Below are 72,089 nucleotides of genomic sequence, written 5' to 3'. Positions count from 1 at the left end.
GCGCATCAACCAATCTTGCCTGCACTCAGTAACTCTTTCGCAAATGCTTACCCATGTGCGCTCGTAATGAAGCGGATACGATGCCCGGCTTAGACCCCAACAGTTGCGGGTTTGAGGAACAGTGCCGGCGGCATGTTTTTCTTTTCTCAATTGTAATGTGACGGCGCATGCTCTTTTCAAAAGCTATTACAAATCCACAGACCGAAGGACGCCTAAAGTGCATAGGGTTGGCTTATAAATGCTATCATTTTTAAAAGTACTAGATTGCAAGTACAAAGGAACAGAGTTTATGTACCTCATAGAAAGTACACTGGGTGCCAAGTAGTATAATCATAATGTACTTTCTAACTAACTTAGAAGTACCTTTCAACACAATATTGTATCATATTATTTCGCTTACCTGTGATGATGTTGATTAGAAGTTTATTGGCGCAGCAGCAACGAGGGCTATAATGCGCCAAACTTAACATATTTAGAGCATATTATAACAAAACTTTACTTTGAGGCTACGTATTTACAAATGGTATAAATATCCAGTTTGTTTTAAAAAGTAAGAAACGGTTGAATGGAACTAAAGGTTTATCACCAAGCAAAAAAGAGGGATGAAATGGGAGATGATCCCCAAAAAGTTCGAGAAAACATGATTGACGGAGTGGTTGATGGGACGAACAATGCCACAAAATGTGCAACACGGTCAGAAGCTCGCCACTATGTTCACATAGTGAAACATCCTCACCACGAAGCAGATACGGATGTGTCACGCGGGAGTGACCTATTCTTAGACGGCACAGAAGAACCTCCACACGACGTTCCCTGTTGTAAGAGCTCTCCCAAACGCCCAGAACAGGCTTGATAATGTGAAGTTTTTTGTTGCTCTCTGTATCCCATTCCAGCTGCCATTTGAGAAAAATAGATTTCCTCAGAAGTGGTTTCAAATCTTGGTAAGGTAAGCAATTGAATGTTATAGACGAGCCTCGGGCAGACACGGCCAATTTATCCGCCTCTTCATTGCCCAAAATCCCAACGTGGCTTGGCACCCAGCAGAACTTAATGTCCCGACCGCGTCGTAGGGCGCTATTGATCTTACCACGTAGATGTTGTGCAAGGCAGTTCTTTGTGGGCATCAGGGAGGACACAGCCAATAAGGCACTTTGTGAGTCGACAAAAATTACAGCTTTCATTATACTATTGTCGAGTATATGTTCGACCGCTAGTAAAATAGCATAAAGCTCTGCGGTGAAAATGCTTGCCCTACAGTCAATTTGTGTGGCTTTGCAGTAGGAGGCGGAATAGAAAGCACACCCTACGAAAGACGACGATTTGGACCCATCTGTATAAAACTCCAGGTAGTCTGCATATTTTGTTGCAAGGAGAGGAACTCCTGCCGGAGGATTTGTGGTGAAATGACCCTCTTACTGTATTTTGCAAGTGAGCAGTCACAGAAAATTGGCAGAACATCCCATGGAGCAAACCTATGAGTGTTTTTAAGCAAGGGAATCTCATGGAGGGGGATATTAAGGGATTGACAAGTACTTTGCAAACGGAGGCTTAATGGTCTAACAATGCTCGGCTTGCTTTCGAAAAGCTGTGAACTTCTGCAGGTATGAAGGGCACTGTAGGAGGGATGTTTAGGATTTGAAAATACTTTGTAAGCATAAGAGACGCTGAGGAACTGCCTCCGTTTCTCAAGGGACATTTCATGCGTATCAGCATACAAACTCTTCACAGGAGATGTGGGAAATGCACCTGTAGAAAGTCGTAGTCCAAGGTGGTGTACTGGGTCAAGCATCTTAAGAGCGGTTGGCCGCGCTGACAAATATACTACTGCACCATAGTCGAAGCGGGATCGAACCAAGGAGTTATACAGTCGTAGGAGATACCGCCTATCAGCACCCCACGACGTATGCGATAGCACTTTTAGGATGCTTTATGAGATCAAGCATTTCCGTTTCAAATTCTTCAGATGGGGCACAAAGGTAAGTTTCTTGTAAAAAATAACACCCAAAAATGTGTGTCCTTGTTGGACTGATATCTCAATGCTATTAAGATGCAAGGAAGGATCAACAGACAATCCCCGGCGTAACAAAAAAGGAACGCTGACTGTTTTTTCAGGAGAAAATTTGAAGTCATTTTTGTCTGCCCACTTACACATTCTATTGATTGTAAGTTGCAACTGTCGTTCACAACTGGAGTGGTTACAGGAAGACACAGAGATTTGCACATCATCCACATATAGAGAGTAAGTTACTGATGATGGCATAACCTTAGCTAGACTGTTAATCTTTACAGCAAAGAGGGTAACGCTGAACACTCCTCCTTGAGGAACACCATTTTCTTGAGAGAAAACATCTGACAGTGTGGAGCCGAATCGGACTTGGAAGGTTCTTTCGCTGAGAAAGCTCTGTATGGCACTGAAGCACGCGGCCCCGTGCACCACAGTTGTACAAGTCACGAAGTATTCCATACCTCCATGTGCTATCATATGCTTTGTTTAAATTAAAAAACACCGAGACGCAATGCTGCCGGTGTACAAATGCCTCACGTATACCGGTCTCTAGGCGAACCAAATGATCGGTGGTCGCTCGTCCCTCCCGAAAGCGGCACTGGTTTAGATAAAAAAAAGTTCTCAGTCTCTAAGAAATGGACAAGACGACGATTCACAAGCCGCTCATAAGTCTTCCTTAAGCAACTTGTGAGTGCGATGGGACGATAGCTCGTAGGAATGGAAGGGTCTTTCCCAGGTTTCAAAAAAGGGATTATGAGGGCATGTTTCCAGCAACGAGGAAAGGCAGCAGCTTGCCATAGATGATTAAAGAAAGTTAACAGACCGTTCATAGATTCAGGGGACAGTTTCCTCAACATTTTATAGTGGAGTCTGGTTGGCCCTGGTGCAGACTGTTTCTTTGCACCAAGAGCGACTTTGAGTTTACACATTGTGAATGGTCTATTGTAAAAAAATGAACCACCCTCCGACATCGAGATGGGCTGCTCTTCAACAGTCCACTGGAACTTCTTGAATTTTTCGCTAATATTAGAGGAGCTACTAATAAGATGGAAATGCTCCCCAAGAACATTTGCTTGATCTTTCAGCGATATAGAGGAAGAAGAAAACAGAGGAGTTCGGAAGGATTGGTAATCTTTTCGAACTTTCGGCAGGCGATCCCAAACTTCTTTAGCTGGGATAAAGCTATTTAGAGAAGATATATATTTTTCCCATGATGTCCTCTTCGCCTGTTTCCGTGTCCAACGTGCCTTGGCCCTACATTTTTTTTTAAAATTCAATCAGGTTAAAAGCAGTGGGAAAACGGCGAAATATACCCCATGCCTGGTTCTGTTTCCTGCGAGTGACTGTGCAGTCCTCATTCCACCAGGGTTTGCATCTCCGGGGTAGGACGCCGGATGTTTGCGGAATAGAAGATGCAGCAGCATTAATTAGACATTCAGTGACAAACACCGTCGCCTCCTTGGGGGACATACTGCGAAAAAGCGATGGATCCAGTACGGCATTTGAACTAAAAAGAGCCCAGTCAGCCTTCTCTAATTTCCACTTTGGAAGACGGGTCGAAAGCGAAGGAAGGGGTATTGAACTTTCTAAAATTATGGGGAAATGATCGCTGCCAAATGGATTATCTAAAACCCTCCATGGAAAGCATGGAAGTAAAGCTGATGATGATATGGAAAGGTCGATTGATGTAATGGTGTTATGAGCAGCACTAAAAAACGTTGTATCCTTTTTATTCAGAAGACAGAGCCCGGAGGATAATAAAACTCGTTCTATAACTCCAATGGGAATCCTGACGAACACTACCCCACAAAGGGTGGTGGGCGTTAAAATCACCTAGAATTAAAAAAGGCTTAGGCAGCTGATCTACGAGTCCTTGTAGCTCGTGGAGCTGCAGTGAAACGTTGGGTGGTAGGTAGAGAGAGACGAGGGTGATGAGTCGGTCAAAGAGAACGCGAGCTGCAACTGCCTCGAGTGGTGTTTGTAGAGGAACCTGAGCACACACAACCCCGCTCTGTACTACAACTGCGACACCACCAAAAGGGTTAGGAGAAAGGCGGTCCTTCGTAAAACCTGGTGTCGGCGTAAGACCTGTGTGTGCTTGTCGTTCAGATGGGTTTCCTGAAAACAGAGTGCCACAGGACGAAGCTCATCGAGAAAAAAATTAACGTCATCAATATTACGAAGAAGGCCGCGACAGTTCCACTGCATGATACCTAATTGTTTAGTCATAGCAGTGCTAAAATTAAAATAAACTTTAACTTATAAACTGCAAAAATGGCTAAAAACAGGTTACTAAGATTTAAAATCAATTTTTATGCGCGGAGCGTTTTTCTCTTTCGCGCAGTCATTCGGCTTCCCACTAGAGGTAGTGGGAGCAGCGAGAGAGGACTCCGATACCGAGAGGATAGCCTCGTCGTCGGATCTGAGCCCACGCTCTTCCATGGGCTCTTCCGGTGGTGTCGTCGGTTGACCCTTAGTGGCCAACTGCTTCGACGTCAAAGCGGGCTTCCTCGGGGCAGTGGTTCGGGGTAGCTGGCCCCTGCCCCGGGGGAACACAGAGGCAGGGGGCCCATCCACCGCTCGGGGGTGGATGCTGGCGAGCCAGCACCTTCCTTGGGCTTGGGACATCGTGCCGCTGGCACCGTCCTTGCGGGTTACGGTGGGGACTCCGACGAGACCCGCAGATCGTCCGGAGACGTCTGCGTTCCCGCCGATGCCATTACTGGCCGTGCAGGTCCCCTACGCACGACCTCGGGATATCCGCCTTTTGCCAAGAAAGAAAAACGTTTTTTGGCCTCATGGTAGGGAATATTTTCCTTTGCCTTTAGAGTGACAACTTCTTTCTCTTGCTTCCACAATGGACAGGAGCGAGAGTATGCCGGGTGAGAACCGTCACAGTTGGCACATTTCGGATTGTTATCGCAGGTGTCAGCAGCATGCTCTCTGCTGGAGCACTTGGCGCAAGTGTCGGCTCCCCGACAGCTCCGCGACCCATGGTCAAACCGTTGGCACTTAGAGCACCTCTGAGGGTTCGGCACATAGGGCCGTACACGGCACCGAAGGAAGCCAGCCTTCAGAGTTTCTGGTAGTGTGGTCGAATCAAAGGTCAGAATGACGTGTTTGGTTTTCCTTTCAACACCATCTCGGCGGATGGTGATGCGGCGCGCAGCTACAACTCCTTGACCAGAAAGGCCCTCAACGATTTCTGCCTCAGATGTTTCAAGCAAGTCATCCTTAGAGATGACTCCCTGTATGGTATTTAGCTTGCGATGAGGTGTTACGCTAACGTTGTAGTCTGCGATGGCGTTCAAAGCTAGGAGAGCTTCACTTTGTTGTTTTGTATTAATTTCAACAAGAAGGTCACCCGATGCAATCTTTTTGGCATTAAAATTCATTCCAATAATACCTTCAAGAACTTTTGATACAAGAAAAGGGGATAACTTTGCAAGTGGCTTTTCGTCTTCTGAGTGTAGTACAAGAAACTTCGGGAATTTTAGAAATTCAACACGTTTTGCGGGAATGTCTTTTGCTTCGGTGCGGACCGTTTTCAGGGCCCGATCAGTAGGGTTTTGCCTGGAACCCATAAAGATCGGAGGAAAGTTCAGCGCCCGGTGCACCGCCCACCACGGAGCCCAACAAGGGGTAGGTAATGTGCCATAGCAAGAAGGGCTTGGCTGACACAATTACGCTACCAGTGCTGCCCGGGCACTATACCCTAGTTTGGTTGCAGGGACAGGACCTGTTTCCACTCAAGGTTGGCCTTTGCCGCCTAAGGAGATGAAAAAGGAAGGAAGAGAGTGGAGAAGAAAAGAGAAAGAGGTGGGAGAAAAAGTGAAAGAAGGAAGAAGCGGGTAGAAGAGGCGACTGACTGAATCATCCTGGTCGGGCCAAGACAGGACACCCATCTACAAGAAGCAGGGGTCGAAGCAATGTATTGCCTCGCCCGGGGGGCCCCGAAGGGTCCAAACATACCCCGGGCTCAGCTCAACCACCAGGCTCCCCTTTTCCCCAAACACGGGTATGCCACGCACAGCCAGACGTGGGTGGGCGAACCCACATGGCTCGGGGTTCGTAGTGAGGCCACTCACCAAGCACCTACTAAAGTAGGTGCCCCCTGCGTGTGGATATGGTGGCCCATGTGGCTGGGGTCCGTGGTGACGCTACTCACCAAGCACCTAGCACCTAAGGTGCAGGTGCCCCCTGCGGGGCTCGGGGTCCGTGGAGACGCCACTCTCCAAACACCTGCTTTCACAGGTGCCCCCTGCGGGGATCGCTTACCTATACAGTGTTTTCTACCAACAGGTACACGTAGCGCAAACAGATACACATATCGTCCTTTGCAAACTACAGTGTGTAAGAACGATACAGCAATTATTTTCTGAAATGACAATGAATACCGGATATATGGTCATGGGAATCTGGAAGCATTTCTTCATGGGAGGGGGCAATCACAGGTGTAGGGCTGAAGCCTACCCATAAAAATAAAGGCGGGGGGGGGCGATGTAATGGGAACTATGTCCCACTCCAGTGTTGAAAGTTCATATTAAATGAATATCGAGACACCTGGACCTTTTTCTTTTCCAGATTGTGATGTCGCCGTCCCCAGCAGAGGGTGGCGAGTACAAGAAAAAAAAAGACAGAGGACAGGACGTCCACTGTATCGCTTGTGGAGCATGCCCGACTGGTTGAAAAGCTGATGTCGGCAAAGCAAACCTGGAGCAGGAGCTCCAGATAAAGAGGACGCTATCAAGAAGACTGCAGTAGCAGCTGCTGGTGCTACTGGGTAAGCGTGTAAGCACTTTCAGTTGCCCACCTCACACACTACACATTATGGGCTCATATGTTATGCGAGGGATAAAAAGTAACTTAAATTTTTTGGGGGGTCGTAAACAAAAGTAAGCATATACTACAGGGTTGCCTCAATGTATCAATGTGTTCGAGAGGTGTCTATAATTCTCTTTTTTTTTTCTTAGGGTGCAAATGGATCTTTGAGAGTTTGTTTCTTGTTGCTGATGGCGATGACCCCGTTTGCTCAGCAGCACTATTGCTTTGACCGAAGAAATACTTTTCTGCAATTCGTCAAACAATCATGTTCATGACAAGACACCATGGTCCGCGCGCATATGAGGCTTGAAGTGAAAAAAGTTTGTGCAGTCGGGCACACCATTGCAACTATGCACCTTCTGATGAGCCCGGCCAGCGCACGTCCTTTCGTCATTGGAGAGAAAGGAGTTCTTTGTTGAGAAGGAGGGAGTGAGGAAGCTGATCGTAGGCATGACCACAGCACCAAAAAGGCTCAACTTTAATCGGGTGGCAGATTGTGCCTAGTGACGCAACTGTGCACCTGGTAAAAAGGTGACCAGACGATCTGCTACAGCGTTGAATTTCGTGATAAAGATTGAGCTTATAGCTCGCAAACCGTCGGAAATGCTAGTCATGAATATTCATTAGCTATTCACCGTTATTTGCCTGGAAGTCCGAAAATGTATCTCCAACCAAAATTTGAAAGGCAACCCAACGTTTCAAAACCAACGCGGTTTCTTCTTCAGGGGTGACTTCAGGGGTGAACGCGGACACAGCAGCAGCTCCTAACCTCTTCGTCTTCAAAAAAGAAAAGAAAGAAAGAGAAACGGAATAATTAAAAAGGGAGAAGTTAGGAAATTGAAAAATTGTAAAATAATTTTTTATTTGTGAAGATGGTCGTCTCATCAGCTTTTCCGTCAGGTCACGGAGGCCATGCGCGTACACAGAGGGCAGAGCACCCAGCGACCAGTTTAGGTTTCTTTGCGTGTGCTGGATTTGCCACAATTCCAAGAAAAGTCTTCGTCGAAAATTGGGCTCTGTGTTCACCACGTGCGCGTTCTCGAAATCAATGCGATGGTCGCATTGATATCGCAATGTTCGGCGATGGCGCTGCGCTCACTGTCTAACTTCCGCACGTCGTTCTTGTGTTGGAGGATACGCTCGGGAAAGTTCTTCGTCTCGCCGATGTAGGTTGCGGGGCACTCTGCGCAAGGAATAGTGTAAATCACGCCCTGTGCTTTTTCTTTTGGTAGACGGTCTTTTGGTCTTGGCATAAACCTTCCCAGTGTGGACGTGGGCTTGTGGGCCACCAGAATACCTTCCTTTCCCAGTACTCGTGCGAGCACTTCGCTGCTTCCCTTTACGTAGGGAACGCTAATGCGCGCGACTCGATGGGGTTTTCGTTCTTCTACTGTCATCTGGTTTTGTCTGGCGAGACCTTTGCGTCGAGCAATGCGCTCAATAAAGCTACTAGAGTAGCCATTTTTCTTTAGGTCTTCAATTATGGTCTTCTTCTTTCTATCGGTTTCCGACGAGCAGATAGTCGTTGCCCTACGCAGCAGGGTCGAAACCACTGAGGCCTTATGACTCGTTGGATGGTTGGAGTAAAAATCGAGGTAGCGTCCGGTGTGTGTTGGTTTTCGGTACACCGCAAACGTCAGATCTTGTCCTCGTCGGTTCACCGGCACATCAAGGAACGGCAAGGTGCCATCCGTCTCAAATTCCACGGTAAATTTAATGGCCGGCTCGATAGAGTTGAAGTGTGCCAAAAATTTAGTCACGCCCAGTTCCTTGAGAATGCAGAAGCAGTCATCCACATAGCGCATGAATACTTTGGGGCTGTTGGGGAAAGACCTCAGCGGTTTTTGCTCGCTTGTCTCCATCGTGAGGTGCGCCGTTGTGACCGAGATGGCCGCACCCATTGCAGTGCCACTGACCTGCTTGAAAAGCTCCCCATTGAAGGTGAATTATGTGCTGCCGAGACAAAACTCGAGCAGACGACACAGCTCCTCCACAGTGAGGTTGGTTCTTGTGGTCAAGGAGCTGTCTTTTTCTAGGGCTTCGCGGGCTGCAGCAACTGCAAGGGGAACTGGGACACTTGTGAAGAGGGACACCCCGTTGAAAGACACCATGGTGTCACCGTCGCAGAGATGTATTTGTGAGGCGCGTTCCACGAAGTGGCCAGCATTTTCTACATGGGTCGACGTGTCTCCGACGAAGGGAGCCAAAGTCCGGTGAAGGTAATTGGATAGCGCCCGAAGCGGTGAGGTTGTAAAGTCCACAATAGGTCGTTGAGGCGCGTTGGGCTTGTGGATCTTTGGAAGGCCATAAAAACCTGGAGCGGAGCCAATCCTGCAAATAAGTCGCAAATAAAGGCTCTTTGACTCAGGGTATTTCTTGAAAATCTAGGCCAGGATTCTGTTCAAGTTCCTCTGAACCTGTGGCGACGGATCTTTCTTGAGCTTTACATAAATATGGCTGCCAAGAAGATTCCGTACCTTTTCCTCGTATACCTCCCGGTCCAGGACGACGGTCGACTTCCCTTTGTCAGCCGGCAGAAGCACCATCTCCGTATCTTCGCGCAGTTTGCGAAGCGCTGGAACTTCTTCCGCCAACAAGTTGTGTCGTTGCCGTTGTGTGAGCTTCGAAAGGATGCCCACCGCTTTAAGCCGCACTCCATCCCGGATGCTAGGGTCTAAGCGCATAATTCCGTCCTCCACAGCCGCGACCATTTTTAAAAGAGGCGGCCGTTGCGTGGTCATATTGAATCCATGGCCTTTTGCCAAGACCGCAATCACGCATGTCGAGAGCTGCCGAGAGGAGAGGTTCTTGACAAAGTTTGTGTCATTGGTGCCTGGACTTGAACCGTCCGATCTTGTTATCCTTGAAATCTTCTCTTTCTGAGAAGTGCGTCGTTTATCCAAAGCAATAGATGCGAAACTTGTGGCAAAAGCCTGCAAAGCCGGGAACACGTCGGGGATGCGGTGCTCGAGTTGCTGGCGTGCGAAGAAGAGGTCTAGTTTTTTTTCTTAGCGTGGCCTGGTAATCGTGAATTCTGGCGTTTACCAATCGTTTCTCTGCCTGCGCCACGATTTTGTGCCCTTCCTCTGTGTGGACAAGGCGCCTGAGACGGAGGCTTCGTGGAACAACGTTCATATCCCGGCACGACCTCGTGAAGTCGAGGTGAGATTTGTACCAACGCCGGTTCAGCTCATTGGTTGGCAAGCCACCACGCGTTATACGTCACCCATCGCCGTTAAAAGCCGAAGTTCCTCAAGTTGCAAGCCACTTGCTCAGCGGCGGTGGCGGCGGCGAAGGCAGCCTAGCATAACAGCTATCTTCAAACTCGCAGGTTGGTGGAATTTACACTGTCTATCGTTATCTACAATTGCTGTGCTGTCGTCGCCACCGCTGTTACTGTTACTGCTGGGATCCAGGTGCTGTGCTTCTCCTATTCTAGTCTGAAATGAATGAATCTGATCTGTGTTTAGTCTGTAATAAGTCACTGCCTGATAACGGAGCGTATCTAACATGTTCTTTATGCGAATACGGTTATCACTTAGGCTCGTGTTCTGGTGTTACCAAGACAGCCTACAACAGGAAATGTCAAACATGCGAAATCTCGAATGCTCGTGGGGCCGAAGCGCCTAGCCTTATCGCAACCGTAAGGCAGAAACCCGAACAAGAAGCTGCATTTGAGAAGGTGCTGACAGAAATCAGCAAGAAACTAGCAGAACTTCCTGCAATCAGGTGCAAAGTAGACAAATTGATGCTGATGAAGCAGACTGTCATTAAGCTTGAACAATCGGTTCAGCATATGTCTGATCAGTACGATGAGGTACTAAAAGAGATGAAACGTCAATCTGCTGAAATTGCAACATTAAAGAAAAAAATGGAAAAAATCGAGGTTGACAATGCTAGCCACGAGGTTCAGACGCTAAGACAGCAAGTTAACAATCTCGAGCAATACAGCAGGCGACAAAACCTGGAAATTCACGGTCTGCCACAAAGTGACAATGAAAACCTTTTCCGTAAACTAAACGAACTAGCGGGCGAACTAGAACTGCCAAACCTATCCCAAAACGACGTGGAGGGGCTTCACAGATTGTTTCCAAAACCAGGCAAGGCACCCGCCGTGCTCGTTCGCTTCGTCTCACGCATTACACGTGACCAATGGATGGCAAAAAAGCAACATCTGAAGAACGTTAAATCCAGCGTGTACTTTCAGGACAATCTGACACCACACAACAAGAAGCTACTCTGGATGATGAGGGTGAAGGCTGAAGAAAAACAATACCAGTTTGCTTGGCAAAAGAACGGCCAGTTGTTCGTGTGAAAATCCCCGGGCGAGCGTGCAATTGCTATAGAATGTGAAGCTGACCTAGATAAAATATGTTGACTGTCAATATAAGTTAGACGCCGTGTCTGTTGCTCTGAATGGTTGACCTGGTGAATCACTGTCGCTATCATGATGCTGGTTCTTTTCGTAGCTTCAAATCCTTGAGGCATAAGCAGCTTGCTTCCTTTTCCTTTGATCACTTAAATACGTGTAGCATAAAAAACAAAGAAGATGGCGTCAGTATTTTCTTGTCCTCTTTAAACCACAAATTTGATGCAATGGCTTTTGGTGAGACGGTGGTTTACTAGTATCGATGATGTGGTACACTTCGAAGGTTACGGATGCGAAGCCGTATATAGAGCAAATAAAAAAGGCGGTGGTGTTGCCCTTTATATAAAAAAACAACTTTGTTTACGAGGTCATCCTTGAGTACACCATTATTAATCAAAACTTTGAATCGCTTTTTGTGAAATCAGACGCGTTTGTGTTTGGCGTTATTTACCGGCCTCCCTCTGGGTCATTAGATGAGTTCTTTCGTTTTGTTGAACCTATGCTAGAATTATTTTCGACGTTCAAAATGCCTGTCATAGTTATGGGCGACTTCAATATTAACATTTTGCAAAAATCTAACGTAGTTAATGAATTTGTTGATATTATATACTCAAACGGTTTCTCAAATGTAATTGATATACCCACTCGCATTACATATTCTAGTGAAACGCTAATCGACATATGTTTAACGAGCTGTTATAAAAACGATATTGAGGCAGGTGTACTCAGACGTGATATAAGTTATCATTTATCTCTGTTTTGTTTTATACCAAAACGTTTGTCACATACTGCCAGACATATAAATACAAACACTTCCGCGCGAATCATTACCGAGAAAAAAATTTAGCACTTTCGTGAACTTGTAGCTTCAGTGGACTGGAGTGAAATATTTCAGATGGTTAATCCCAATGATGCGTACGATTTGTTCCTAAACAAAATTATCAGTTTCTATGATTGTGCATTCCCTGTTGTAATAATAAATAAAGTAAAAAAGCAAGAAAGCCGTGGATAACGTCAGATCTATTTCAAAGAATTAAGGCACGAAACAAACTATATCGTGCATTTATATTAAGTAGAGACTTATCAATTTCGCAACAGTTTAAAAAAAGTTAGAAACAAATTAGGTGCTGATATTAAGAAGTGTCGCATTCGCTACTATACTGATAAGTTCGCAGACATTTGCATGATCCTCAGAAAACTTGGCGTACTATCAAAGGTTTATTGCAGACGACACGGAACAGTGTACCAACCAAAACAAAAATAGGCGATGAACCTTTAAGCGGAAAGGCTCTTGCTAACGAGTTTAATCGACATTTTTTAACCTTTGGAGCCTCCGATCAAACGACCACTGAAAAATTTAAAAAGTACGTAAAGCACCAATCTCACGCATACTATCTTTCTTCACCCCACTACACCCACAGAGATTGTCAGTCTAATAAGTGATCTTAAAAATAGTTGTTCCAGCGGTTGTGATGAAATAAAAGCGGTGCCAATTAAAGCTTTTTCAGATTTAATATCTGACGTAGTCTGCCGCATAACCAATTTGGTCTTATCTACTGGAATCTTTCCCGAAAAAATGAAAATTGCTAGAATTTCCGTTTTGCACAAAGGCGGTGCGGCTGATAGTATCAGCAATTACAGGCCAAGATCAATACTCCCACTTTTTCCAAAAAAGTAGAAAAAGTAATAAATTCTAGAATAATTAATCATCTTCATAAATACCAACTAATTTCTGCAAACCAATATGGATTTCAGAGAGGTAAATCGACTGAGTCAGCTTTACTTAACATTCAAGGAAAACTTATCGGCAATATAGAAAATCAATCCTACACTGTAGGCATCTTCGTAGATTTCAACAAAGCTTTTGACTCTATCAAGCATAATATTCTATTTGATAAACTGCCACACTACGGAATTAGAGGCATTTCGCTTAAACTGTTGCGCAGTTATCTTTCAAATCGTATTCAGTTTGTGGTAGCTAATAGTATAGCATCGGACACTGGATATATAAAATTATGTGTTTCGCAAGGATCAATAGTAGGACCTATACACCAACTCATGTTTACAAACAAACCGGAGCGTCCCTAGCGGACGCCACCGGCACCGCGCATGCGCGGTGGACGGTGGGCAAGAAGCCCGCCGCCGCCCATAAACACCCCCTTGAATTGTTGTTTTCGGCGTCGGTGGGAGTCCCCGTGCTCTTTTTTCGCGTTGGAATTGTTGATTCTACGTCTTCCTAACAATGTCTGACTACTTGAGCGGCTTCAGCAAAATTAACGGGGCAAAACTTTGCGTGAACAACGTGACTTGCGGCGATTCATTTCACGTGAACGTCGCAGAATGGGCGCTAAAGCCCGACTCGCACGATGAGATTCTGCTCGCTATTTTCAGTCGCGACGTCGCTCGGGCTGCAAAAGCGTGGACCGTAGCTGAGATGGGGGACGTCGATACTGAAAACCGCAAGTAGAATCGGTCATTACAAATCGGTGATGGCCACTGGTAACAATGATCAACATATTCTTGTATCTACTGTTTACATTTGGCCCTACTTACCCCAACCAACCTTCAAGAGTGTTTTGAGGCCTGCACTTAGTTCTTATCGCAATTACCGGGTCAACGTTTGGTTTACGGGCCGCTGTCATTTGAACGAGCTGACGACAAAAAGCAGACAAGTTTGAAAGAGCAGACGACAGTTCGAACGCTTGCGCAATTGAGTGCAAGCAAGAAGCACCGCGTCCCACGTCAACAAACCAATGGAATGTCACGTTGTCGGCGTCTGTGTGAGTCTGCATACTGTTTTTCGCGTTGGAATAGTCTATTCTACGTCCTCATAGCAATGTCTTACCACTTTAATCGCCTGAGCGAAATTATCAAGGCTCGTTACACCGCTAAACTTTGCGTAAATAATTTGACGTGCGGCGATTCATTCGCGTGAACGCCGCAGAATGGACGCCAAAATCATGATGAGATTCTTCTAGATATTTTCGGTCGCGACGTCGCTCGTGCTACAAAAGTGTAGAAGGTAGCGGCGATGATCGACGTCGATACTGAAATTCGGAAGCGGGAACAGACCAAACGTAAGAAGTCGGTGATGGCCACTGGTACCAATGATCAACATCATGTATCTACTCTTTACACCGAGCCTACATAAGTCTTTTGAGGCCTGCAATTACTTCTTATTGAAATCACCGGGTCAAAGTTTGGTCTACGGGCCGCTTTTGTTTGAACAAGCAGACGACAAAAAGCAGGCTCGAAAGAGCAGACGAAAATTCGAACGATCATGCGGCCGTGTGAATTTGAAGACGCACTGAACCCGCGGGTGGCCCGGACAACTTGGCGGTTTTCTCTCGTTCATGTTGGAACAAAACAAATACATCTGCCGACCACAATGTGTTGCCCGCACAAGCAATCGTAGCTCGACAGCGTCTGGTTTATCCTTTTCACGGCTACTATCCATGTACTCAGACGAACGGAGCGGGCAGAAACGCATGAAAACCAATCTTCAAACCTTTCGAGACTCTTTCGGTACAGCCCCCGTCGCAGCATTTTGACGAGAACGCGGGTTTTTCGTCTGGTTCATCCGAAAAGAACACAAGAATGCATGTCTCGCAGGGCGACTTCTGCCCACCGCCCCAGACCGGAAGTGCGACCGACGCGCCACCACCGCGGCGTGACGTAGGAGAGTTGAGTTCGTGTATACTATTCCTTCTTTATATCAATGACATTGTTGCTATCCCCCATACGCAAGACGTAGTACTTTACGCCGATTACACGAGTGTTTTTTTTTTTTTCATCCAGGGACCTATCATCTCTTATTCCTGTCACAAACGCGTGGCTCAAAAACTTATCGAAGTGGCCTGATGCAAATCAGCTGCTTCTAAATGTTAACAAAACAAAATATATTGTTTTTTATTCAATTAACAGACCAATAAACCTTACTACCGAAATAGTATTTCAGTCACGGTCACTAGAAAGGGTTAACGAATACAAATTCTTAGGCATACATTTTCATGAAAACCATCGCTGGACATGTCATGTAAATTTTGTGAAGCGTTACATTGCACAGTCTATTGGCATGCTGAATAGATTTTGTGCCTTATTACCAATGTGGCTAAAACGTCAGCTCTACTTCACTACTGTTCATTCTCGACTGCACTATTGTTTACTTGTTTGGGGGGTTACATCTAGATGTAATATGACTTGTGTGTACTTAATGCAGAAAAAACTTATACGGTTTATTGAAAAACTATCAAGCCACTATTATGCATCCCAATACTTTGAAAAACATCGTATCCTGAATATTGAGGCACTGTATAATCAACGATTGTCTGAGGTTATATTCTCCCAAGTTAAAACTGACCGTGAATTATTCCTTTCTACATATACGAATACTGATCCACACTACAATTTTAGAGATACAAACTTTATAAAAATCAGAACCAGAACAAATTATGGTACGCAATTACTATCTTGGCAGATTCCCAAACTTCTCAACCTCTATCCTGGCTTGATCGATAAAATCAATCATAATTCAAACCTCTTGACTTTCAGAAAACAATCAAAAACATATTTTTTACTTTCGGCATAATACTGTTGTCTTCTAAATTGTGTATACAGATATAATTGTAGTAATCTAGTTCATATATTTTTGTTGTATATTCCGACTTATTTATTTTTCATTGCAAGAGCATGTGTAGCGTAGTGATCTAGTTACTGTGTATTTTTTGTTCTTTTTGTTTATGGTTAACTGTAACACTCTACCACTACTCTGCCTGCTGCATCTGCTGCAAGTGCAGTCTGGTGCTAGGGGCCTGGTCAGGTGACTTACTGTCACCTTTGGCCTCAGCACCATGACAATCCTGTATTGTCAAAAGCAGTGTGTCGAACCGAAAAAAATACGGGTTCGGTTACGGTTCAGGTTCAGGTAAATTTATTTTGTTCCGGTTCAGTTCCGGTTCGATTAATTCGATCCGCGAACCGGTTCGCGAACCGGTTCGGGGCGCTGAACCGGTTCGCGAACCGGTTCGGAAATTATAAATGACAAATTGCAACATCAAAATAACAAAATCAAAATAACATCAAAATAACATCAAAATAAAAAAAATGCAACATCACGTTCTAGAAACGTGTTATGAAATGAGCACACAGCAGCATTTAGGATTTACGAGATTGTAGGAAAACGAAATCCCGTGACGCAATTTTTTTTTTTTTTTGCACAGCCTTCCAATTTTTTTTCTTCCGTGCAAGCCGCGACCAGCGCAATACTGGTTCCTATGTCAAGATTCATGGATGCAGCGTTTGTCAAGATTTATGGATGCAGCGTTTATATTCCTAAGACTGAGTGGAGAGGAAAAATATGTAAGCGAGGTGTGTGTCAGTTGACGGCACTTAAAAAAACAAATGGCATTGATAGCACATTCATTGTCAACAGCGCGTGGCCAAACCGTTTTGACATGAGCCGGTAACCGTTATTTTTTTTCCGGTTCAGTTCCGGTTCGGGTTCATCGTGATAACAATATAACGGTTCGGGTTGGGGTTCAGTTCCGAAAAAAATACCGGTTCGGTTCCGGTTTTCGGTTCGGTTCGGTTCCGGTTCGACACCCTGGTCAAAAGTTCCAATAAACAAACAAACAAATTCTGCGGGGAACGTTGACAAACCGCTTCGCTAGCTGTGCTGTCTCCGGTCCGAAGTCAAGGCGTAGAGACTTGAAAGTCTTTTTTCAAATTTTGGCTGGAGATACATTTTCGGACTTTAACTTTCACCCAAACAGGCAGATGTCTGTCGAATATGTTTACTTTCAAGTCTTGCGCTGTTATCACGCGACACAGCAGAATCTGGTTCCACTATCTCTCCACGGGGCGCGGTGCCGCCGGGGCCGAGATGCGCTCCGATAAGAAAACCGAAACTTAAAAACCGTCGAATTTGTGCGGCTTTTCAGAAACTCGTAAAATGCTTCGCGTTCCTTCTATCGTACTGCAATTTGTTGATTTTGCGTTTTTTGATGATGCTGAGCAATTTTCTAATTGAAACCATGCCCTTAAACACAATATTAACAAGTTCATTCCGCAAAAATAATTAACAACTTAATTATCCCGGACTTTAATAATTGTCCTAAACGGGCCCCTGGCCCAGGACTAAAATGCCACAAACCTTTTTTCGTTGCGATGAGTAGTTTTCGCAGGAGCGATTTGGCCTGCGTTCTCTGAAACACCCTGTGTATATATATATATATATATATATACATATATATAAGTCAAAGATGCGTACTCTCGGAGTTACTAATTCGAAGTTTATTACGACGTTTCGAGCGGGGACCGCTCTTCATATATATATATATATATATATATATATAGATAGATATATGAGGCAGAGTAGCTGGAGAACAATGGTCCGGGAAAATGTAAATAAGTCAAACATCCGTACTTGCGGAGTTGCTATTCTAGGAGTTTATTGCATGTATTACGACAGTTTCGCCGAGAGGCACAGCTTCGTCAGGAGATGGCATACATGTATGCCATCTCCTGACGAAGCCGATCTTCGATATTCTGATATATATATATATATATCAGAAATTAGAAGCGCCGTAGATTTGGCTGCTCGAAAAAAAAACATCAAACACCTGTTACTGTACTTTTTTTTCAAAGGTCGTCTACATGTGATCAAAATTTCAACATATTCAAAAATGACACAGAGATAACCAAAACAAAACAAAAAAATGAACGCGAATCTTGCAGTGTACCCATTATTCCAACTTTATTGTTCATTTTAAGTATTTATTTGTGAACATCGTGCCTCAAAAAGGTGTCAGAATTAGATCTGCAGTTCGATTTAGAATGTTGGTTATATCGCGTAAAACATAAGAGCTTCCTACTACAAACTCCCAAGACTAGCCTTCACGAAGCGGTACTGCCCGAATTGACAGCCGAATCAACGCTATGCGTCTTCTGCGCAGTGTTGTACAAAATACCCAACAAACGTATTTAAAATAAGATACTAAATACCCATTTGAAATTGTATTTAGAGTAGTATTTGAGCTACTTATACTACAAACTATCCTTTTAAAGATGAGATACTAAGCACTTATTTGAAAATGTATTTAGAGTAGTATTTAAGTTGATTTTACTACATAGTATATCGAGTAAAGTAGAAATATTTCGAAAAACGTAATCGAACGACATTCGAAGATACTCGCCAAGTAGGTTGCAAGCTGGTAATATAAGAATAAGAAAGTAAATAGAGGTGTTTTACTTCCGATCAATTCACTGAAAATCACATTCTGCTGTAATTTTTGTGACTTTCAAGAAGCAGCTTTAGCTGCCGCGCTCGAAGTTTACTTTAAAATAATTCCGGACGTGTAGCACAATGGGTACCGAAAGGTTTCAGGAACAAAAAAGACTCACGTACTGTAAACACGGCAACTGCAGTGCTTTACTTTGGCTGCAGGCTCGGCTTATGACTTCTTCCGCACTAAGTTCGTAATAGTATGGCTTGATGCGGTTCGGCGGACTAGGCGCACCGTTCGAATTTACATATTCATTACAGCGGAACTAGAAGTTGATCAGGCAGCCAGACTTGCTGATCAGTACGAGAGTGAACGACAAACGTGCAAGCTCAGGAAAAACATTGGCTAGAGGACAGTAGCCTTTGTCGCTGATCAACAACCAAGAGCGAGTATTTTGTCTCCCCAGCCAAGGGTAAGGAGGAGCGATTGTACCCAAAATCGGTAAACATATATTAGGAATGTCAAGAGCTAAACACAAGTAACTCAAGAGTGTGTTCACTAAACCGATTTCATTTCCTGCTTCTCCTTGGCGGAAACTGGGTTGGAAAATTCTGAGAATAAAACAATGTGCGCACTCGGATGAACAAAAAAAAAACTGCTTTTGAACGAGCTTGGCAGCGACAGTTAAGCCACAATAAGCACCAAGGGGCGTCGGGGAAGCCCAATCTCGGTCACTGCATCTCAATAAAACCAATAGGGCCTAGTTTCGTTGGCCGAGGAAGTGTTCGCGCTCGCTTAAAGGCGTGTTCGCGCATTTTCATACAAGGCCCCCCTGGAATGGCAATTTCCGGAAGTTGTCCAATTGTGACCGTACCGAACGTCGGCGTCACAATCTTCCACTCACGGAACCATTCTAACTTTTGACAAAAGGTGTAAATACGGATGACATCACCAGCACTTTGATATCTAAAAGTGTAACATGCCATTCGAAAACAGCATGAAATTGAATTTAAAAAAGCGGACAAAAATACATGTAAAGGCAGATGTAATTGGGGCTATTCATTTTTTTCTTTTGTTAGCATTCAGAGAATACGTTTGGTCGCAATTATTCTCTGTCTGGTGTTTGAGTGCTTGCCTCGAAGTCTGAAATCAGTTCAGATTTGACCCGGTGTTTGGCGATCCCTAGTTCCGTTAGTTGTTCGCGCGACAGTTATTTTGGAAGGTTAAAAAATGTGCTTGAGATACTGAGTGCAAGAAAGTCAGAAATGTTACTAAGATAGAGTAGCAAATACTCTAGAAAAAATGCATTTGCGAGAAACCGAAATACTACAAAATATGTTTCAAATACCATATCTTGAGTATAGTATTTAAGATAGGCACAAGTATGGTTCTATGCCAATCGTGCCTCCGGTTGTGGTCGCGTGACAAGACCCTACAAAACGTTGATAAGACGGAAAACGCGCATCTGTCTGAAGGTCTGGTTGGTTGTCCGATAGCCTTCTGACATGCACTGAGCAACCACTGCGTCCTCCATTTTGGGGTGAGCTTACAGGTGGTGTGAAAGGAGCTTACAGGTGTGAAAAATCTTCTCTTCGAGCTCATTTTTGAGGTAAGCCCCTCCAGACTAGACTTTTGCAGCGCATTCCCATTCTGAACTTGAAGGAGCTTTTGCCTTTCTAAGCTGAAAGGGCAGTGCACTCCGTTAAACCCTAAGCTAACAGTACAGTGAGAGGTAGGCACTGGCCGGACCAATCAAAGGCCTCCCTCTCATCATATGACCCTGCTCTTGTACGCCTGGGTATGGATCGGGAGAATGATAGCATGGCGAAAGGTGTAGGCATGATTGGTTCAGCGAGCACGTGTACCATCCACCGCATTGTCAGCTTATGGGTGAATTGAGCATAGAAGTAACACCCTCGCCGATCCAATCAACCGTCTGTTTTTTATCACAGACTAGGCTCTCTGCTCGCTGGTAAGGGCAGGAGCATGATCACGCGCTAAAGGTGAAAGATGACGCAATAGCAGCTCCCTGAATGTCCGCTTGCTGACCTAGTTTTGTATTCGTCGGAGCTGCCGTGGGTATCGGTGGTGAGTGGGGTGCTCCAGGCGGCAACGTGTTCGGAGTATACCGAAGCCATCAGTGTTCAAAATGTCCAACGCGTACTGGCGGCGCGCGCAAACTACAGGGGGTGCTTCTCTACTTATAATTATCGTCGTTTGTAACGTCACGGGTAGGACAGACTGGGACAGACCGCGCCGATATTGGATATCTCGGATCGTCAACTCGCTTATTGAGCTGTTTGAATAACGCACAGCAAAGCCAGTTTTACGCGCTGTCTTTGTTTGGTGAAGTAATATTTGTAGTAGGATATTTTGCGAAATCTTGAAACCCCGTTGCCGTGCTAACAAACCCATTTGGCGCTAAGGTTTCGAAGCGCTGGGATGGTGGTGTGCTGTTTTCTATCCCAGTTCAATAAACTGGAGAATGAAAATGAAATATCCAGCGCTTTACCCCACCGAAATATATACCACGACGGAAATGTCGCATTTTTTAAAATTATGATTCAGACAAAATAAAAATGACAAATTAATGCTGCATGAAATCGGAAATAGGAAAGCGAAATTTCAAAACATTTCGCGTCTGTAGTAAGAACTTCAGTGGAAGCGGCTCAGTGTATCCTGTTGGTTCAGATGTATTCTGTGAGTGCTGCTATCTTATTTGTTCCAAAAGAGTTCATCTTTTTAATTCTGTAAACCAGTAAAAATATTTTCTCAAAATAACCAGAAGGAAGAAGCGGTGGCCGGCTTCCGGAGCCGTTTAAGTTAAATCCCCAGCTTATTATCCCGGTCGACGCGAAACGTGCGAGAGTCCCTCGTGATCAAAGCCTGAAATCTCGTAAGTTGGGGACACATCAGAATCAGAAAAACGAATATACACCTGCAATGATTTACTGCCGTTTTTATGTTTACTTTTGTGGACCCAAATGAATTTAATGCTTGATGGGGTTGTCAGCGAGTGATTTCAATTTTGTAAACATTCCTATTAAATATTAGATAAAAGAAACTAATGAATCGCCTGAATTCGTGGGGCTGTTTCCTACAATTTAAGAATTTATGAAACTTCAACTTTTTTTTTCGCGCCATATTCGCGATGTGACAAACCTGTTTGCCACGCATTCGATGCAGGAGGAGCTACGCGTACGTTTCTGAAGAGCATTTGCTCGTATGCAACTGTCGAGTCACTTGGGTAGAAGTGTCGGTATCGACAATCTCAACGTAGCTAAAATAAGTGTACGACCCTTTGCAGCACAACTGTCCGGGCGTGCGCAGCTAAGAAGACAACACGTCATTTACTTTTATCAATGCAAAACCTTTTCCTACAGCAGCCACCAAAGATCCGGAAATTAAGTATCAAACGGCTGTGAATATCCCTGACGCAAGCTGCGGATTTTAAGGTATTTTTTTTTAAATATTAACAGCGACTTCGAGGGCTAGTTATTAATTTTCAGATCACTCACAAAAACGTCATGCTAGTTTTTTTATTTAAAAAAACAAAGTTTTAATCGGCATAGATGCGAGCTGACATAGCCACTCCGTGCTCTGACATCACGCGTCGTCTGCTCGCATCCTACCAGCTCCGCACAGGAGGGCGGCTGCGAGTTGGTGACACCTAAACATCTCGTCGCCAATATTGGCTAATGATCGTTTGGCAAAAGACAACTTGTGACAAAAGATTCTTAATATTCGTAGAGCCGTTCTTGGTTTTGTGTGGTTGTGGATTGCCCATGTCAGCGTATATCTTGGGTTCATCTTTGAAGTTCGCCATTTTCATCGTAATTACACTGTGATCTGCTTCCTGGTGGCGACTGACCGTACTTCTCAGGGTACTCTTCCGGAGTACCTCTAAAATGCCCCCGGTTGTCTGTTTTTTTACAATCTTTTCAGCTGTATAACATATCAGGAGTATATCTTGGCGTTTCGCATATCGTTTTCATCTTTGGGATTGTATGGATAATAAACTTCCAGCAGATTCGAAAACAATCCCTTCTGCCTGTTTTTCTGCCTATTTTCAATCCCCTGGACTAGCACATTTACGGAAGGATTTTATTTTAAATGAAATAGTTTTATCAAGAGTGAGACTTCTTATATAATTTTGAGATGCCCAACCTCAATTTTTTTGAAGATGAAAGAGAGTCGTATTTATTTATTAGGACGTACACAAACAACAAATATTCTAAATTAAAACGTAAGCAGCGTGTTGTTAGAGACTTATAAAAAACAAAGAAAGAATACATATTTCATACGACTGCGGTGAATAGAACGGCCGTAAGTGGGCCGTCCTACTTATTGGTAGTAAATCTAGTGAGTCCTATAGGAGAGTTGTCTCACTCCGTCAACTATGGAATCTGGTGGGTCTGGTGGGTCTAGTAAGACGGCAGTCACTTGATTCTACCGGAGAAAATCAAGTGACTCTCGTAGGGAGTTCACAAAATCCTTGCAGTGAGTCCTTTTGGGGAGTCCTCTGACTCCATCGAATATGGAATCTGGTAACTCCTGTTAGGGTCGCGTGAGTCTAGTAAAACGGGAGTCAACTGATTCTATTTGAGACAGTCCGCGGACCTCTGTGAAATGTGTGAAACGCCTGACTGCAGGATTGAAGGGAGTCACCTGACGCCACTCGATGATAGAATCACCAAATTTTATCGAGTTAAGAGTCCACTAATGTCATTGATAACCTACTACAGCAATTTGACTATTTTAGAGGTATCACCAGAGCGATACTGTGAACTCTGAAAAAAGGATTAAGCGTTGGATCCTTTTCTGAGAGTGTGGTCGAAGCCTCGTAGCCTGAGGCATTGAATGTCTGTTATGCCTTGTAGTATTTTACGACCATAAATCGGCACCGTTCTGATCCAGATACAAATCACTAAGGCAAGGCGAGCTTTCACAATTTGTTCTGTAAGCAGGGGTGCGGTAAAAGTCTGAGACAACATCAAACGATTGTGTATTTCCGTGTCTTTTTTAGAGCGCAGCTCTTAGGGGCCCGTTTCCGGCTTGAGCGGCGTCGCCGTCGGCGTCGGCGTCGCCGTCGGCGTCGGCGTCGCCGTCGGCGTCGGCGTCGCCGTCGCCGTCGGCGTCGGCGTAGGCGTCGGCGTAACCGCGCGGTGCATCATGGGAAATGTCCCATAATGCACCGCGCGAGCCCCCCACCAAGGTCACGTGACCTCGTGGGGGGTCACGTGACCCCCCGAAGTCACGTGACTCCCCTGAGGTCACGTGGCCCCCTCCTCGAGGTCACGTGACCCCCGCCGATGTCGCGTGACCCCCCGATGACGTCATCGTCACTGATGACGTCACCGGCATCCACATCGTCATCGTCATCATCACTGATGACGTCACCGGCATCCACATCGTCATCGTCATCATCACTGATGACGTCACCGGCATCCACATCGTCATCGTCATCACTGATGACGTCACCGGCATCCGCATCGTCATCGTCATCATCACTGATGACGTCACCAGCATCCACATCGTCATCGTCATCATCACTGATGACGTCACCGGCATCCACATCGTCATCGTGATCATCACTGATGACGTCACCGGCATCCGCATCGTCATCGTCATCATCACTGATGACGTCACCGGCATCCACATCGTCATCGTCATCATCACTGATGACGTCACCGGCATCCACATCGTCATCGTCATCATCACTGATGACGTCACCGGCATCCACATCGTCATCGTCATCATCACTGATGACGTCACCGACATCCGCATTGTCATCGTCATCATCACTGATGACGTCATCAGTGACGTCACTGATGTCGTCACCGGCATCCGCATCGTCATCGTCATCATCAATGATGACGTCATCAGCGACGTCACTGATGACGTCACCGACATTCGCATCGTCATCGTCATCATCACTGGTGAAGTCATCAGTGACGTCACTAATGACGTCATCGGTACCCGCATCGTCATCGTCACTGATGACGTCATCAGTGACGTCAGTGATGACATCATCGGCATTGGGGGTCACGTGACCCCCAAGGTAACGTGACCCCCCCCTGGTTAGTTTAACCCCCCCCCCCAGTGCCCTTCCCTCCTCCTCCTCAAGAGCTGCGCTCTAATTCGGCGTTACAGGGAGTTGTAAGCGGCTTTCATTTTTTTTTCTTTGTTTTTTTCTTGACAAATAAAGGGAAGAAGCCACGGGTATTTATAATCTTTATGTAATGTAGTTTTTTTTTAGGTCCAAAAAGGGTTTCGAAATACGCAAATTTATTTTAAATCATGTGTAATTGTTCTCGATTCAAGTTGTTTTCCTATACAAGGCACGTAACTTTATCTGTACGACGAGATGAGCATAATTGTAATATTTATCTTATTTTAATTGCATGTCGTAAAGAGAAAGTAAAATAATAATAGCCACAGCCGTAACCACTGTTACGATAAAGGCCGAAAACGGATTCAGCAAAACAGCAATAATTTCAAGTGAAGTTCGCTGCTTATTAATTCACGTATGTCTAATATTTTATGACATGTAAACAATGCTTATATGGCATGGTTGTAGTTGTTACATTGTCGCTCAACCGGTATTTTTTCCCCCACACCTTAGTCTTCATCAAACAGGCCTAAACGAGAGGGTAAACTATTATATACAAGAAGAAGGATGCGTGCTGTTCGTCTTTTAGCGCTATGACCTTCAATGCCAAGAATAGTGCAAATGCAGCGTTTGCTAAAATCGGCAAGTATTCTTGGAGGAAGCAACACAGCTCAAAGGGCGTACCGGTCGCTCTCGAGCAAACGTAAGAGAAGTACTATAACCCCATACCCAGTGGCGAACGATCACTTTCAACTGTAAATTGTTTCGTTAATGTTTCCTGGTCTAGAGGTGCACGCAATTCCTGCCAACATAGGTATTAGAAAAAAAATTAAGAGAAGATACAACTAAACACAACCGCACAACCAGCTAGCTGGTTTATTTAAAATCAAAAAGGGTGCATAGCGATCAACGGTTGCCACCAGAAATGATTTCCAGATGTAGGTACATTGCTCCCGGACACCCGAAACCCTCTTAGCCTTTCTACGACTTTGGTGAAAGTTAATCCTCAATACACCAGTATAGGCGGTAAGAGTTGTTTATTATAATTTATCTAAGCAAAGTGTACAAAGGCAGCAGAATTGTACAAGTTCACAGAATGAAAGGCACAACTAAATTTTATCATTTCTACCGCTGTCCTGACTGTACAAGTACTCATGATATTACCTGTAAAGTTAATGACATAGGCGATAATTTCAGATATGAAATAGCAATTTTCGTTCATAAAATTTGAAATCACTGGAAAATATACGAGGAAAAGTGCATATCAATGCACATAAGAATATTACGTACAGTTGAAACGGCTGATATTTGGTAATTGAATCATATTTTTGTCGTCGATATAAAGAACATCTGAAGTATTCGCCATTAACGAAAATCACTTGCAGTTCTGGTGAGCACGACATAAACACCGGTAAACCACTGCTGACATTCCTCTTATTCCCGTCCCCGTAAGCGATCCTTCAAATGGGCAGGTTTTTGTTTAGGTTGCCAAAACGTAAACTTCTGGCATGTGGCTTTATTGACGATATATCGAAAATGAATTTTGGACGTATAAACTCCATGCTTACTCTAATCTTACACTCACTCAGTCTACCCAGTACGTTCCTGCGACGCCAAGCCAGTTGGGCCGTTCACAAGCTGACTTCTTAAGTGTAGGCTGATCTTAAATGAAAGCTGAATAGGTGCTTGAAAAAAGCGAGTAAGGGGCAAAATGCATTGTATTCTTAACCAGTGAATATGAATATCACGTTTGTTTTCTCTAATGATGTAACTGAACGCGAAAAAAAAAAGAAACCTCCGACTAGTCGTTACTTCATTAAAGGATCATTCGGCCCCAACGCGCATGTCGATCGTGTGGGAGCGCGTGCAGTTGCAAGTTTGCCAAGTATATTCTTCCGCGCTGACACCGGTCCTGATATCGTAGCCTGATGTTTATGAAAATATCAAGATTGCACGCGCATAGCTTTGACAGACGCTCAATATGTGCGAGAGCGGAGATTCCGAAAACTCCTTCTATGACATCACGCGGCGGGAACGAGGGGCTTTAGCGGTATTTAAATTGGCATTCTGCAGTCTCCGTGCACCATTCTATAAAATCCCTTATTTTCGCGGCCCCTATTTTTCGCGAATAGGTCACAGAGGACATAAATTCGGCGACTAAATTTCGCGAATTCCAGACGCTTGCACTGAAACTCTTACAGAGCGAAATTTTCGCGTGCCCTTTAATTTTGCGAATTTTTCAATTCGCAAAAATTATGGGCTCGCGATCATGAAGCGTTTTACAGTATGCGTCATCCTAAGGCCAAATGAAGATGATTTATAAGTTTTTACTCAAATACAGAACCGCTTCAGTTTCCCTTTAACTCCGGGTCAACACCATTATATTACCACGAGCGTCGCCGAGCGGGAGCGTGCGTGGCCGAATGGTTACCGCGCTTGGCTGTCGCGTGGAAGATCCGGGTTCCTTCGGCGGTAGTGCCGGTTCTTGTAGCGTCAATTTGTTTCCTCCCAGGTCCGATGACAGTGGCGTATTCGCACCGTCATATGATAACTGTGGTGTCCAAATATGCAACGCGTGCGGTTACGCCGACGCCGAAGCCGCTCAATCCGGAGACGGGCGCACAAGAGCTGCGCTCAAAAATGAATTTCTGCCAAAACAATTGCGCTTTTGGAGAAAAATAACGAACTTCACGTAAATATATATATTTTTTTTTCAAAATTCGGTTCTGCCATTGGGAGCCCTCATGAAGTCTACTTAATTAATCAATTAGGGTCAGCCAAGATTGAGCCGCCCTATTCGTTTTCTCTAAAAAGTAACCTAGGGCTCCCACCCCTTCAAACACGGGTGAAGCCATCTCGCCTTTGCCTTTTTTTATAAAATTTACTACCACTGCCCACTGCTAAAACAGCGGCCTTCTCTGACCACCCCGATAGGATATCATCCCCCCTAAATAACACTTAACATCACTCCTAATGACACACTAGCCTCACTCATGCAGCAAAGTTTTATGATCTTCTACAATCCCATTTAAATTGAATACGAGTATTACTTGTGCCGTTTTTATGTTTTATATTTTGTTACTGTTCTGTTTCTATTGTACTGGCCGATATATTGGCCCCCTGATGCCATGCCCTAACCGGAGCTTCAAGGTTGAAATAAAGAAATAAATAGAAAAATAAATAAACGTGAAATATCTATATTTTAATAATTATTGTCTCATATCCTGGTAAAACCATATTTGAACCTATATTACTAATAAAAGTATTGTCTGCTACTCTCACGATTTCATAATTTGTTCTCACACTACAGGAAAGAAATTCACCTCAAAGCTTAATTACGCACTAATAACTAAAAAACAAACATATTAAGCCTTTTTATTTCTCTAATTTGCGCGCTTTTAAGCTCCAAATCATAAGCAACGCAGGCAACAATTTTTAATTCAGGAAAATATTTCATAATTACAATTTTGTTTAACTTTATATCGCGAGCTAACTATAACTGAGGGCCATTAGCGGCAGTCTTTGCAGTGTGTTTGTAGAACGAATAACCGTAATAGTAGCCGTTGCTTCAGCGCTATCGCCCAGATGGCATCCCTGAGAAACGCTTTAGTGGGCACAATCTTTGCAATCCTAGAGGCCTAAGTTGGGCCTGATACTGTTTTGGTCCAAGGCATTAATTAGTGGCTCTGTACTTTTTTTGGCGTTTGTATGACTTTGCTTTGAATTGGGACATAATGAAAAAAGTGCCAGACTTGAGCCAAAGATGCCATGCATGAACCGAAAAACAATAGTGAAACAAAACTCTGGTTCATGTTCGGAAGGATAGGCCCAACTTTGCCACCAACCCAACAATCAGAAGTAAAGACGAAGAATAAAACTTTATTGTCTTAGTACCGTCCGTGGGGTGACGGTCCAAGCCGCTTCATCCAGCGCCGTCCTAGAAGACGGCCAGGATCCCCTGGACCACCGCGGCTTCTTCAGCTTGCCGGGTGGTCCATACCTGGTCTTGTGGGTGAGCCGAGCACTAGAGACTCCCACTGCTCGCGGTCTAGGATTTTGCGGTCAAGGGTGGTAAGTGCCGCCCGAGAGTATGCTCATATGATATGTGGCAGATCCGCCCTATTTATACACATTTTACAAGTATATTAAAATTGACCCGGGTGTAACCTGCTAGAGGCCACCCGGTTCGGCTAGATGTTGGTTTGAAGGAGGCGCCAGACCACCGCCTGCATCTTAGTGATTCAGGATGAGCCGGTCGGTACCGGGCCCGTCCCAGCCGATAATGATTCGTAATTTCTAGGTAGGTGAAGATGCGGTCTCCTCACATTCCCGGTTGGGTGGGCTCACGGGCTCGGCGTGTAATACCTCGAGCTACTTTGTGAGCCACCTCGGTGCCAGGGAGCGAGAAGTGCTCGGGTGCCCAAATGCTTTGGATCGTCCCGTGTTGCCGCTATTGGTGGTGCTCACAGTACGCACCTCAAATTTTGACAGCCTCTGACAAGATGCACCCACTTGCGAAATTTGGATTCACGTTGTTTGAGTCGCTTGTATTTATTTTAGCTTTGCTGGAGGGCACCGCTAGTGCGATGGCCGCCTCCTCCGCTGTTTCGTAGTTGTCTGTCGCCGCGGTCCCGCATATGACGGGCTCTCCGTCCGCGCCTACCGCTACGAGGGATATGCCCGTGCAATTTCTATATTCTGCGGTATCTACGTAGACCACGTCCTCGACATCTTGGTATCTTCTCGTGAAGTGGCGAGCTCCTGCCTACCATCTCCTCATAGTATTCCGGGTGCCTGTTCTTGGGCAGTGGAAGGATTTTGAGGTTCTTCCTGATGCTCTATGGTATGTCTCTCTTAGTTACGTGTTGTGATTCGTTGTGAATGTTAAGTTTACTTAGAATGTGTCGCGCGGTGGGGCTCTTTAGTAGTCTGTTATATTGTGTAATCGTGTGCGGTTCTACGTGTGCATCTAAAATGTTATGTAAGAGCTTGTTGTTGGGTGTTGTGATGGGGACGCCGATTGCTTGCTTGCCCTGTCCTTCTATTCTGTGCTTTTTATCGATCCTCTATTTTAGATATGGTGCCACGTAGGCAACACGAATAATGGTGAGAATCTGAACTCAGCAAATTAGGACGGCCTCCCTCACGCAGTAACGTCTATCGGCAATCATTTTGATCACCCGAATTGTTTGTTGTGTGCCGTGTTTTAGCGCCTTTAGTGTTTCGTTGTTTCTACCCTCCGGATAAACCAGGGGTCCTAACACCTTGATTTGTTCCACGATGAGTATCGGGCCCCCGTTAGCACTTGTGGTAATACTTGGAGCCCCTCCGTACCGTTTTCTAGTCGCAGGATACAAAAACAGGACCTCTGATTTCTGCGGCGAGCAACTGAGTCCCCTCTCAATCGCGTAGCGCTCGGCTGCCTCCGCTGCTTGCTGTAGCGTTTCCTTTATTTGGGCCTCACTGCCGCCTGTCACCCATAGGGTAACATCGTCGGCGTAGAGACTGTATAATTGAGGCCCTCATCTTACCTAGGAATTTCGGCAAGCCAATTATCGCTACTTTTGACAGAAAGGGGACACTACCAAACCCTGTGGTGTAGCCCTTCTGCCTAGTTCTATCTCTTCGGATTTGATGTCCCCTATAGTGAGTTTCGAGAAAGTCTCGGACGTAGGTGAGAAAGTCACGGGCGTAGGCTTCGCGGTCTACCTCCAGGTCCCGGAGGTTCTCTAGAAACGTTTTGTGTGTTACGTTGTTGAAGGCATCGGTGAGATCCAAGCCCATAATGGCTTTCAGTCCCGTTCCACTGCCCGCGCGTCAAGAATTTGGTGTTTGATTTGGAGCATTACGTCCTGCGTCAAGAGGTGCGCTCTCAACCTGGTCATAGTGAGCGGGTAGAGGTCCCGGACCACCATGTGGTTGCTTAATCTCGTAAGAAAGACGTGCTCCATCAGTTTCCCCACGCACGAAGTCAGGAAAGTGGGCCCGAGATTCTCAATCTGTAGTTTCTTGCCAGATTTGGGGATCATTACCACTAGCGCACTTTTCCACTGCCGCCGTGTTTCGCCCTGAACCCAGCAATCATTCATGTATCTCCTAAGAGCTTCAATCAACTCGTCGTTCAGGTTTCTGAGTGTACTGTTGGTGATGCTATCCGGACTCGGCACTGACTTTGTGCGTAATCGGAATATCTCAGCTTGGCCTCCCTGATTTCTTTGTCTAACGTGGGGTTGTCCCTACCCAATTAGTCTTCTTGCGTTTCCCTCGTTGCAGTGCCAATGTACTTGTTCTGTATCTCGCGGAAGAGTTGATCGTCTGCACCGTTGTACATGTGTTATCTTGTGAAGAGTATACCCTTGTAACGTCTCGCTACTGTCGGGGTCTAAGAGACTGAGAAATAGGTTACACGTCTTGCGCAGCATGAGTTGGCCCTCCACACTGCTGCAGGTGGACTCCCATTTTTGCCGGGCTAGGCGGTTGGCGTGGTCGTCGATGTCTCTGTCGAGCCAATTGCTATACTTCTCCGCAAGTTTTGATTCAGCACCTGTCGTCTCCACGATTTTTGCAGGCTCCTATGAGGCACCCCCAGAAGGAGGAGTGTGCTGTCGGCTGTCTCTTGTGCCGCTTCCTCAGGGATCTCTTACGTGGCTGTTCAACTGCTCCGTATAACTATGCTGTTAATTGCTCTATGTCTATGATTGCAGTAGCGTCTGTGTTACTGTCACGTGCTTCTTTCTGTTTATTTTTGTGCTGCCTTTCGCGTTTGCCTCCTTGTAATCTCTCTGAAAGTGTTCCATTCTACCAATCCTGCCTCGCTCCTCGCCTTTGCCTTTTTCATAAAATTTACTACCCTTGCCCAAAGGTGAAAAAGAGCCCTCCCCCCGGTAGAATGTCATCCCTCCTAAATAACGATTGACCATTGAACGGAATCTCTCGTAGAACTAATGTGTTTAACAAAGCATTCCTTACTCATGCAATCGCTAAATGGAAGCAACTGCCGTCTTTCATCTATAGCCTCACTGATACAACAAAATTTGTATATTCTACTATGCCACTTAATTTGAATGCAAGTATTACTTGTGCCGTTTTTATGTTTGATATTCTATTACTGTAGTGCCTCTATTGTACTGGTCTAAACATTGCCCCCTTTTCCTTATGTAATGGCCTAACCGGAATTTCGAGGGTAAAGTATATAAATAAATAGGTAAATAAATAGACATGAAAGCTTTATATTACATATATTTATTTTCTCACATCTGGATAAAACCATATCTGAACGTGTATTGCTATTAAAAGTATTGTGCTCCACTCTCACGATTTCGTGATTTGTTTTCGCACAATAAAAAAACATTCCCCTCAGAGTTTAATTATTCACTATTAAAGAACTAAAAGACACGCATTACGTCTTTATTTCTCTTATTTGCGTGGTGTTAAGCTTCAAAGCATTCGCAACACTCGCAACAGCTTTTAATTCAGAAAACCTCTTAATAATTTTTTTTTCTTTACTCTTGCGAGCTAATTCTGAGTGAGGACAATTTGGGGCAGTGCTTGCGGTGTCTTTGTAAAAATAACTAACTTAATTATGTTTTTTTTTCTTCCTATCACCGCGATAGCAACCCAGAGAAATGCTTAAATGGGTACAATGTTGGCAATCCTAGGGGCCTAATTTGGGCCTAAAACAGTTTCGGCACAAGGGATTGGTTAGTGCCACAGTACTTTTTTCACGTTTTTATGCCTTTTCTTTGACTTGCCACATGATGGCTAAAGTGCCAGGCTTGAGCAAAAGATGCCACGCATGAACCGAAAAACGAGCAGTGCAGCATAAAAATGGTGTTGACTTGGCAATATAGGCACAAAGTTGACAAATGGCAACCGACCAATCAGTAGTGAAGTGAAGCATAATCCTGGCGCTTCTTTGGCAATTTAGGCCCAAATAAGAAAGATGACAGTCAAACTAAAAGCAGTGGTCTAACTTTGGCACTTGTATGGCAAATTAGGGCACAATAAGATACCCAGACTCTTGCTAAAGAAGGCCAAGCTGGGCTCTCCCTCAGCTTTCAGCTTTTCAAGGCCGTAAACTTTCAGACAAAATACATTTCGACCCAAATATGTGATACCGGGACAGTTACTCTAAATGTATAAATAAATAAGGATGGCTGATAATTTTCAAAGAAATGACTCATTCTTGCCATTCATATGTGGTTTGAGGTCAAGATGTTCTCAAATACTTATCGTATGCTCATAGTTGTATGTGCATTCCTTCCATAAGACATGTTTTCTTCGGTGCCTCATACTTCTAATAAAAGAACGGAAAGTCATAAGCAAAGCATAGACGTATAAAAAAGCGGAGTTCATAGACGAAGTATAGGGAAACATACATACTATTGGCGACCAAAAGTTCACGACATAATATTTTTGGTTTTTATAATCATTTAGGCTGTGAATTTATTTCTTGATTCAAAACGCTAGGTACACGTGTCCTTCAAAAAGATAAAACTCCTCGCTCCACTTTGCTTGTTGAACCAAAGCAGGGTCAGATAAAATAAGTGTGTTTTTTGTTTAATCATTTTGTCCTGCTCTTATAACTCAGTAAAAACTATACCCCTTTGATGAAGTAAAAATAGCGTGCAACCTAAGCTTGAAAAAGTGGAACGAATGAATATCTGCAATTGTTATAAATATCTACTTCGTAGAAAATATCATACTTAAAGATATTCAGGGAATTTGTTTTTTTTTAATACATATATACAGAAGATTGAGCCTCGGTTATGGACCCTGCTCCTGTATGCTGTTCTTCAGACACACGAGGTAAGTAAAACCAAATGCTTCTATTTTAAAAGTTTGACTCCTAGCACTGTGAGCCCCATTCCTACGCACAAGCAGAGAACATAATGTTTTGCAGGACCTCATTAGTTCGCTTTTTGCTTACAACACCATATTTCGGTAGCAATTTCTCGCTACCCATAATATAGGAAAATAATTCGCAAGGTGCACTTATTCTGGACACAAGTGGCTATTCAGGCGAGTTGGTTTAATATTATGAAATATAAACACTGGGCACAAAAGACGTAGAGTGACAGAGCTCTGAAATGGGACGAGCCTCACTGAACGCTAAGAAAAAGCTGACTGGCGCTTTGCGGTTTATACTCAATGAAACCTCAAGAAATGCGGGGCGTTCAAAATCATGTTCGGGATTCTTGCTTCGTAATTCGTTCTTTGGCTTTCTTATCGGCTAGCATGGCAATCTGATCGGCTGTGGAGCAATGTCAAGCTGATCGTTACTTTCCACGCCTTCCATATTTTAAGTTCTGAGTGACTATAGTAATCATTAATAAAACATTATGACTGACTTGTAAACACATTCTCGCGGACTTCTGACTTCCATACCCATAACAAACGCTACATGCTTTAACTTACGTTTAGATAACTGCTCAGCATCGTTTATATGGAAGGACATTAAAGTTAATGTGTTTTTGTGCTGACAGCGAACTAGTTATACCTCACCTTATCCATGAAACTTTTTTCAAGTAGGCAGGACTCAACCACGTCAGGCCAAAGCGTGGAGGTTATAACTATATTATACAGTACTTAAGTTTGTAGTGTTCATCATGTAACGTTTAAAGTTTACTCGGTGATAAAGATATCAACCCTTAAAACGCAACTGTCATTATTTTTTTTTATAAGACTGATATTTTTATTCATAAAAATGTAATGGGTAAGTAAGCAGTAATCAGTTCAACGAATACAATATCTCACAAAAGAATCATTTGTGTTAAGTGAAAATATTCGTGCCTGAAAAAACGTTAAAAAAACATTCACGTGATTTCTCTACTCATGTAATCAGCAAAATACATGGCGCTCTTTACTGCTGTGCCTCACTACTTTGATTTATTTATTCCTTTTGTTTGAAATTTTATATGTAAGTTATTACTTCTTATTCTTAATGCTTAACTTCATTTACGTTTAAGTTTTGGGTTTTTTTTACGAGAAAAAGGTGATAAAGTAGAGTGCTAAAAGACACCAATAGCGGCGTGCTTAAAGACAATTGAAAAATAAGATGTTCATAAAATATTATTCAGTTTTATTTTAGTCAATACAAATTCCGTAAAAGATTTTTTTTTTTGTGTATCCACAGTGTTAGCTGAACGCAGCGTTAAACTTAAAACGTATTTATATATATGAACTATCGGGTTCGTATAAAATGCGAACAGTGACGCAACATCCAGCGCACCGCCCGCACAGCGTCAAAGCTTTCGTTCTGCTGGGCGAGGTTCGAATACATCCGAGTAGGGCCCATATGCTCGCAGAGTCCTGCTCTCCATCACGCAGATTCATCAATTTTCAGAGGCCTCCAGGAGGCGCAGCATCTCTCGACATCCACGTGGTCCATTGTTCGGATTTTTTTAAAACACAATTACACACCAGTGGTGCCTAATTAACTATAAAAAACCTGCATTCTGAATCCAGAAAAACCGCTATAAACTGCAAAATTTTAGGGGCACAGAATTTGTCGATTTAGTTCGTCTCAAAAAAGTAAAATAATTAACAGAACCCTTAGGGAGAGCTACCTTGTGCGACGCACATCGCTTGAATGCATCCTCTTTCTGTCACCAGGTGTGTTTTCTTGCCATACCGGCCGAAGTACGTAGACCTCAATCGCTTGAATTTTTACTGCACTATGTGGTGGCAGTTGAGATCTTTATAGGTCGAATTCACGTGCTTTGGAGAAAGTTATATTTTCCAGTGTATTTGGGTTGTGTAACATCACTTGGAGCTTCCGGTAACCGATCTCGATGATTAGAGTACCATTTCCCTGATATTGATTTCAGAATTTTCGTACATATAATTCAATAGGCCCATTTAATATGGCAGACTTTGAAAACGAATTTATGCATTCACACGTGAATCAGTTGAAGTCATGTCGGAAGTTCTGTAACTATGATATATCAATGGCATTGCGAGCGTTACTCCCACTGAAAACCATTTTGCTGACAATAAACAAAATAGCAGTCCCATGACTATAACTTACCCCTAAATACGGTAATTTTTATTCATAATTGTAAATTTGAGAACATTTAGGTCCACCGAAAAATGATTACAAGGGTTGAAAACAGCTACAGTTATTGCCATCAGCAAAGCAACGTTCTATTCCGTATATGAGAAACAAAGTACTAAATTGGCAGCACTGTTACACACTTGAATAGTATTTGTGATGACTCAAAAATAGCTCGAAGGAAAGACGACGAGGAATTTTCTCTCGACAAAATAGAATGTGAGATTGATTGATTTCCCGTTTCTTGACGTATCTCTTGTGATGACTGTGAAATACACACCTTTATACTCGAACATACGTGTTCGTGATTTCGGATGCTCCGGTAACAACATCCATGCAAATATCGTGGGATACAATAAAGATGGGTGCCTACATCTTTTCCAGGGATACTCTAGGGGCCTGCCGTGTACCCGCAAGCAATGAGTATTGAATTTGACGGAGCTAAATTGATCGTGCAGGTGCGGCCGCGACAAAGGACAAGTCAAACAGTTCTGTATAATATTAGTATTCCCTATAGGAGCAAACGCCAGCACTCCACATTTGCGTTATCATTGCGTGCTCCACACTACTCATGCGCGTCGTCGCCATGCGTCAATAGAAGACTCAGTTTGTGCCACTGCGCACGCGCAGTATGGTACACGCAACGCTAAAGCAAGCGCACAGTGCTTTTGTTTTCTCGCATGCAGAATATTTGGACGCATTAATAAAGAGATCGTTGTTCAGCTTAGAAAAAACACTGAATGAGCTAAGGTATTTACCATGACGCCTGATCATGCCAAGTGCCACAGCGCAGATATTTTTGTTTTGCTTTACATTTTGACGTCCATCCACGGACATCGAACTAACGATACCAACTTTTACAAGCGGCTTGATAGCTGTGTGATATAACTTAATGAATATCTACTATATGTGTGAAATACTACAGAAAAAGAGACACTCAGGTGATTCCCAAGGTGTGAGATCTACATTACTGAAGGGTGTGTGGCCGAAGCAATTTGAAAGACTTAGAGGGTCCCATAACAGAACAGGACTGTTATGGGACGCTCGGTGCTCGGCCGCTCGGTGCTTGGCCGCTCGGTCCTCGGCCGCTCGGTGCTCGGCCGCTCGGTGCTCGGCCGCTCGGTGCTCGGCCGCTCGGTGCTCGGCCGCTCGGTGCTGGGCCGCTCGGTGCTCGGCCGCTTGGTGCTCGGCCGCTCGGTGCTCGGCCGCTCGGTGCTCCGCGGGACAACCCTTGCAAAGTTTCGGATTTTCTATGTACACGGGAAAACAGTTCAAGTCATCAATTGACTTTAACTCCACAGCAAAGTGCCTTACGTACACGCTTGACGGCACAACCCGACCCCTAGAACTGACAGGCAAACTAAGGCTGCTTTAGACTGTCACAGCCTTCTGGACTCGAAGAACAGAATTTCTCATATCGATTCTGTACAGTAGGATTGTGGCATCAATACTTCCGTATACAAACATTGTTTCTGCTGGTTCGCTTAAGCCACGAGAAAAGCTCACCGCATGGCGGTAGGGCACCGTCGGGTAACACGCTGCCGTCCGCGGAATAGCCTCTTTCGTCAAAATCGTCGAGGTAGGGGGTTGTGCCTGCTTGGTTACCTTTGCCTTGTCCCTTCCGGTGCTTTGCTTGCGTGTGCGGTCGCTCAGTAGGTGGTTTCCTTTCTCGTGTCGGTTTTGAGAAGTACTTTGGGCAGTTTGGAAACAAACGAGGCACGACGTCGTCTTCCGGGGCCCACTTGTCGCGTGGAATTACGACCACGTCACCACGAATGCAGTGCACGAAGTTCTTCGTGATGTCGTCCTCGTGGAAATGCAGATCACAAACCAAAGGAGAGCTTGAAAGCTTCTTGTCTTCTCTTGAAATAGCACGCTGTTACCTCCGAAGGCCTTCAGGGTCGTTCGGTGGTCTAAAGAAATGCCTCTTTTCGACCGCAGATGCAGATCCCGCGGAATCGTAACCGCTTTTGCACCCTGGCACAAAGTGAAACGGCATTTTTATAACACCACTTGCATGGCACATCAGCACATTCCAGAAGTTATCGATGAGAATGGGGACAAACTTGGTCATATCTGACCGAAACGTGCAAAGAGCGGGGGGCCAGTCGGGCTGCAGGATCGGGAAGCCAGGAGCAAACCGGACAAACCCCGTCGCGCGCGCTTCTCGCGGCGAGCCACGGAAAGGGTACACACGCCATGCCAGAGTTCAGCAAGTGAAAAAAGTGAAAGCCGTTTACAACTTCCTGTAACGCCGAATTGGAGCGCAGCTCTTGAGGAGGAGTGGAGGGTATATTCCTCCTCCTCCCTCGTGATCTTGCCTGCTAGTCCTCCTCCCCTCCTGCTCCCCCTCCCTCTCCTTTGCCACCTTTACCGGGCGGGGGAGGAGGGGGGAGGAGGAGGAGGGGGAGGGGCGACGCCGACGCCGACGCCAACGCCGACGCCGACGCCGCACAGGCTGGAAACGGGTCATGTGACCCCCTCCCCCCGAGGTCACGTGACCCGCCCGGACCATACTACACAAAGAGGGGAGGAGGAGGAGAAGGAGGGGGAGGAGGAGGGGGAGGAGGAGGAGGGGAGGAGGAGGAGAGGGAGGGGCGCGGTTACGCCGACGCCGACGCCGACGCCGACGCCGCTCAGGCTGGAAACGGGCCCCTAAGAGCTGCGCTCTAAAATGGTCTACTAACGTTGCTGCCACCCACGTGCCAAAGGATGTAGAAGTCCGGAACCTTTCTTATCCAGACTCTTCTAAGTGGGAGGCCTGGCAGCGCACTTAGCTTACGCGTTTTTGCCATGGAGAACGGAGTTGCTGGAGCGGAGATAAGCTCTGTTAAGAAGCCGAAACCTAAAAAACACGTCCAATTTAATTTTTAGAGCGCAGCTCTTAGGGGCCCGTTTCCGGCTTGAGCGGCGTCGGCGTCGCCGTCGGCGTCGCCGTCGCCGTTGGCGTCGCCGTCGACGTAACCGCGCGGTGCATCATGGGGAATGTCCCATAATGCACCGCGCGAGCCCCCCACCGGGGTCACGTGACCTCGTGGGGGGCACGTGACCCCCCGAGGTCACGTGACCCTGGTGCATCATGGGAAATGTCCCATAATGCACCGCGCGAGCCCCCCCACCGGGGTCACGTCACCTCGTGGGGGGCACGTGACCCCCCCCCCCAGGTCACGTGACCCCCCCGAAGTCACGTGACTCCCCTGAGGTCACGTGACCCCCGCCGATGTCGCGTGACCCCCAATGACGTCATCGTCACTGATGACGCCACCGGCATCCACATCGTCATCGTCATCATCACTGATGACGTCACCGGCATCCACATCGTCATCATCACTGATGACGTCACCGGCATCCACATCGTCATCGTCATCATCACTGATGACGTCACCGGCATCCGCATCGTCATCGTCATCATCACTGATGACGTTACCGACATCCGCATCGTAATCGTCATCATCACTCATCACGTCATCAGTGACGTCACTGATGACGTCACCGGCATCCGCATCGTCATCGTCATCGTCACTAATGACGTCACCGGCATCCGCATCGTCATCGTCATCATCACTGATGACGTTACCGACATCCGCATCGTCATCGTCATCATCACTGATGACGTCATCAGCGACGTCACTGATGACGTCACCGACATTCGCATCGTCATCATCACTGGTGAAGTCATCAGTGACGTCACTAATGACGTCATCGGAACCCGCATCGTGATCGTCACTGATGACGTCATCAGTGACCTCAGTGATGACATCATCGGCATTGGGGGTCACGTGACCCCCAAGGTCACGTGACCACCCCCTGGTTAGTTTAACCCCCCCCCCCCCAGTGCCCTTCCCTCCTCCTCCTCAAGAGCTCTAATTCGGCGTTACAGGGAGTTGTAAGCAGCTTTCACTTTTTTTTTACAGTGTAAAGTGCAGCGAATTTTTTATGTCATTGCAATATGGGCGGATTTAATAGTTTTGAAGAATTTGCATCGGGTTTTTATTTTAATCCTTACATTTAAAATTAAAATTGGACGCGACCTTAATGTTCAAAGCCCTATACTGCATGAAATGCAGTTATTTAGAAGCGATTACTCAATTGTTTTCTAGAAATATAGTGAGCACTCATTCCGGGAGCAAAGACCCTCTATTTTTATCAATTTTGGGGAAACTGAGTTCGTTTGTCACGTGAACAGGAAGGGGAGCGAGAAGGGAGGCAAGTGGAGAGGGAGGGGAAAGGGGGCACTTTAGGATGGGGAGGGAGGGGAAAGGGTGAGAGGTGCAGGGAGATTAGGAAAGAGGGCATGCGCCTTAAGAGAATGGGGGAGAGTTGGGCAAGAGAGAGAGACGAGCAAGGATAAAGAGAGAGAGGGAGAGAGAAAAATGAAAGCCGCTTACAACTCCCTGTAACGCCGAATTAGAGCGCAGCTCTTGAGGAGGAGGAGGGAAGGGCACGGGGGGGGGTAAACTAACCAGGGGGGGTCACGTGACCTTGGGGGTCACGTGACCCCCAATGCCGATGATGTCATCACTGACGTCACTGATGACGTCATCCGTGACGATGACGATGCGGGTACCGATGACGTCATTAGTGACGTCACTGATGGCTTCACCAGTGATGATGACGATGACAATGCGAATGTCGGTGACGTCATCAGTGACGTCGCTGATGACGTCATCAGTGATGATGACGATGACGATGCGGATGCCGGTGACGACATCAGTGACGTCACTGATGACGTCATCAGTGATGATGACGATGACGATGCGGATGCCGGTGACGTCGTCAGTGATGATGACGATGACGATGTGGATGCCGGTGACGTCATCAGTGATGATGACGATGACAATGTGGATGCCGGTGACGTCATCAGTGATGATGACGATGACGATGTGGATGCCGGTGACATCAGTGATGATGACGATGACGATGGGGATGCCGGTGACGTCATCAGTGATGATGACGATGACGATGCGGATGCCGGTGACGTCATCAGTGATGATGACGATGACGATGTGGATGCCGGTGACGTCATCAGTGATGATGACGATGACGATGTGGATGCCGGTGACGTCATCAGTGATGATGACGATGACGATGGGGATGCCGGTGACGTCATCAGTGATGATGACGATGACGATGTGGATGCCGGTGACGTCATCAGTAATGATGACGATGACGATGCGGATGCCGGTGACGTCATCAGTGATGATGACGATGACGATGTGGATGCCGGTGACGTCATCAGTGATGATGACGATGACGATGTGGATGCTGGTGACGTCATCAGTGATGATGACGATGACGATGTGGATGCCGGTGACGTCATCAGTGACGATGACGTCATCGGGGGGTCACGCGACATCGGCGGGGGTCACGTGACCTCGGGGGGTCACGTGACCTCGGGGGGTCACGTGACCTCGAGGAGGGGGTCATGTGACCTTGAGGAGGGGGTCACGTGACCTCAGGGGAGTCACGTGACCCCCCACGAGGTCACGTGACCCCGGTGGGGGTCTCGCGCGGTGCATTATGGGACATTTCCCATGATGCACCGCGCGGTTACGCCGACGGCGACGCCGACGGCGACGGCGACGGCGACGGCGACGGCGACGGCGACGCCGCTCAAGCCGGAAACGGGCCCCTAAGAGCTGCGCTCTAAAACAAAGGTAGGAAGAAAATGGGAGGGAGGGAGAGGGGTGAGAGAGGAATGGGAGATAGATGGAGATCGAGGGGAAAGCAGACATATTAGGAGGACACCCTAGGAAGGAGGGGCCGATGGGGAGAGAAAGCAGGGGAAGGGGGGGGGGGAAGAGGGCATAGAGCGAGGGAGTTAAATGTCACGCGACGTATATTTCTTCGTTGAATTTAGCGGGGAAACTGAATTTTTGCATAAGTTACATGATATCAGGTCACGGAACCTCGATTTCTACCGCCAAGTTTAGCAGTGAAACTGCATATGTGTATAGGTCATGTGATGTCAGTTTCCCGCTATATTTAGGGGCAAAACCGAAATGTATAGACCATATGACGTCGATTTCCCCGCTAAACTTAAAGGGAAAGCTCAATTAGAGATTAGGTCACAGGACGTGGATTTTCCGCTAAATTTAGCGAGCAAACTTGAATGACGTATAAGTCACGCGACGCCAATTTCCCCATTTGTTATAAAGGTCACGTGACATTAGGTCCCGTGAGCTCTATTTTTCCCATAATGAAACAGACAATGCGCGCACAGATTTACAGAGTGTTGAAATTGGGGTTAGCGTGTTAATATAAAAAAAGAATTATGAATGTATTACTGAATAGTGATAATGACCCAATTATAGTCATCTTGCATTCTTTTCCTTATTCGGCCCTTTGGTTCACACTACCACGGAATCTACCTGTTTTCTTTGCGGTGAGTAATGTTTGCAGAAGTGATTCGGCATCATTGAGCGCACGACGCTCAATGATCTTTTGACGAAGAAGTAGAACCTGTACATAAATTGCAACTAACGCGGTATCATCATCAGCGGGGAACATTTGTTATGGGGAATTAGAGACTGGAACTTAGAGAATACCAAGAAATGCCGCCAAGCCAGAAGCATTGGCTGACCAGCACATCGACTTTGTAACCCAACTCCGTGGGTTTGTCTCCAGGTAACTAAGATGGTCCTGGCAACGGTTTTTTTTTTTTTTCACTTACCAATTCATTTAAGAAAAAAGCTTGTCCATGAAATTTCAAGTCACTTGCTGACAAAGCCGGAGACAAACGTCAGAGTTGTAATCCTCGAGGTGCGCGAGCCCCAAGTTTATGGCTCCCGAGCGGGTCGTTCTACAGGCGACGTTTTTATTTTGTTTTTTGTTATTTTGTTTTGTTTATAGCCATATCGTTCATACAGACATAGGGGAACAGCTTTCAGAGTAATGTTATCAAAATTAATGATGTGCCTGTTTGCTGTCATTTTAATATATTGAGTTGTTTTCATTGCGACCGTGAAAGCACGACGAGAAACTCCAGGTGCGCATCAAACAAAATTAAATTGCAAGTTCCCTTTAGACATCAGCTATAAAAAGCGCACCATCGCTGCCCCTTAGCCTTATACAGTCCGTACTGCTTTAACGGGTTTTATGATGTTGCCTGTCCTTATGTTTGCCGCTTTCCAGATTCTTCTGAGATGTAGCGCAACGCCGCATTACCCGGAGCTTAATCCTAAGCTCCAAATTTACCAAGACGCATCTAAGGTATGTTCACATACATACAGTCTCGAGCGGTTTAATAGGAAACCAACTTAAGTGAATATTCATAAAAATAGTTGTAATGAGACTTACTTTGCCCATGAGCACATAGTAACTTAATTGTTGCACAAAGCGTACTGCTAAATTGACGTTTTAAATTGAATTGAAGTCATCTTTATTAAAACAAAAATATTTTAGCAGTTTCGGGTGCTGTGAGATGATTTAGAAGTCGACAACTCGAAGTATATCTTTGTAAGAAATATGGAGGGTGCTTGATTTGAATTCGATCTTATTATCGATATTTATTAAAACTTCGTTTCCTATTAAAATTCAATTCGATTTAAATTACAAAACATCTGTGACAGGTACACTAATGCTGTTTCTGTAGGTGAGTCATGTTGCCAGGGGGACATAATATAGAAGGCTCATTCTCAGTATAAATAGGGTTAATTAACTGAATTATCTCAATTAACCTCTAAATGAGCGAAAATAAACATATGGTTACAATTAGAAACTTGCGGAGCGTCTTCTAAAACCATCAAATAATTCAATTTTAGAACGATATGAGGCACGTAGAAATTGCGGGAGAACCAAACATGCGCAATGCTAGCCACGGGAAAACGAGGAGAATAATCTGATCATCCGCGTTTTCGCAGCGCCAGACTGGCGCCTGTTGCGCGAAAGGTAACTTTGGTGCACCCACGCGCTTCCCACGTACTTCATGTCGTTCTAAAGTTTGATTTAAGGATTTTAGAGGACGCTCAGCAGGTTTTTAATGAAAACCATATGTTTATTTCCCCCAATTTAGAATTTAATTAAGAAATTTTAGATAAGTATTCGATTTGTAGTAAGGATTGACCCTCTATATTATGTCCCCCTGGTGGTATAACTCACCTGCATAAACCGCATTAATGCACCTTTCAGAGATTGTTATTTTTTCTATACTAGTAGTAGTAGACACAAATATATATACTAGTACTAAATCTGCTCGAATTAAGAATAGAACAGCCTGTATGTTCACGTGTATTCGGCGTAAGCTTTTCCGATCTTGTCATGTACCGCTTCTTTTCTGAGTTTTAGCCAAGCAAAACAGTGTTCTATTGTGTCCTAACGAGTCTACACCAGGGAAGTTATTTCTTCCGACTAGTGAATCACAGGTTCGTTATTGAAACAGCCACCTACGCGTACAGGGGTTCCCGCTCGCCCAGACCTGGTACATGCTCTACAGAAACTATGAGAAGGACCCAGCATTTGGAACATCCAAGTGTTTAAGGCATAGTCACTTGAAGTCGGAGAAGGATGGACAATATCAAACCTTGGCTCAGTACGGAGAAAACCAGTCGGCGTAAGTCAAACCTGTGTTGCGCTGATCTCTCTACCTTTCCAATAAGTAGCAGACTGTGCATGACGCGCTCCCTGCAGGCAGTCAGTTTGTTGTGACACTAAGAAATAAACTTAGTTTGCTGCAGAGAAAAGTAAAAGGTAACGTGCTTTATTTACTTTCTGTCTGAGTTACGGTTCCTCGTTTTATATTTGGAGACACCTAAACCACGCCAACTTTGTCTTTGCTTCAACTCGCGCTGTGGCTTATAAGCCTCAAATGAGCAGTTCGTAGGGAGCGAACAATGAATTGCCAACATAATTGCTCAAGTCATCGGACCTCATTTTTATGTAAAAGGTGCCCCTTCGCCTGCGACCGGAAGAAGAAAAAAAAAGGGGGTGTCGTCGATGTTTTGTGCCTTTTTAAAAAGTGCGCCTATCTTTCTTTCTTATCAAGCTTCACTCCAGCATACTAAGGGCAGTCCGCACTTAAAAGTGAGGGTTGCTACCATCTTCTGAACAAAATCCATTCCAATTCCCACTATTCAGAGTGGGGATTGACGCACGCCAATGAAACCCTGTCTTTCCAAAATTTCCGTGCCTCGCGAGAGCAATGCAAGTTATTTTTGTGTGTTTAGCTATCACGGTATTTTTGAAAAATAGTATGCGCATCCAAAACCCAAAAGACGATTATTGAGCGTCTGCGTACAATATCTTTTTTTTTTTTTAATATTTCGTCTCTAAAAGAACAAATTCAGAAGCTTGTAACCGACTAAGGAATACCCGTTTCAACTAATATTTCAGTTGATATGTAGCAACTTACCGGTTAATCAAAGTTGTATTTTGTGATCATGAAGCAATTCTGAAAGTCAGCGGACGTCAGTATTGCTCTCGTTTTTACTTTCACGCTGACACAATTAACGCGACTACAAATTTTGTCAGGAATGTTAAATAAACAATTCCCACCAAAGCATTATTATGAATAAATATACAAATGTTTATTTTAGCCGCTGAATAAAGTAAAAATAATGAATGAAAAGTAAAAAGCATATAACTTTAATTACGCCGATGTAATGAATACGCCCCTTGACATACGCAAATTTTAAAAGCGAAAGGCGTTATTTTTGTTCGATAAACGCTGACGTTTGTAAAAACTACAACTTTCCTTTTTCACTCTACGGACGAATATCATCTCATTATTACATTCATACTTTATTATACCTGGCTTTTTTTTTTTTTGCAGTAAGGCGCGGACAACGCTAGAGTCCACTGAAGGATATACAGCCAAAAATCAGATAAACATTCATCCCGAAGGCCGTGAGTATATTTTTGCCGATTATGGAACCTCTAGGGTTGTTCTTGAATAAAACCAAGTAGATTAGAGTTATTCTAATGTGCCCGCGAGGTTCAGATAGCGCTAGTGTCTACGCGACTTAAAGTTGAAAACTTGAAGCACATAACAAATATTGTGTTCCTGTATTCCTATACTATAGACGATTGCAAGCAACGTCATTGGCCGCCTTCATGTGTCTCTGCGTGCGGACAAGCCGGCGGAATTTCAAGCTTGCCAAAGCTATGTTTAGGAGCAAGCTTCGCGTGCTTGCACTCATGGGGCACCAGGCGGTGCGCCGTGCTTGCAATTGTGTATACTCGATTAAAAGGTCCTTAAAAAAAAAAAAAGAGCTAGAGGTGAGTTCTAGAGTATTTTTATCCCGAGAATCCGGATATCACGTTCGTTTTCCGCGAAGATATAACTAAACGCGAGAAAACACGAAAAACCTCCGTCTCTACGTCATACCCAAATCTTTCGGCCGCCAAGCGCGTGTCGCTCGTGTGTGCGGCGCGTAAAATTGCAAGCTTGCCAGGCATATTCCCCGCACTCGCACCAGTCGTCGCATCTTCTTCGGACCTTTTAAGAATATAGCAAATGTGTTCGTGCGTACATTTTATAGGCGCTGAATATGCGCGAGAGCGGAGATTGCAAAAGCTCGGGATATGACGTCCCGCTCTCAAAAAGGAGCGTGACTTCAGCGCTTCTTTGAAAACGAATTCCTGCAACCTCCGTGCACAAAACTGGAAAAAAAAAATTCAATATTCGTGATCCTGGAGGCTACATGACGACGATTTAAGTGTTTCTACTCAAATTCATAAGCGCTTCGGCTTCCCTTTCATCTCCAACGACAGCCGACGCTTAGATCCGATGGAGCCAAGGTAGAAGCGCCAAAAGGACATCGTTGTGCTATTTGTGCCCCTGTGATTTGTTAATCTCATTATAGCAACCCCACAAAAACAGTAAAAGCCGTGATTATACACTTTTGGCACATCTTGATCAGCTCCCTTGAACCGTAAGGTCGGCTGTCTTCGGACTTTTAAAGTTAAACATTGGATTCGGTGTACACAGCGCCAAACTGCTACGTCCACTAAGCGATCGTCGTTTTTTTTTTCTGAAATTTTCTTCTTTCTGGAATGGGAACGTTGTCGTCGAGAGTTTTACAGGGCGGAGTATTTTCGTTGGGCGCACTCACCTAACCGGTAGAGTCTGGTCCCAACCAACGCATAAAATTTAAAAAAAGAGTCGTTTTTTTGCATTAAGAGTTTAGCGCAATGTACCCGTACGAAGAGCAGGTCAACCAAAAGGCGTCCGTTTGTACATGTTACTCAAGGCGCACACAAATGAAAAGTGTCTTGTGCACCAGGAAGTGGTCGGGAAAACATGAGAGGGATGGGTCACCTTTCAGTCGAAGTACGACACTTTTGGGTGACACTCTTTTGAATGGGGTCTCGGCCATGAGTCCTTCGTTGGTATTAGCGCGTCTGTTAGTATTTAATGTGCAGAAACTATGTAACTTTTTAAGTAAATGCGAGACATTCATTGCGGCTGCATGAGCACTGCATACTCTGCGCAAGGAGCACACGAAATTGCTTCCTCTGATAGGAGGATAGAAAGTTGTACAGTCAAAGACACAGTGCCTGCCAACTATTTAAACTACAATAGCATTACCGGAAATCGGTCTTAATCTGGTTCCTGTCTGCTTTTCATTTGCCACACCATACTAGAGTTAGCTGAACATCTAGCATACATTCAAATAAGTGATTTTTTTTCGCGCGTACCTGAATAATGCTTGTATTTACTAGAAAATCCACCATAGTTGGTGCATTTTGTTTCAGGGTGAGTGTGTTGCTTTCGGCCCGCCTAATATGCATGCTGCTTTTGTTTAATTTATACAGATAGTGTGTTTAGAAAAGAAGCCGTGAAAGCTACATTTATGCGGTTTGCGTATGTCAGCTATCCGGCCAAGGGGACATAGTATACGGGGCTAATCATAACGATCGGTCAGGTAATTAAGTATTTTAATTAACATTTTGATTAGTAATAATAGACATATGGTTTAGTTAGAAACTTGCTGAGCGTCAGCCAAAACCAAAATAAATCAATGCATTTTAGATCTAGTTTGAGCTCACGGGGAGCTCAGTAGTGGACTACGTCTACCGCTCGTGCAGCAACTACAAAGCTGGGGCTATGATAAGAGACGAATAAGCCTTGTACCTGCTCCAGGAGCGGTAACTTCAGTGCGCTACTGTGCTTCGCATGCGCTCACAGTTTTTTTCTGAAAACTGATTTTCGGTTTTTCGATGACGCTCAGCAAATTTCTAATTGAAACTTCATGTCCATTTTTACTCATCAAAAAGTTTATTCACAATTTTTTCTTAATTAGCCGACCGATCGTTACGATTAGCCCCTATACTATGTTCCTTTAGCAGTATAACTCATACTCACAAACCGCATAAGTGTAGCTTTCACGGCTTTCTTAAAAGAAATACGTTTAGCTAAAAACAAAATTGTATATGGTTAATATCAAATAAGCTCTTCTCAACCCGTATTTTTCAGAAAATATGACGCTTTCTTATTACATCTCTTTCGTGGATGTGAAAAAATGCGCTGTCAGCAGGAACATCTACGTCAATGGTACGAACTTTTTTGACGTATTGGTTTGCTTTCAGTATCTGCGCTGCATGGAATATTCGAAGCAATCTTTCTATACAGAAATATAGTTTTAATCCGACATATCACCTTAAATTATACCTTGAAAAGTACACTATTTTCGGTCTCTGCACGTGAGTTATACGGCCAGGGGCTCATTTAATTTATGGGGGAGGGGGGTGCTAAGTGTCACATTAACTGTGATAATTAATAATTTTCGTTAATTAACAATTTTAATTTGTGAGATTGACTTCATAGTTTTAATTAGAACCTTGGTGAGTGTCATCGCAAATCACTAAATCATCAAATTTAAGAAAAAAGCGCGGAGGTGCGTTAAGGTTACAACTCATGCAACCGGCGCAAGGCTGGCGGTGCAGAAACGCGAATGATAATATATCATCCGTGTAGTTTGCACCACCAGCCTTTTGCAGGTTGCACGACAGGTAATTACTTAGGCACACGTCCGCGTGTTTTCTCTGCACCGAGCCATTAGTGAATTTGGTTTACTGGTATTGGTGAGGCCCAGCAAGTTTCTGATTAGAACCATGGGTTCATTTTTAATGATTACACTATTTAACAAATGTTAGTTAATGAATCAATTTGTAATGATCAGCACTTATATTACGTACCATAGGCCTAAGATTCACCTAGACAAACCGATTTGTGTACCTTTCACTACTTCTCTTTTTATAAATCTGTTGCAAAAATGTTCCAAAAGCCGGGATTCATGATTAAAAACAAATACCTCCGACTTGCATAACAATATCAACATTTATCAGACGTTTCGTCTCCTATACGGGAGACATCATCAGTGCGGCCTGGGAACACCCGACTAGCTACCAGCGTTGGATTTCTGGTAGCTAGTCGGGTGTTCCCAGGCCGCACTGATGATGTCTCCCGTATAGGAGACGAAACGTCTGATAAATGTTGATATTGTTATGCAAGTCGGAGGTATTTGTTTTTAATTATAAATCTGTTCCAAGTAAAATTAATAAACACCCTGTATTTAAGCCCTCATGTGAGACGAGTTAGTGTGCAGGCCAGCTGAGTGAATTTGTCATGTTGAACTTCCCGGGCCACTCAGCGACAGAAAAAAACGTACACATTATCACATAAATGGGAGTTGCATTTTTGAATGAATATTTTAAATACATTCTAAAATCCGTGCGGAAAACAAGCGGCGCCGCAGCATTGTTCCCAAGGGACCACACCGCGGCGCCCCTTGAAAGAGGCGACGTTCGGCAAGAGTATTGCCTAGGCAGAGAGTGAAACTTTAAAATATTTATTACATGAACTACTGCGTTGGCAGGTGACCAACTCATTACAAAAATAGTCCTTCAGAAACTAGGTCTTCCTTGTTTTAGTCGCTGCAATGACTGTAATAAAAACAAGGGGCCAAACAAAATTATTTCGTTTTTGCAATCCCGGCCGTAGGCCGAACCGGGCTTAGTAATCTCTTTAAACAAATGTCAGCTAAGATGAGCACACCGCAACACACCACGCATGACGGTACAGTTCGCGCGTACCATTCTACACTATAGACGGCCATGGAAAGCACACAATCACTTCATGCACTTTTGAAAGCCAGGAAAAAGCACCGACCATCTTTTTGCAGTTATGCCCACTCACTCCACTATGGAGCGAAACGTTATTTAACCAAAAGGGGGCGAGAACTACTCCTCATGTCAATCTCATTCGCGACTGTGACTAGTGAGTGTTGTCCATTAGTAATTCACAAATTTCTGCAGAAATTAAATTACTGCAATTGAATGACTAAGTTTTGCTATTTTTGAACAATTTCAAATTCTAATATACCAATTCTACTCAAACGAATATTTTTTTATAACTTTGTAACACTGCGATCTAGTTATATAAAATCATGTAGATACAAAAATACACTAAGAACCTAACTCCCTGTCCATCTGCGGACTCGTGGGTCATAGGAAGCCCCAACCACAACCGTTTGCGCACAATTGGCAAACAGTCGGAGCAACAAGACGCAATTGGGAATATAGAAAGTGTTACATAAAAGTACAATGTCCTCCATTTTTAGGATTGAGAGAAATGACAAATATTATAATTTCGATGTGCACATTGAATATTTTACAGTGACGCATGACTGAAACCCGGTGGAACTTCTATTTCACTCTTACAGTGATGACAAACACTGTTTTTGCATCTATCTTACGTTTCATTCACACTGTCAATGGAACCATATTTGAGAGGTTGTTGCGAACGTAATTGGATTAAAATTCGCTTTAGTTTCACGCACATTTGAAAACGGAACTGTGCGGCTCCGGTTCGGTTTTGGGATTGAAACGGAACCGTGAAAGCAGCATAGCTTCTACCCAACTGCAAGGAAAAGAATTCAAATAAGTTTATTATTTTTGAACTAATTATAAAATAACTGTCATGTGTCATACTGAGAGCTCGTCTTCTTATTACACCAGATTAAAATAGGTGAATCAAAATCCCATTATGTGGCGAAAGTAAGGTCCCGTATATCGAACAATACACGGTTTACACACAAGCTAGCGTGTTTGGCTACACCGGGTGTGGGCAATGCTCGTGCGCAAAAGCCAGATTCGCGTGAGGCGAAGCATCTGCGCATGTGCAGTGCCGAATAACGCCAGAAACTGCGCATGCGCATTGCCGACAGCAGTGCCACCATAGTGGCGTGACGCTACAGAGTTCAGTTGACCAATTTGTAGCACATCGTATACAAATCTCTCGGCGCCGTTGAAAAAACTTAACTTCACTTCGGTGCGGAAAAGTACTATTGTATTATACTTTAATATGATAACATGAAAAGGAAAGTAATTGCAATATGATTGCATCATATTGTCAAATTAGGGAACTTTTAAAGTGTTTCTTGTTAACTAGTAATTCTAATTCTACGTTATTAACTGCTTTTGTAACAAAATTAGTTTCAAATGTAATCATTCTGCAGTGTATTTGTGACCCCATCTACCCCAGTATAGCAGTTTTATTTTCATCGTACACACATTCACATCATGGAAGCAGATTAAAGCTGACTTGGACGTAGTTCAACTACTCCACTCAAACTACTGTAGTTTAACTACTTTTCCAAGTAACTTGGTAACTTTCAATTACAACTTTATTTAAGTAATTAGTAGTTTAATTTAACTACGTTCTTCAGGTAACTTCTACTCAAACTAGTAACTACTTTCGAAATATAGTGCTAATATTGCTCATCACAAAGGGTTGAGCTCAGAAATGAATAAAACGCCGGCAGATGAAGTGGCAATCCCGAGCAAAGGGGCCCCTCGCATTCCGTTCCCACGCACTTATTCTCGGCAGCCGTAGAAACTGCATCACAGGCATCCTTTTGCCAAGGTGGCGACGAGCAGCAAAAACATAACTTCGGCGCGCACGAACGCAGGAAGAGATGTTTAACAACCCTTGGTGGGGTATTGACCTAGTCCGGTAATGTACGCAGGCGCCGCGCCTCCAGTTGCAGCCGTGAGAGATGGGGACGCTCCAGGAGTTGTTGTGTTCATGTTGTCTGCCTTTAGTGCGTTCTGACTCAAGCGGTTTGGGGGTTCCACGGGGGGCGCCACTGGAATGACCTCGCAGCTGGGCGCCTGTTCCCATGGTCGCCTCGTCGTCAGCGCATAGTCCCTTGCAAAGTCGGACTCCGCCACGCACAAACGCAGACACGGATAATGTGTTCATGAGAGCACGTTCCCGCTTCAACTGCAACTCTACGAGCGACGATGCTTGTTCACGTAATCCTTCGCGTCCTTCCGACCTTCCACACCAGCAAGACCTCCTCTTTGTTGAAAACGATTTACTTGTCAGGCGTGTCAGGATACAGTAGTCGCCGGCGAGGATCGCGACTCACCCTCGGGAGATCCTTTTGGTGGACCCGGCGTCAGCGGCAAAGCATAATTAGTTTAAAAAAATCAGTAGAGTAGCACCAGCACTGCAACGAGACGCACAGTCGCCGGACGATCTCATCGTCGTGGTGCGAGACTTGAACCCTTGACGGTCAGGTGCACTCGCTCAGTGTACTCTCCGAACGTCGTGGGAATAAAGAGGGGCCAGTCATAACAATCTCAACTTGCCGAAGAAAAAAAAAAAAAAAAGAGGAGAGTTTGTTGTAAAAGACGCTCTAGCCAAGCAAACCTCACATGTTTCGTCATGGACACCGAAGATGCCGACACTCGCTTACCGGAACCTGCACAGCCTGTTTCTGCAATTCAATGCTGCGGTTCCATCCAGCCCGTCGGTGGAAAGCCTTTTTAGCTTGGCTGGAGGCGTATTTAGGACGAAAAGAGAAAAACTCTTTGATAAGAACTTTGAAAGTCAATCGCTTCTTCGAGCGAATAAAATGTTTTGGCGAAAACGCAAGCCATGAAATGACTGCATTTTTTTTTAGCTCTCAGGATTTTCACGGATCAAAACCGCTGCTGATTTTTCTACCACAAAAATATAAAAAAGTAACTTCGAAAGTAACTTTAAAGTAACTCGCTACTTCTCTTACAGTAGTTACTAGTTTACTTAATTACCATTACGATGTGTAATTTCTACTCTACTCCAATTACGTTTGGCGTCGATGCTCAGTGGCTTAACTACCCGTTTTGAGTAATTTATATATGTCTAGATTAAAGCACCACCTTACCGCTCACAGGCGCATTTGTAAATAAATACCACGACATTGTGTAACCGTATTGACTCGGGACACTATTGGACCCAAGTTACTCCGGCAAATCAAATCACGTGACAACACGTGTTCAGAAGCGCAAAGCGGGTAGGTTTTCCAACGATAATATACAAAACCATTAGTGTGGGCTGAGAGCGACAACAATTGTTGTTAAGATTTGTAAACGACAACAGCTGTTAAATGGCCTTCATCATTCTGTTCACCTGTCCGAACACGTCGATGCCATTTTTATTGACTTGGCAATTGATCGTGTACCACATAACCGGTTCACAAATAAGCTGACTAAACTACACTTATGCACAAGTGTTTTTGAATGGATTGAAAAGTTTTGATTAACAGGCGCCAATCAGTTGTGATTGGCAAATGCTCCCCTCTTCCGATGACGTCATGTGTCCCGCAGGGGTCTGTACTGGGTCTTGTGCTCTTTCTTCTGTTCATAAATGATCTTTTCTTTGTCAGCAAATCTTGCGCTCGTTTATTAGCGTATGACTGCGACGTCTGTCGTCCCGTTATGAACCCTCATGATAGTACAGTTTTACAAGATGACTTAGACACAGTTTCAAGCTAGTGTGACACGTGTTTGATGAAAATAAATAGCATAAAACAAAATCTGTGACTTTCATCTCGAAACGACATCTCACCCGTCACACGTACTTCATTGGTAGTGACGCCGTTGAAAACGTCTCGTCCTTTGAATATCTTGGCGTTCATCTCTCATCGGACTTAACGTGCAACCTTCACGCTGAACAGATTGCTAACAAGGCGTCGCGAACTCTTTTTATGATTTCTTCAATGAACACTGTTCTAAGCAAATTCAGATACAAAACTTCTTGCCTACACTGCCCTTGTCAGATCTCAACTTGAGTATGCATCAATCATCTGGCACCTTCATCAAACGCATCTGGCAGATAAGAATAATATAGTCAAAACAAAGCTGTTAGATTTATAGCTTGCGACTGCTCTCGATTTGCAAGTGCAAGAAGTTGAAAACTTCGACTTAACGTGTCACTTCTTCATACAAGGAAGCACCTCGCACGCGTACCATTTATTCATAAACTTTATTACAGTCCCTCGGCCGTTAGGGATTCTTTCCTACTACCTGGATCACCATATATCGTGCCGTTTCGATCACCTTTTCAAAATTATTCCCATATTTGCACAAACCAACATGTTTAAAAACTCTCCACTACTCCGCGCTATATCGGACTGGAACAGCCTTCCCAGAGAAATAGCCTCCACTAGAGATCATCAGTCCCTTGTCTCCGCTCTAAACATGTTAAACTGTGAATAGTCTTGTACCACTGCAATGTTTGTGGTTGTCAATGTATTGCATCTGATGTACATGTTTATATTGTGCGTTATATTGTTTATATCTTATATTTGAGGGGCGAAAATGCGCCAAATGTTTTGTACCTTTATCTTTTTTTTAATTTGTCTGTCTTTGTTACTACTTTGTTTAGTCGTACCAAATTTGGTTTCACGTTCCCCTTATGTAACGCCCGAGAGGGCCTTTAGGGTAAAATATATAAATAAATTGGGAATACGACCACTGCATGCCGCGGACTCAAAGAACAAGGGAGGGGGAAGTCTGTGTGGCCTTTCGCGGCAACACACCCACAGCACCGTCGGGGCGCTATGACGGCAAACCAGAGCGATCTATTAATTGACAGAGTCTTTTTACTCAGAAACGCAACTATGCTAAAAATGTCGTTTTTGCCTTCTACCGTTTTTCTTAAGCTTGCGTTCTTTTTAAGATTGTATCTTCGACAGTAGCTTCATTTATAGCACAATATAACAGAGAATATTTGTTAGGAACGATCAAAGATTTTGCTTTGGTTGTCGTTTCCGCAATACAGCTCATAAAGGCTTTATGTACGGCCGCATTAAACATTTCGGGGGGAGGAGGGGGGGGGGGGGGCGAGCAAAAGGAAGTCATAATACTTTAGCTTAACAGTGTTTCTACCCCCAACAAAGTTACTAATAAAAAAAACTGAGTTGTAAAAGAAAGGGAACGCTCCATACAAACCACGAAATAACATGAAAAGCGCACATCTTGGTTCAGCCAATGAACATATTTTTAAAAGGTTTTTCAGCAGAGAGAGTGGGAACGGCTGGAATGGAAGGATTCAATGCAGTTTCATGAATTCGCTAACTTAGTTTATGGGAAGCTGACGTTTTTTTTTGTTTTTTTTTGTTTACTTCCCTTTGCTTTTAGAGGTGTGTGGGAGTAAGGCCGTATATTTAGAGGAGGTGAAGGCTCTCTTAACATGAATCATGCGACTTTTATTTTTAAGAGGATAAAACAACCGCAATTTACGTATTTCAAATATATTCAAGGAGGGTGTCTAACATATACCTTTGAACCACGCAGAGGATGCTTGCTCTGTCGTCGTTCCCGAGGACCAGCTTGGAAAAAGTACCACCTGCTGCGATTTTATTTACGACCTGCTCTGCGGTACTAAGAAATTTCAAATATCAGACACCAGCTGCAAGAATCAACACTGAGGAAAACAACAGGACATTTTCGACGCGTATGTGCCTTAAAACTGAACTTCGCTCAATGAGAGAACTGGTGATGATTGGTTATACCAACTTGAGCGATGCTAATTACTCTAAATCAAAATGCATATTTAAGAAAAATCGGATGGAGTTATGCTTTAGTGCCTCAAGAACGGAGTAGTCCAAATAAAGTTAAAGCCATTTTCTTCTTTTGAAAATAATAACACAAATGTAAGTCTTAGTTTATAAAGGCTAAGCGAATGTAACTTTTTTCAGTCTCTTACTCATCATTTTCCTCATAATATCATCAGGTGGTAAAAATTAGTCTACAGTTGAATTTTGCACAACGAATAATAAAATTGTTCAAATATCTGTTGTGTCCGAATTTGTGAATTTTCGCGCTGACTGGTTTTCACAAAGAATATGCTATCTACGGTGATGAAGAATGCTTTACAGCAACATGGGATTTTAAATTCAAGTCAACGTGGTAACGCAACTGGACAGACACAATAACTGCTCTGCGTTATTCATGTAAGACAACGTCAAGGCCGCAATTAATATCTCCAATATACTCCGTCTATTATTTCTCGCGGGTTTTCGCTCCCTCTTAAAACAGGAGTTGCTAACATTTCATTTACGACAAACGGATAATTGAAATAAAATCTTGAAGTTGTGACAAGACACCACAAGTAGGTATTCTCTAGACCATAATCAACAGACGGTATACAAATCGCGGATGCGAATCTCATTAAAAAAAAAAAAAACATTTTTTAAATATTTTGGCAACTAACCCACACCCGGCGCATATTGGCGTCTCCAGCTCGTTGCTCGCAATCCTGCGGCGGAAACGGGAAGCGCTCTAGTGAGGGTCCCCCGATCCTCCTGCTCAGTGAGCGCGGCGGAACTGCTCCCGATCATGGCTCGCGAAATGTCTTTTTCGAATGCAAACAACACTTTTCACTGCCCCGAAGTATGGAATTGTACCCATTGTACCCAAACGGTATGGAATTGTACCCATACTGGAGAGTTTGAGTATCGCGTATAGATGGAAGCAAACGCAAGCTGTGTGCGTTTGCGTTAGAGTTGCGTGCCCCACGGTGTGCGTGAGCGTCATCAATATGCGCCAATCCAAAACCGCAATTCGCGTGTTTCACACTGCGCATGCGAAGTGTGGAACACGCAAAATTGACGCAAAAACACAGCACTTCCGTTCGCTCGTATAGGCAATACTAAAACTCTCTACTGTTTAACCGGCTTCCAACGCCAACGAAACGTGCTGCAGTGAGCAGACGTGCAAGCAGGTAGGCGTTCCTTTGAGCTGCAAAGGCTGAGATTGGCAAAGCGACGGAACGTAAAAATGTAAGTAACTAAATGTAATCAAAAAAGATTGATAATGACTAGAGAAATTTTAGAAGTATGCGATTAAAAAAAGGGATACAAAATGCGTCAGTCAGACGTTGCTACATTTATACAGCTGAGATATTGCCTTTCTAGAGACAAAGCTGTATTGAGCAAGGATCTGCACCATCAGTAAGTGTCGGGAACTTTGATAACTTTTGTAATATGCTCATTGGCCGCGCAGGGATGTACTATCGGGGAAAAATGAAATGCGAACAGAAGAGCGCGTGGCTCGCGGTACAGGCTGCGCCGCCTGGAAGTGAGCCTAGGAGCGAGGGTGCGTAGCCTACTCCGACGTGTTCACGCCCCTCGCTCTCCAGGCAGCACTAAACGTCGTGGAGACGTCGAGAAAAAGTCCCGGACGTCCGTGACGTCCCGTATGACTTCGATCACGTTTTTTCGACGTTGAGGTGACGTCCTTATATAACGGTCCATTAGAGTCCAATCAGTGACGTTGTGACGACGTTGTATTTCAACTCAAACGTCGTCAACGTTCCCACGACGTCGATGCACGACGTTCTCACAACGTCCAACGCTCACGTTTCTTTGACGCTGAACTGAAGTTCATAATAGACGTCCCACTATTGTCCTGTCCGTGACGTGCTGGCGACGTCACGTTTCAACTTTAACGTCGTCATCGTCGCCACGACGTCAAGACAAAACGTTTTAGCAACGTCGAACACTCCCGTGTCTTCAAAGTTAAAATAAAGTCCAGGGTGACGTTACATTATTGCCCCGTCAGTGACGTTTCAGCGACGTCGCGTTCACACCTAAATGTCGTAAACGTCATACAAGACGTGCTGGCAACGTCGACCACTCACGTTTTGTTCGACATTTTTACATTTTTTAGCTCAATCTCCAGCCGCAGAATCACTGTGGTCAAGGTGACAGTGCTCAAGAGCCGCAAACAAAACTTAATTTATGAGAGGTTGAGAAGTTTAATTATTTATACATTAATTTGCGTATTTCAATATGCTATTAATTGCACATCGATGACGCTAAAGAGGGCATTTACAAAACTCAATGTAAACGGAAGAAAAAAATAATATGAAAGCATGTTGGGAATATCATTCCTTTTAGATTTGCTTGTTATAATTTTGGTTTGTTTAAAATATTGCTACGGGTTTAATTTGCGAAGCCCATCGCGTCTAGAACGGATCGAATTGTACCATTCTTGCATTTTCCACGCGCGTTGTCGTTTTCCATGAGTCGTGGGCCCTGGCACGCGCCTCAGGGGCGCCGCTACACTATCCCCTCTCCAGGTGATTTCAGGCCTGCATCCTTTCCTAGGAGCATCCATACTGCTCCGCGACCACCCGAGATCGTTTTAAGGATCGTCAATTTGTCTTCGTATTTTGTAACCCATGCTCACCTGCGCACAACCAAAAAATTCGCATCAACATCACAGTTCATTCATAACACCAACTTCCAGCGCCTTAGCGCTTTCGGTAGATCGGGGCGCAAAGTCTTGTCACGCGACTGTCAATACAGATCTGTCTGTCTATGCTGGAAAAAGCGATGAAGAAACTTCATCGTCACGTCGCCGGTGGGAGGAGCCTAATCTCAATCGGCGGCGAACTCAACTGGCAGGGAACTTCATCGCGGCGCGTTGATGACGTCGACGGAGAGTGGCGATTGAGTTGAAACTTCATCGGGATGTGTCCCCAAAATATGTCCCTAGAGGGAAATGCGCAACGCCGCATCGAAGGGTCTTGTAAAAGCAACATTTTTAACTTCTGAAAATGAATAATGCGGTGCAATCTAAATATAATTACCGGTGTCAAGTCTAGGTCGCATGAATCATGTCTTTTTACGTAAGTGAAACAATTTAGATGATCGCAATGCGTGAGCTGCATCGCGATCGTGATGAATCGTCATGGCCGACGGTGGATGTCGCACGTAAAGTGCTCGTGTGTCTGTACGAAGATTTGCCTCACTTTTGGAATTTTCGCTGTCAAGTCGGGCTTTTTCACGTCGCGATTACCACTCGGCAGTCTGGTGGGGGACGTGAACCAAGTGTCCTCGCTGAACTCGAGTAGTAGGACAGAATCTTGGCCCATATGAGAAAGGTTCCTCGCTAAGACACGGAAGAAGGCGCATGATTTTGAGGGCGGACGCGCCTCGTCCGTCGCCACACGGCATCTTGGCTGCAGTGTCGGTAAGTAAGTGCATGGCATCTCAATGGGCGGTTTTAACGTACCGTTGCCGTGCGCAGCGAAATTGCTACTGGGAGCTCGCGCTGTAACTTAGAAGCATGATTTTCAGCGCGCTTAAAGCCTTACCAGCCGTACCGTGGCCACCGCAGAACACGGTAACGGTCTCCTAAAACTTGCTACTTGTAGTAAACAGACACTGTGTTGTTTTTGGTCTTATTGATTTTGCACGAGTGTGCTGCCTCGTGATGTTTCTTTGAAAGCTCGGATCGTAGCGCTCAAGCTGACGAGTTAATTTCTCTAGAGCTGTACATAAGGCACTCCGATACCTGAATTCTAAAGTGTAGGCAATGGGCATTACACCAACGTGGAACCAGAAAGGCTGCCAATGTGTTGTGCGTTAACTTGTGTTTGATTGGATGATGCAGGACTCATCTGCTGTGGCTAAAGGTGCTAGTGAGGACCCAGCACAGATGGCAGCTCCACCACCACCAAATGGTAGGTATAAAAAACAGTCTGGATTCATCTCCATAATACGTGGTTTGCGCCTGTGTCAGGACATATATTATGCATGAGTGCCGTCGGTAGCCTCATGCTGGGGGCCATTGATGTTGTGGGGTTGCAGCTTTGCTACACTGTGATCATGGTGAACTGCGCTGGCTCCAGTGGCCCAAAGTGACAGCTTTTGTACTTATCTCAGCAATTTCACAAAAATGTGACCATGACCTGCACTGTGCATAACTATGTAGAAGATGCTGTCATTAACCTATTGCGCCTGGTCGGTAGCTCCCAAGGTGACTGTAGGTCCAACCGTGTTGATGTTTCTAGCAAGGTGACACCTCAGCAAGACCATAGTGCAGAGACAATCCACACATGGTTACTTGAGTTTTGTGTCGGACAAGACACAGATCCAATTAATGAGACTGTGTCAGTAAAAAGACGGTGCCTCCGGTCCTGTTTCCCAACAGCAACCTGCTTCCACCGAACATTCCCGGCAGCACCACATCTATCCACTGCCCTGAAATTGACAAGGGAATGACACTAAGGCAAAACTGGCTCACCAATTCCAGAACCGGTGTCTGCTATTTATATAAAAGGTCCACTTCTAAAAATATTTGTGCAAAGGGCTGTGGAAGCAGGACGCACCCGGCTGGGCATTGCCTGTCGAACTCGGCAAAATCATTGGCGTGCAGTTTTGTATACTTCTCTTCATTTTTTTCACTCAGGTATTCACATCCTCCACCTTTGGCTAGATATCACAATCTGTCACAGTTGAGAGTAAGTAGCGGATGGTTCTCGCCACCACACAGAGCAATATTTTCTGCGTACTGAACAGGACAAACACGGACAAACTTTGTCATCATCACTTGACGGTTTAAACTTCTGCCTAGGCTTAGCCCAAGTGCCTGCACTAGCACATATTTCCCCGCACGTCTCCGAGCAAGCGCGCTTGTGGCCGAATGGCCACGGGCGCGCTTGCTTAAGGTCTAAAATCAAGTCAAGGTCTAAAATTGGCTGGCAAGCATTGTTTGGAGAACCGTCGAAAGAAAACCTGTGTCATATGGCACTAATGAATTATTCCAGGCCAAGTTTCTTCGTCCTTGCTTTATTGAGTTACACCCTGAGCAGCTTGGGCTCACAGTCTTTGTTGTTTGCTCAATGCAATGCGGAAGAGCTGGACTTTTACAGCACGAAAAACATTGACGGGAACAACAGTTAACTTGTCATAGGGAATCAGTTATGACAGACAGTTATAGCATAAAGGAAAGTGAATGCAGGACTCTTCTGTTTTCGCCCCTTTTCATTTTCGGACCTTGTGTTGTGTTTCAAAGTGAGTGATTTCCAACTTTTCGCTTTCCATTTTTCATGTGATGGACAGAGCAGGCCTGTCTGCTGCAAAGCAATTGGATCATGCTAGGTGCACATTGCTCAAGGCTGCTTGCTTCATAGGTTGCGTGTTGTACTGGAAGACCCACAGCATGAGCTTGCTGGTCTGAGCAGTTCCTTGGTTAGGAAGGTGCCCGCATAAACAAAATGTCTTTCAGGAGTCTCGCATTCTTGATATTTCCAGCACTGCATCAGAGTTCTAAAAGAAGATAAAAGCAGTGGTATGCAATACACTACTGCTCACCACACCCCTGGGATTCTCTTGTTTTATGCAATTTCTGTAACATAGTCTTTAAAAATGCTTGTTTTTAAAAACATTCACCCTTTTCGTGTACTTTGTTCGCAGGCTGTGGAGGGACAAGCAGCTGCAGATAGCCAGCAGTCGTCTTCACTGACCACACTCGTGCTGCCCCTCATGGGGGTGCACAATTTCCATGCACAATAAAACATGCTCCCTAGGCACCATTTTGCGTCTGTCATGATTTCAGTATAGCATGGAAAAAAGGTTTGCAGCACTACCTTGGTCATACCCGACAAAATTGTCATACATCGAATACAAATTTTGGGTCAGGAAATCTCGGTGCAATTGTTTATGTGCCGGGACTCGTATCTCGACTTCAGATGTCGATGTATATTTCATATACAGGGATCCAGAAATTTCACAATTAACGGTGACAAGGCGGTGCAAGTTCAATCGTCCAGATACCAGCAACCACAGTTAGTTCTTCACATTTTCTTCCTCTATGCTTGGAACAATGTGCTGTTAGAGCCGGAATGCCTATGCAGTCAATGGGAAACAAGATGCCACCCATGAGGAGGCCCTCGTTTATTCTCTATTCTAATGCCTCGACGTTTCACTTATGCGGTTTGCATTTTTGCAAGGTTAACCTGCCAAAAACATTGTGTTAAAAAGCTTTTTCAGAAACATCACCTTATTACAAACTTCCATTTTTAGGTGCCATACCAAAACTCCGCTTGAACTGTCTTTTAGGTAGACCACTCTGCAGCCAAAGGGACTTACCGTGTCTACTTGATTTGGCAAGTTACAAAGTATGACAAAACACTGCAAGCGGATACACACAAGTATATTTCGCAGATGTGTCAAGAGACGAAGCTCGCAGTAGCCTCAACAGCTGCCAGGCTTCAAGTTTGAGCAGGGAGACCCTGGTAGGCAGCACATACTTGCAGAGGTGGCCACTTCTCAGATTTTCAGCACTGCACAGCGTGTCCTCTGCTGTCAAAGCTTACACCGTCCTCGGGGTCGGACTCTTGGGGCTTAAGGGAGAGGCCCCAAAATAGAGCTATACAAGCCCGCATTGTGCAGAAAGTCAAATGATATTGCTGTGCCTAGCACCTTTGCAACCACCAGAACCTGCTTTTCAGCATCCTATTCACTGCTCTACGACAGAATCCTAAGCAATGCTTTTTGTTAAGCTTGGCCTCAGAACAGCAGAGCATCCATTGGGGTTGCAAGGAATTGGTGTGCAAGCATGGCTTCAGGGTTTTGTCGCTGTCACCTGCACACAACAGTGAGGCGGTATCTGACATAAATGTTTCATAACCTTTTCAGTTGTCCAAAAGCACATCAAGACTAGATAGAAATTCTATATGCTAATGCAGCCTCTACTTGGAGATAGTAGTTGCATAGCATCCCAAAAAGGCTGAAAATGTAATAATAAAAAAGTTGAAAAAAAAGTGGAGATATTCCACTTGTCTTGCACAATACCCACAATTATGCCTTCAGAGCAAAGAGGTGTCAATTGAGTTTATAATCTCTTTATTTTCCTTTATATACAAAGGAGGGAGATGGGGCCTATAATGTCAAACGTCAAGCTGCATGGCTTGCAGCTTGACGAGGCGCCCTACCCGGTGTGGCAGAAAAGCAGCAGAAACGTTCCAGACAACACAAGCAAAGAACAAGATACTGTACCAGTTTGAACCTGCAATCATAAAATGAAAACGTACACAACGTGCTGCAGCAGAACAATTTCCAGATGTTGAGGCCCGAGACATTTGGATGATACACATGGAATCACGAGTAAGCTTGAATCCGTGCGACTATCTCACACGACACTCATCACGGTGAACGAGACACCCGTTTTCTACCGAGAGCTCTCGTGCAAGCGCATTGAGAAAATGTGTATTGAGCACTTACCGACAACACCGCTGAATTCGCATCGCTGAACTTCTTGGTCGTCGTCTTTCCGTCTTCACTTGGCGCGCAAAGCCCACCCACCTTCAGCCCCGGGTTATCGATTATCGCCTCTGTAGCATCCAAAGAATACGACTCGCAGCACACCGACGCACGGTGACGTCTTTGTCGCAGCAAAATGTGCCGCCAGCAACGCTCAAAGAGAGCACTTGCTGCTCGGCGGTCACCATATCGGGCCCCTCGCGACGCCGCCGAAGCTTCCACGGCAAATGTCAGCACCAGCGAGAGTCGGGCAGTATTCCCCGATTACGTCCCAGACGAACCTTGAACGGCGAACACATAAAAACGTAGCGATAGTCCGCTTTGGTCCGCCCCGTCCGCGAGCTTGAACGTCGCCATCTTCATTGACTTTGGCAACTTTTGCTGCCCGACTACTACAAAGTTATCTCCATCGCCAAACTCAATCGTGACGACATTTTGACGTCACCGCGAACTTCATTATTTCAACACCATAGCTCGAACTTCATCGGAATCCGTAGGGAAAAACTCAATCGCAACGTCACATCACGTGACCAAAAGGGCAGCCAATCAGCGACCGATTGAGTTAACTTCATCGTTGAGTTTGCGATCTAGCATAGACAGACTGGCTTTCGTTGCCACTGGTGACGTACCCAAACGAAAATCGCATGCCAGCACACACTATACCAGAGCACAACTTCACTGCACACTTGCGCATTTTTGGAATTGACTCAAAAAAAAAAAGCCCGGCAATGACGCAATCCGGTAGATACTGTCAACGGTTTGTGGAAATGGACCTTTTGCAGAAACATCGGTTCGAGAGTAAATGGCTCCAGTACCCTCTCTCTCTTCCTTCTAGACGAGCAGAGAGGGAAGATGGTTTCGTTGTGTCGACTTCGTTGCGGGAGATTACGCACGATGGGAACAAAGGCGAGTTTGGGGGAGCCGTATCTAGGTCACAGCGCCTCAATGGATGAACAGGATGTAGTTGACGTTTTGGGTGTGGAACGGGTGGGAGAGGCCTTGCGCGCACGTTGTTTTCTCGCCACTTAGCCTCGACCCCAGTCGCGTATCTAGGTGGCAGCACATATTCGCCAAGAGGTCCATTGACATTCATGATGCCAACCTCTGAATGGGACAGATGACGGTCCAAAAAGCGTTCAAGCCCAGTCCGCACTTACGTGCCGAAAAAGAAACACACACAAACCAAGAAAAAAAAAAGAAAAACAGCCGGCACGGCGCGAGAGAGAGGGGGAAAGGTAGGCAGAGGAGATGCCAGATGCGTCGGGAAACTCGGCAAGAAGAGGGCGAGAGAGAAAAGTGGGGGAAGATAGCGACGGACGAACAATTGACAAGTCTAAGTTCCGGGTGGACGTATTTTTTCAGTCGTTGCCAATTATTTCACTGAATGTTCTGTTCTTCGAATTGGCTCAGAGAGAACAGCTCTGGGACCCGGTCCAGCTTTTTCCGAAAGCCAGTCACTAGTACCGGCCGTCACGTCTACGGGTCTACGAGGCAGGCTGCTATGTCGCCGTGATTTTTTTTCGAGTCTGCATACAGTATAAGTGCTGAGATTGGATGAGTCGTTCAAATCGCCCCTATGAAGAAGTCGGTGATCGCCAAAAACGCCGTCGTATTCAGTCACGGCTCGAGGACCTTTTTCAAGGCCACAACGCTTCACACGTGGAATCGTACTACTGCTCGGATCAAGGTGCCTGTGAGGATATGAATGACGCCTCCCAGAAGACAAGTGGCAGTGCACATAACGGCGCGTCAAGTCCAGTCTCCGATCAAGACCCTTCAGACGCCTCCGACGATCCCAATCAAGAACGATCAGCGGACGGGATCCCCCTTCTGAAACCATTCCCGTGCACGCAGCGAGAGTACCAGCTACGCGCAATGGGGCGGCTAAAGCACTCGCGTCAGCGCATTAATCAGAAGCAGAACGAGGTAAGCGGGGGAAAATTCCGCGCTGCGTGACATTGTCTCTTGTTCATTTATTTACGTGAATTTGTTCTTTTATATCTTTGAGGCTGGCACATCCAGGGACGTGTTTTTGAGGCGCTCCGTATTGTATCTCGTGTCGGAAAATGCTCAAATAAACAGTTCGTACCAAACCTGTGTTTTAGTTACTTCCTTCGTACTTGCATGATAGCAACTTGCCTCCGCAATAAACCTAAAAAAATACTTTTTTGTGTGTGTGTGCGTGTGGGGGGGGGACACAACGTTTTCCCACGACGGCTAGGGAACGTAATTTGGAAAGGTTTCTCGACGTTCTGTCAACGTCGTTGGTAGTCCGGATGTCGTAAACACACGTACCATAAACGTCGAGGGAGGACGCAACGGCCTACTGAGACGTGCATGTGACGCGCAACAAACGTCATTTGGAACGTCCCCTCGACCTTCTGTGCACCTTTCCTCGCGGACATTTAAAGGTTTCATCGACGTCGAAGGAGGGTAACGTCCGGACCTTCGACGTTTTACGACGTCACGTTACAGACGTCTTCGACGTTCTTTCGACGTTTTCTTTCACGTTTATGTGCTGCTTGGGTCTGCGCTCCCCAAGCTTCAGCAGTGCGCCTCTTAGTGCGCTGAAAGCTATCACCGCTATCTTTGCTGGCTCAGCGCGTAGGGTGCAAAGAAGCTCGCCGCACGTGCCGAGCAGGCAAAGATAGTGGTGACAGCTTTCAGCGCACTGAGAGGCGCGAAGCCGAAGCTTGGGAAGCGCCGAGTGAAGGGCGTATACAAATCGGAGTAGGGCCACGCACCCTCGCCCCTAGGCTCACTTCCAGGCGGCGCAGCCTGTACCGCGAGCCACGCGCTCCTCTGTTCGCATTTCACTTTTCGCCGAGACTACAGTCAGCACGAAATGAAACCCGAACGCTGGAACGCGTGGCCGTTGTTGCAGGCTGCTCCACCTGGGGTCCCTGAGAACTAGTGAAAATCCGCCGGGGTGAGGGGGGCGGGTCCTACTGAGATGAGCTCGAGCCTCGCGCGGCGCGTCTGTTAGTTTCGCGTTTCGCCTGTGGAGCGCTGTAAGCGCCGTCGCATCCGATACAAAAAGCACTGTCACTCGCTTTGTTTATCGGATTCCCAGCGATATCTCTTCAGCGTTGTCATTTATTATCGCTTCGTGTATCGCAAGGGCGAAATGAAAGTTGAAACATTTCGTTCACAGAAGACCCGTAGTGCTTGGTAGCGTGTCACCGGAACCACGCTGGGGCTCCGGTGAACAACATGCCACGCGCGGTTTCTGAGAAATAGTGAAACGTCATAAACGCGAAATAAAATTCGTTTATTGACACGACCATACTCTTTATGAAAAAAAAAATAAGTGCTGCAACAGACCGACGCGGATGCCTCGGTTTTTATGAGCAATGCGCATGTTTTCGTGCGAGGTTATCAGTCAATTCTTAAAACGCGAGGAATTGGTCGCTGACGCTCTCTTTGGTAACCACCGATATGCCAGGCGTAACAATTCCGGAGTGGAATGCATTTATCACCCCGTCTGAGCAGGGCCTATCGCAATGAGTTATAGTCAGGTTAAGCAGCCGTGTTGACCGGGCGACAGTGCGGCGACAGTGCGGCTACAGAAAAGTACCCCGAGTGACGGCGCTTACAGCGCGCCTCCCGGCGAAACGTGGAAGTCCCAGACGCCCGCGTGAGGGTTGAGGACATCTTAGTAGGACCCGCACCCTCGCACCCAGGTGCATTTTCATTAGTCCTCAGGGGCCCTCCAGGTGGAGCAGCCTGTATCGATGTCCACGCGTTCCGGCGTTCGGGTTTCATTCCGTGCTGACTGTACAAGAGGCGTTTGTTTTTGCCATTTTTTTTTGTAAAGCGTAGCGTTAAGAGACTTGTGTCGCAGAAAAGCCAGTGTCGGCGTCGGTGGCATCATGACGGGAAAATCTTGATTGTTGGATAGGGTCATGACGTCACAGCCACATCACTTCGCGCGGGAATTTTAAAACGAAGTGATAAAAAAACATGACGTGTCGTGCGAACTAAAGGTCGCCGCATGTCTCAAATGAGTTCACTTTGTAACGTAATTAATTTGGCTTAAAAACGTGGCAAAAAGCTTAGGCGAGATTCTAACCCACGACCCTTCTGTTGCGAGCCAGAAACGCTACTGACTGGCCATGTCCGCCCACTACCTGCTCACTGGCAGGAAGACCCCGAGAAGCGAATGAGGATGCGATGCGAACAGAGCCAGATAACCCTATCGCGTGCAACTCTTAAAGCCGAACCTTAAGCGTCCTCCATGTTTTTTTTTTAAATGTTAAATTGAGTGTCAGCGCTTGTCCTCTGTGCACATTTCCTTTGTCCATGTTTTTTGTGCGTATATTACCTTTTGTCACTGATTCGTCCAGCCGTCGCTCTGCGCGCCCACGACCTACCCGGGCCGGTTTTCTCGAAGCGATGGTAAACCCATTTTGGTAAACCGCGGTGCCTAGGAAGGGAAAAGTACCTAGGTACTGTAATAAACGGCTGGATATAGAACAACAATAATTATTTTTGATTGGGCAATAAGATGCACCATCTATCGGTGAAACAAGCCAGTCATTTTGTTTATGCTCTTTTCCCGCTGGTTTTCATCGATCTGGTATACTGTCGGCGCACTGTGAACGAAAAAACAGTACAATGTCTGAGCTGTTCACCCGGAACGAAGACTTTATTGAGAATAACCCCCTTTCTCCACAAAGTAATCGCTGCTCACGAGTTGGCGTGCATAGTGTAACAAACTAAACGTCTAAGTATAAATATGTACCAATACTCGTTCGCAAAACATTTTTTTTTTACTCACCATAAAAACACTTGCAAGGCTTATGTACCGTCATACATCTTGGATCCCGGACTGCTGAAGAGTGATACGTTCGCGGAATGTTGCCGTCGGTTAGTTTAGTAGTCCCTCTGAACAATCGCTTTGCTTGACGTGTTGATAGGTTGATGGTGAGTCATTAATATTGTCACGGGTGGTGAGTCGTGACCAATAAACAAGAAATAAACAGAAATAAATAAACGTTTAATGTGGCGAACTTGTGCCAAAAATAAAGAAGGAAACAGAAGAAAGCAGAGCGTCGCGGGCGTCGAAGTCGGCGTGTCAGCAGAATCGAGCGCTGGGGCGAGACTGACTCGACAAGGTCGCGAGCGGCGTCTTATCTAGAGTGAGTCACTATCTCGAAGATTCGGCGGAGAAGGTTCGGACGTAGCGCGCTCGGGGCGAGAATGAACACGCACTTTCTAGAACAACACAAGCAGGGATAAACAATAGAAGTTATGTCCGGAGCAAGAATAAACGAGAAAGTTCTAGAAATCGGTGACCCTGCGTGCGGCATTATCCCCCCCTTTAAAAGTGCATCGTCCCGATGCAGCACAAAAACGGAAAACAAAAAAAAACAAAAGGACAGCAGAATTGCTAGCCGGAGTTCACAGTCCACAGTTCACTCGTCGACGAGAGTGGAGAGTCCTATCGTTCGTAATACGGCTTCAGCCGGACGACATGCACCACCTCGGGTCGCGGCTGACGTCTTGCAGATGGGCGCGTTCCGTCGGGTAGAACTTCGTAGTTCAGATCGCCGAGGCGTCGGATGATCTTGTAGGGCCCAAAGTAGCGCTTCAGGAGTTTTTCGCTGAGACCGCGTTGACGAATCGGCGTCCACACCCAAACTCTGTCTCCGGGCTGGAAGTGGACATCGCGGCGACGAAGATTATACCGGCGAGCGTCGACATGTTGCTGGTCTTGAATTCGTAGTCTGACTAGCTGGCGGACCTCTTCTGCCCGTTGAGCAACCACCTGGGCGTCATCGCTCCCGTCGTTGACTGACTCGTGCGGCAACATAGAGTCTAGCATAGTCGTCACCGCCCGGCCATACACCAGCTGGAAGGGCGTCACTCCTGTGGTCTCTTGCACTGCTGTGTTGTAGGCGAACGTGACGTAGGGTAGCACTTCGTCCCAGGTCTTGTGTTCCACGTCGACGTACATAGAGACCATGTCGGCGATTGTTTTGTTGAGCCGCTCCGTCAACCCGTTGGTCTGCAGATGGTATGCCGTTGTTCGACGGTGTTCCGTGTGGCTTAGACGCAGGATCTCTTGGGTCAACTGTGCCATAAACGATGACCCTCGGTCTGTGATCAGTACTTCGGGGGCGCCATGGCGGAGGACGATGGACTCGATGAAGAACTTGGCGACTTCGACAGCAGTCCCCGAAGGAAGGGCTTTCGTCTCGGCGTAACGAGTAAGATAATCGGTGGCGACGATTATCCAGCGGTTCCCCATCGTCGACGGTGGAAAAGGACCCAGCAAATCCATTCCAATTTGCTGGAAGGGCTTGGTTGGCGGGGTAATCGGCTGAAGGAGACCTGCTGGCTTTGACGGTGGTTTCTTGCGTCGCTGGCACTCATGGCACGATCGTGTGTAGAGATGAACGGTCTTCGGAAGCTTTGGCCAGTAGTACTTGTCACGAATCCGGGCAAGGGTCCTGCTGTAGCCGAGATGTCCGGCCGTTGGGTCGTCGTGGCACGCTTGAAAAATTTCTTCTCGGAGGCTGGCGGGGACAACCAGTAGCCAGGGGGTTTCGCTGGTTCCGAAATTCTTTCTGAAGAGCACGCCTCGCCGCAGGACAAAGCTCGGTAGGTCCCGAGAAAAGACCCGTGGGACAGAGCCTCCTCGACCTTCGAGGCTGTCGATCACGGAGCTAAGTTCCGCGTCGTCGCGTTGCAGTGCCCTCATGTCGGTAGCGTCAACTGCGCCTAGAAAACGGGCGTCGTCATCGTCGTCCGCGCCGGAGATTGGAGGTTCGACTGGAGCCCTAGACAAACAGTCAGCGTCATTATGCTTGCGGCCGGACTTATGCACAATGGTTACGTCGAATTCCTGCAGTCGAAGGCTCCAGCGGGCGAGCCGTCCGGACGGATCCTTGAGGTTTGCGAGCCAGCAGAGGGCGTGGTGGTCTGTGACCACGCGAAACGAGATCCCGTACAGGTACGGGCGGAACTTGGTTATCGCCCAGACGACAGCAAGACATTCTTTGTCGGTCGTTGAATAATTTTGTTCTGCCTTAGACAGCGCCCGCCTTGCGTAAGCGATTACTCTCTCTGCCCCTTCTTGTCGCTGAACGAGTACCGCACCGAGACCGGTATTGCTGGCGTCCGTGTAGATTTCAGTCTCCGCCGACTGGTCAAAATGTCCGAGGATAGGGGGCGACTGGAGCCTTCGCTTGAGTTCGTCGAACGCTTGCTCTTGCTCCTCTCCCCACTGGAACTGCACGTCGTCTTTCGTCAGATGCGTCAGCGGTGCAGAAATTTGCGCAAAATCACGAACGAAACGTCTGTAATAGGCGCACAGCCCAAGGAATCTTCGAACGGTCTTCTTGTCCGATGGCTTCGGGAACTCGGCGACGGCGGACGTCTTGGCGGGATCAGGGCTTACACCCTGAGCACTCACGACGTGGCCCAAGAATTTGAGCTCACCATAGGCGAATCGACACTTGGAAGGCTTGAGGGTCAGCCCAGCAGCTTTGAAGGCCTGTAGAACGGCTCGCAGTCGTCTCAGGTGCTCGTCGAATTCGCTTGCGAAGACCACAACATCGTCGAGGTAGACGAGACAGCTTTGCCATTTCAAGCCGGCAAGGACGGTGTCCATAACGCGCTGGAAGGTTGCCGGCGCTGTGCACAGCCCGAATGGCATTACTTTAAACTCATACAGTCCGCCAGGCGTGACGAAGGCCGTCTTCTCACGCTCTCGTTCGTCGACCTCAATCTGCCAGTACCCGCTCTTCAAGTCCATCGACGAAAAGTATCGGGCGTGGCGTAGTCGGTCCAGGGTGTCGTCGATGCGTGGCAGTGGGTAGACGTCCTTTTTTGTTACGGCGTTCAGTCGGCGATAGTCCACGCAGAACCGAAGAGTCCCGTCTTTCTTTTTCACCAGGACTACCGGTGAAGCCCACGGACTGCTTGAGGGCTGGATAATGTCGTCGTCAAGCATTTCTTGTACACACTAAACTTTTTTACACCCCTTAGGGGTGTAAAGCACTTGTCCCAGGACCAGCACCCTTTGAGGGTGCAAACGAGCACCCCTGTACCAAAGCACCCTATAGGGGTGTGAAGTGTATGGGGTGCTAGGTGCAATGCACCCCAATCCAAGGGTGCTGATGCTGATTTTAATGGGCGCTCGAGGATGATTCATTCTAATCGAAATAGACTTTTGTAAAACAAAACTTATCTTATTTACACAGATGATCTCGTTACAGATGAGCACTTAGCCAAGCCGACACTTTGTACAGGCAGGCTGGCACTAAAAGTGGACTATTATCTAAAATTAGTTTATTAACTTTTTCAAGTTTTCAACTTTTTCATTACTGGTTCGACAGCTGTTGCGAACTTGAAGACAATCACCTCCTTAAACCAGTCAATTTTTTATAAATCCTGAAACGAGCACACAGGCCAAAAAAAAGAGAGAAAATATAATTTCACCAAAGGCAGCGGTAATGTAGCGGTCCAGAAAGTACTGTATTTCACAACCCATTTTGTGTGCAAGAATCTTTCTCAATCGTTTTTCTAAGGTTAGTGCTCATTTCACGAAAAATAAGCTGGTCTAAGGTGACTGACCCCTTTTCACAATATGTGCTGGTGTCATCAAACCAGTAACTAAAAAGCTAATCCATGGATTTTATGCAATAAGTCCACTTTTAGCTGTCATCTTGCCTCTATAAAGTGTCTGCCAGGACAACTATAACTCAACTGTAAAAAGATAATTTGCATAAAACAGAAGTTTTATTTTACAAGAATCTGTTCCGAATAGAATGAATCACCCTGTATCTCAGCATCTGTCAAACAGGGTTCACTATACCAGGCATGAAAACCAGAAAACCACGAAGTATGCAGACCAGATAAGTGATGAAATAAGGAGATGCAAAAGTACAGTGCCAGCATAGGACCTCGTTACAGAAACTGGATTCATTATTTGATATGTGTGCAATGCATCGGCACACATGCTACTGAAGCAGCTGTGCATAGATGCACTGTCCGATAATGAAGGCAAGATGTGCATGGCAGAAAAGGTAATATTTCAATGTGAAGCTTAACTTATGTGCAAACGGAAGTTACAGAAAAATCTTGCGTGCTTTAAGTTTTAGTTCCCACAAAATTTGGAAGGAAAATAAAAAAAATATCACAGAATTTGTTCCATGGCTAAAGCTTCTG

At 45.4% G+C, this 72,089-nt stretch overlaps 1 protein-coding gene across 1 annotated transcript; it reads left to right on the top strand.

Annotated features, from left to right (window-relative positions):
* Positions 1-25,126: 25,126 nt before the first annotated feature.
* Positions 25,127-55,286, top strand: LOC115320860. The gene is made up of 7 exons (XM_029981072.2): positions 25,127-25,236; positions 41,941-41,971; positions 42,721-42,798; positions 43,983-44,137; positions 45,356-45,429; positions 48,002-48,079; positions 55,153-55,286. The coding sequence occupies exons 1-7, from the start codon at positions 25,127-25,129 to the stop codon at positions 55,284-55,286; spliced, it is 660 nt and encodes a 219-aa protein (XP_029836932.2).
* Positions 55,287-72,089: the final 16,803 nt, after the last annotated feature.

Source organism: Ixodes scapularis, unplaced genomic scaffold (genome assembly GCF_016920785.2).
Source record: "Ixodes scapularis isolate PalLabHiFi unplaced genomic scaffold, ASM1692078v2 PGA_scaffold2__306_contigs__length_199485367, whole genome shotgun sequence".
NCBI classification, from domain to species: Eukaryota; Metazoa; Arthropoda; class Arachnida; order Ixodida; family Ixodidae; genus Ixodes; species Ixodes scapularis.
This window is presented reverse-complemented; position numbering and strand designations above follow the sequence as displayed.

Bases quoted from the DNA above. Each gene is read 5' to 3' on its own strand.
- LOC115320860 (XM_029981072.2), top strand. From the start codon at position 25,127: ATGACCTTCAATGCCAAGAATAGTGCAAATGCAGCGTTTGCTAAAATC. The intron at 41,972-42,720 runs GTGAGTAATGTT...GCCGCTTTCCAG, and splicing joins ATCTACCTGTTTTCTTTGCG to ATTCTTCTGAGATGTAGCGC. The intron at 45,430-48,001 runs GTGAGTATATTT...CGTATTTTTCAG, and splicing joins AAACATTCATCCCGAAGGCC to AAAATATGACGCTTTCTTAT.